The sequence below is a fragment of the Lathyrus oleraceus genome, chromosome 1 (genome assembly GCF_024323335.1).
Source record: "Lathyrus oleraceus cultivar Zhongwan6 chromosome 1, CAAS_Psat_ZW6_1.0, whole genome shotgun sequence".
NCBI classification, from domain to species: domain Eukaryota; kingdom Viridiplantae; phylum Streptophyta; class Magnoliopsida; order Fabales; family Fabaceae; genus Lathyrus; species Lathyrus oleraceus.
Genome location: NC_066579.1, coordinates 305,602,555 through 305,674,643, shown reverse-complemented (window position 1 = coordinate 305,674,643; position 72,089 = coordinate 305,602,555). Strand labels below are relative to the sequence as shown.

The 72,089-nt window shown below is 39.0% G+C and overlaps 1 long non-coding RNA gene across 1 annotated transcript; it reads left to right on the top strand.

The window, feature by feature from the left end:
* The first annotated feature begins 31,097 nt into the window (after positions 1 to 31,097).
* LOC127115692 (uncharacterized) lies at positions 31,098 to 42,754 on the top strand. The gene is made up of 2 exons (XR_007800844.1): positions 31,098 to 31,231; positions 42,638 to 42,754. It is a non-coding gene; the product is annotated as an uncharacterized LOC127115692 (long non-coding RNA).
* The last annotated feature ends 29,335 nt before the right edge of the window (positions 42,755 to 72,089 follow it).

Sequence of the window (72,089 nt, the reverse complement as noted above, 5' to 3'; positions counted from 1 at the left end):
AGTATTTTGGAATTTGATTGAGAAAGGGTTTGAAGGAACCTCATTGACAATTTTAGACGATGGCGAGAGCTAAGATAGGCGAGGCATACGTCTCGAATCTTAATCTCAGGAGTGCACGGTATACACCATGTTCCATTTCCACCTTTATTGAAAAAGTGTTAAATAAGAATTAGGTATTTTGAGTTTTGTTGTGAAAATGACTTGACCCTAGATCAAGTATTGATGGACGTTTAAGAGAAATTTGAATGAGTGTTTGAAAGGGAACAAAGTGGATAAATTTGGATGATGACGAGAGCTAGGATTGGCGAGATATACATCTCCAATCCTAGTCTTAGGAGTGCACGGTATACACCATGTTCCACTTCCATCATTTATTGAAAAAGCGTTAAATAAGAATTAATATTTTTTGAGTTTTTATTAAAAAACTGGCTTGACGTTGAATCAAGCGTTTGATGAAAGTTTGAAAGAAATGGAATAGAATAGGAGGGAGAAATGAATTGATTTATTTATTGAGAAAATACTCGACGTTGGATCGAGTCATTATTTTTGATCTTTTGGAAATGGTTGATTTTATTCTTGTGTTAGTATCTAACTAAACAGTCAAACAAATAAATAAATAAAAACAGCACAAAATTTTTACACATCGGGGGAGTGGGGTACATTTTGTCAAATGGGGATTCAAAATCATGAAATAATTAAATCGGGCCCAAACAACAAATAATGCAATGTATGAGTGTAAGTGCAAGAGAACTGGCTCATTGTAAGAAAGCCCAAGAGTAAGCTATGTGAGGTTGATGGCGATGCTTAAAAAGCAATCGACTTACAAGGGTATGGAAATGGGCTCGATATTGAATCGAGAAAAGTGCGATTCTAATAGTTTAAAGCAGTTTGAATGGATGATGAAATTAAAGGAAACCAAACTTGTGTTATTAAATAATAATGAAACTATGAGTATAAAAAAATGAATGCTAAAAGAAATAAAATGCTATATATGGGTATTGAACCCACTCCACTAAAGACCATGAAACTACCCTCTCTCCACTAGACCACTTATGATTATTTATAATTTAAATAACAACTTAGACATATAAACCAGAATAGATTAAAGTATGAATTAAAATAAAAATAAAAATGGGGTGGTCTATTTAATGGACGATTAATTAAAATAAAAAGGAGGAATCCCAAAAGGCGACCCTAGCCGCCTGGCTGTTGGGTTCAAAAGATTAGGGATTGGGAACACAAAATAGCATTTAACTAAAACTAATACCAACAAACCACAGTTAATGACCAATTGAGAAATCTAAACGTTCACTTAGTGGGATTTAAAGGTCTGCTTAATAAAGAGCAAATAAATAAATAAAAAGAAAAGGAAAAGTGAGGACGCGAAGGAAAATCCAGAACTCAGTCGCCCTCCATCCTCACTTTCGTTCTCAGACTCTCTCTATCTCACACCTCCCTCAAACTCTTCAATCGCGTTCCTTCCCAATCACCCACAACCTTTACTCTCACGCCTCTCAGGTTTTCTCTCCCAATTGCTCATCATCTTTCCAAGAAATGCACAAATTTATGGTTTTCAAAGAGACTCAAGTAAAAGCTCACCTTCGGCGAGGACGACGGCTCAGGTAATGATTGAATCTTCTCCTTTCGCCTCTTCAAATACTGATTTTGCTTTGATTTTGGGATTAGGGTTTTTGTGGCGTTTTGTCTGCCTCCGATTTTTCGTCCTCTCTCACTGATTCTCCTTTTTCTCTATTTATGTTCAACAAATTAGGGTTTTAAATTTGGTCTTTGATGATCCAAGAAGTATCTCTGCCAAGTCCTTTCGGTGCTCAGAATTTGGATCGGTCTCTTTGATGCTGGATTCGAAAATGGTAATCTGAACCTACGTACTTTCTCCCTCTGTTTTGTCTTAATGCCAATTTGGGATTTTTTGAAATTTTAACTGACTTGGTAATTATTCATGTTTTACTGCAGTGAATTGGTTACAAGTATGAGTAGCTTCGGTTTGTACTGCGATGTGTTCTACAGCAGGTCTTGCTGTGGCTACCCTCCATGCATGCTATGGAAATGAAATGAAGAAATTCATTGTAGGTATCACAGAATTGACCCCAGATGCTGTTCAAGTGTTAAGAGCAGCAAACCAGTTGGAGAAAGACCTTATGCAGATAGCTGTTGAGGATTCAGTAGACAGTGATGATGGTGGAAAAGCAGTAATTCGTGAGATGCCTCCTTACGAGGCTGAAGGTGCAATTGCCAATCTTGTAAAAATATGGATAAAGACTAGAATAGACAGACTAAAAGATTGGGTTGATAGAAATCTTCAACAAGAGCTTTGGAGTCCACAAGCAAATCAGGAAGGATACGCCCGGTCTTCTGTTGAAGTTCTACGAATCATAAATGAGACTCTGGATGCATTCTTTCAGCTTCCAATACCAATGCATCCTACATTGCTTCCTGATGTGATGCATGGCCTTGATAGATGCCTTCAATATTATGTTGCTAAGTCAAAATCCGGCTGTGGATCACGAAATACATTTATTCCAAAAATGTCGGCACTGACGAGATGCACTATTGGCTCAAAATTGCAAGTTTGTTCTGTCTTGGTGTGTTTTTGTGCAGGGTCATGACAGGTTGTGGTCTTAGAGATGGTGAACCGGTAGTTGTCCCGGAAGAAATGGTTATAGTTACCAACCCTGCTTCCATATGTCGATGGGAAATGTATATGTTGTTGTTGATGCTTGTTTGGTTTTAATGATGGCAAGTTAAATTGGAAGTAACTGAAGTGTTATGGACTGTTGTAGGTTGTTGCTTTTTGGATGTCGGTTCTGTTGCAGCTTTCGATACATTGTTGTGGAAATTGGAGGAACCAAACTAGTTCAAGAGGTTAAGGTGAGTTTTTTGGATCCTGTTATGTTCTTTTCAAATTCTGCTATGGCTTTTGTAACCGAAACATGGACTGCTGGTGATGCTGCAGAAGGTATAACCCTGGTTCGTGCTGCACCTTGCAAGGGTGTTAACTGCTGATTCTTTAAGATGGTTTTGTTGTATCAATCTAGCTTGATTCTTCTCATGTGATGCAGATAAGCCCAAGTCCATGTTTCCGTTTGCATGGTTTCAACTGGAATTGATTGCTAATTTTTGGATTAATGGACTGTTATGAATTTCCTGCTACAAGTTGTTGTTGGTGCCATGTTCGACCGACATTATTGCCTTGTGGATTGGTAGGTTCGTCTCGTCACAATTTCGGCATTAACACGATGTTCTCTTTTCTCAATTCTTTTTTTGTTTTGATGTTCTGTTAAAGATTTCTTCTTCTCCTTACCATCTTTGTTTCTGTTCCTGTTAGGTGTGGTGGCGCATTGCAATCCTATTGTTACATTTCGAAAGGCTGTCGGTGGTTCGGATCCTGTACTTTGGATTCTTGCAGTGGCCAGGTGCCTGAATATCTTGCCATGAAAGTGACTGAAACGCTGCAGCCATGTTGACAGACCATAGATTTGTGCAGTTACCATATCTAACCGTTACTATGTCAAACAAGTTGCTGTCATGGAACACTCACTTGTAAATAAAATTGATGAAGTCTTTTCTCCTAACACATATTATGAACAATATATTTCTCATTTGTTCATGTTCATTAGGATTGTACTTGTAGGATTTATGTAATATGATGAACTTGTGAGAAAATGTTGTGAAATGTAATTTAGAACATGACTTTGTAGTTTATGGAAATGGATATGGATTTTAGAAATGAATTTGGAAATGGAAATGGATATGCAATGGTAATTAAATGTAATTGGACATGAAAATGTATGTATGAAAATGAGTTTGGAAATGTTTGAAAGCTAAATATTATTGAATGTTATGAAATGTGTGTATGTGCTATTTAGATTTGAGATGAACTATGGATGGAAAATGGATCATGTTTGGTTATAAAAATGGATATGGATTTTAGAAATAATCCGAGACTAATCAAAATGTCAATTTAAAATAAAAAAAACCAAATAAAACCAATTAAAATCAAATTAATCTATAATTTGTTAAAATTACTTTGATATCAACTCTAACATTTATTTGGAAATTAAAATGAATTAGAGTTTGAATCATTAGTAAAAACACAATTAAGATTAACTTGAAATTTGGAATTAGATTTACTTTGAAATTAAATTGAAATTGAAAATTAAAGAAGTCAAATAAATTAAAATCCCTTTTGTAATCAAAAAGCACCATGATCAAAAGGCTTAGATAATAACCAATGTTTATAAAAAAAATATGGATTTGGGAATGGATGGTTGCCTTTGGTCATGAATGTATGCAGATGAACTTTAGGCCAAGTGCCAAATAAAAAAATGAAAAAATGGAAAAAAATTCAGGACCAAAATCGGGGTATGACAGTTTCCCCTATTTAAGTGTCTTCAACTAGAGAGTATGAAGCAGGACACTCTTCATATGATCATAGTGGGAGATGGTTAAATACTAAGAAGACCCGGATTTTGATCCTGAATCCCTATGACATGATGTGATATGATATGATATGCATGGATGCATGATTCTTTTTTGTAATTTTTATCTGCTAGGGATATGGTGGACCCTTGACAGGAGATACTATTAGACAGACCAAAATGTGGGGAATGCTGATGGTCCACAGGGAGACAGACAAATGGTAAAAAACAAATTTGCTGGGGAAGACAAGTCCTGCTGGAGAATCAGATACACACTGGGGAGTAATCGAAGTGAAAGTTGATAAACAACATTCATAGTACAAGAGATTTCGGTAGCAAGTTCACATATGACTTACTAGACCCGAATAAGAAAGAAAATGTCACAACAGGTTCAGATATGACCTGACGATACTGGAATAAAACACAACAAACAGGTTCATATATGACCTGACAATGCTGGGGGAATATCAAGAAGTTCTGACAGCAGGTTCAGATATGACCTAACAAACTCAGAAAAAAAATCAAGAAGAGTGTATCAACAGGTTCATATATGACCTGGTAATACTGGAATGAAAGCTCAACATCAGGTTCATATATGACCTGAATAATATTGGACAACAAGTTCATATATGACCTCACAATGGAATAAGGTTCAACAACAGGTTCATATATGACCTGAATGGAAACAATTATAGAGAAAAACTCTTCAGAAACAGGTTCATATATGACCTGACACTGGAATAAGGTTCAACAACAGGTTCATGTATGACCTAAATAGTATTGAACAACAGGTTCATATATGACTTGATAATGGAATAAAGTTCAACAACAGGTTCATATATGACCTGAATAGCACTGAACAACAGGTTCATATATGACCTGATGAGGGAATCAAGTTCAACAAACAGGTTCACATATGACCTAAATGGTACTGAACAACAGGTTCATATATGACCTGATAATGGAATAAAGTTCAACAACAGGTTCATATATGACCTGAATAGCACTGAACAACAGGTTCATATATGACCTTGAATAGTTTTGAACAACAGTTGGACTCTGACTGTAAGCAATGGACTACAACCAGCTTTTAACAGATCGGTGCCAATCAACAAATGGACTTGAAAATGACTGCGAAAACCGGATGTTGGTTCAAGGGCACCAAGGACAAACTGGAATTAGAGGTCAATGGACATAGGATCAATCAACAAGACCTGGGTCAATGCAAAATGAGCACGAAGTACATCTCGGCTATGCATGATTTGAATTTTTTTGCATGATATATGAATGATCATGATATGAGAATGCTGACACTTGGCAGACTGGGAGTTTGTAGGGACTGTTTACAGAGATTCTGATTCCTCAACACCAATAACTCATACCCGTGCGATTAACAAGCGCATCTAGAGGAGAATCTATCATGATTGACAATTATAAATAACCAAGGTCCATCCTTCTAGAGGATTAATAAGTTATATTCCATGGGGACTTTTGTTGGTGATCCAAGAATATTTATGCAACCTTGAGGCTTTCGGGGAAACAAATGATTTACCTTTGATTTTCACATATGTCAAAGTAATTTTTTTTTATTTTTTTTTGGTAAATTTCAAATTCTTTTTCAAGTTTCAAAATTTCATTATTAACAAATAAATGACATTTTACATAACAAAGAAAAGCATAGATGAACACAACTAATAACGATTGGGAAAACTTGTATTTTATTCAAGAATGGTAGCGCACAAATGGCGTAGCTCCATAGAGTGTTACAATTTTTTTTTTTGAAAATGGCAATAAGGAAAGGTCTATGTTGAATTCAGTGACCACTAACATCCCTACTAGATATGATTTCCCAAAACCTTGCTTCTAAGGGGAGTAACTTGGATTGATCTTCCGCCTCAAATTCTTCGGTATTAATCAGTAACAACTGATGCAGTTTATGCCTTTTGCCCCTAACTTTTGCCTGGATCGCCCTTTCGGGTTTTCAATCCACCGGGACGCTCCTTTTTTTGTTGTTGCCTAAATCGCCCTTTCAGGTTTTCGATTTAGCGGGTCTTTATTAGGCATAGTATTTTTTAATTGCATCAGAGTTCACGGGGTGTGAGAGCTCTTCATCATCCATAGTTGTAAGAATCAAGGCGCCTCCGGAGAAAGCTTTCTTCACAACATATGGGCCTTCATAATTAGGAGTCCACTTCCCACGTGAGTCCTTGTGTATTGGCAAGATCTTCTTAAGCACGAGGTCTCCTTCTCTGAATTCCCGAACACGTACTTTCTTGTCAAAATCCCTTTTGAGTCATTTCTGGTATAATTGTCCATGGCACAGAGAAGTCATTCGCTTCTCATCTATGAGGTTTAACTGATCAAATCCATTTTGAATCCACTCAGCCTCTTCCAGCTTGGTCTCCATCAGGATTCTCATTGAAGGTATCTCTACTTCAATTGGGAGAACTGCTTCCATCCCATATACCAAAGAGAACGGGGTTGCCCCTGTTGAAGTACGGACGGAAGTCCGGTATCCATGCAGTGCAAAGGGTAGCATTTCGTGCCAATCCTTATATGTCTTTACCATTTTCTGTAGGATCTTCTTGATGTTTTTATAAGCGGCTTCAACAGCGCCATTCATCTTTGGACGATATGGTGAAGAGTTATGGTGCTCAATCTTGAAGCTCTCGCATAATTCTTTCATGGTCTTATTGTTCAGATTCGTCCCATTATCTGTGATGATCCGGCTTGGAATCCCATAACGGAAAATGATCTCTTTCTTGAGAAACCGTGCAACCATTTGTTTTGTCACATTAGCGTAAAAGGAGGCTTCTACCCATTTGGTAAAGTAATCAATGGCAACCAGGATGAAGCGGTGACCATTGGAAGCTTTAGGCTCGATGGCGCCAATCATGTCGATGCCCCACATTGAGAAAGGCCAAGGTGACGTCAAAACGTTTAGTAGGGTCGGAGGCACATGCACCTTGTCAGCATAGATTTGGCATTTATGACACTTTCTAGCATAATTGAAGCAATCGGATTCCATGGTTAACCAATAATAACCAGCTCTCAAAATCTTCTTGGCCATGGCATGCCCATTGGCATGAGTTCCAAAGGATCCTTCATGAATCTCCTTGATCAACAGGCCTGCTTCACGTCCATCCACGCATCTGAGCAGAATCATGTCGTGATTTCTCTTGTATAACACACCATTGCTTAAGAAGAATTTGGATGCCAATTTCCTCAATGTTTTCTTGTCAAGGGCTGTTGCATCTGTTGGATATTCTTGATTTTGCAAAAAGCATTTGATGTCGTGAAACCAGGGTTTACCATCGTCTTCATCTTCAACCGACTGGCAGTAGGCAGGCTCAACTTTCCGCTCGATCTGAATGAGAGGTGCTTCATTATGGAATCTAACTTGGTACATCGAAGCCAACATAGCCAAAGCATCAGCAATTTGATTCTCAGTTCTCGGGATATGACGGAAAGTGATTTCGTCAAAGTATTTTATTAATTCCATGACATAGGCACGGTATGGGATCAACTTGGTATCGCGAGTTTCCCATTCGCCCTTGACTTGGTATATCACCAAGGCTGAGTCTCCACATACTTCGAGGATTTTGATTCGGAGATCAATTGCTGCTTCGATGCCTAGGATGCACGCCTCATATTCTGCTATATTATTTGTGCAATCAAAACACAACCTTGCTGTGAAAGGAGTGTATCCACCATTTGTATTCAACAGGACAACTCCTACACCATGCCCCATGTAATTGGAGGAACCATCGAACATGAGCTTCCACCGAGATCCGGGTTCAGGTCCTTCATTAAGTCCTGGGATTTCACAATCCTTTACTACCATAATGTCTTCATCAGGGAAGTCAAACTTCAACGACTGGTACTCTTCAACGGGCTGGTTTTCCAGGTAATCAGACAACACACTTCCTTTAATGGCTTTCTGAGATACATATTGGATGTCATACTCGGATAGTAACATCTGCCAACGGGCGAGTCTTCCAGTTAAAGCAGGCTTTTCAAAGATGTACTTTATTGGATCCATTTTTTACATCAACAAAGTAGTGTGGCAAATCATGTATTGTCTTAGACGACGAGCGGCCCATGCTAAAGCACAACAAGAGTGAATATCGGGATTCACAATCGGTAAATCTCTTACTCAGATAATATATGGCATGTTCCTTTCGACCGGTTTCGTCATGTTGTCCCAGCACACATCCCATTGATTTTTCAAGCACAGTTAAGTACATAAATAGTGGTTTCCCCTGAACAGGTGGAATTAGAATAGGGGGCTCTTGAAGGTATTGTCTGATCTTCTCAAAAGCCATTTGGCAGTCAGAATTCCATTCAACTGCTTGATCTTTTCTGAGCAACTTGAATATAGGTTCACACGTAGCAGTCATATGAGATATAAACCTAGAGATGTAGTTCAAACGTCCCAGGAATCCTCTAACTTCTTTCTCTGTACGTGGAGCAGGCATTTCTTATATTGCCCTAACCTTGTCTGGATCTACCTCAATTCCTCGTTGACTGACAATGAAACCAAGCAACTTTCCAGATCGGACACCGAAGGTGCATTTAGCAGGATTCAGCCGTAGTCGAAATTTCCGAAGACGCTCAAATAGCTTTTTCAAGTGGTCTATGTGATCCTCTTCACTTTGGGATTTTACAATCATATCATCCACATAAACCTCAATTTCCTTGTGCATCATGTCATGGAAAAGAGTGACCATTGCTCTTTGGTAAGTTGCCCCAGCATTTTTAAGACCGAATGGCATTACCTTGTAGCAAAATGTTCCCCAAGGGGTGATGAATGTGGTCTTTTCCATGTCTTATGGATCCATCTTAATTTGATTGTAACCCGAGAATCCGTCCATAAAGGAGAAGACTGCGAACTTAGCAGTGTTGTCTACCAGAGTGTCAATATGTGGCAGGGGGAAATCGTCCTTCGGACTAGCTTTGTTTAAATCCCTATAATCAACACACATCCTGACCTTGCCATCCTTTTTGGGTACAGGTACTATGTTAGCTACCCATTGAGGGTACTTTGCAACTGCTAGAAAACCGGCATCAAACTGACGTTTCACCTCGTCACAAATCTTTAGAGCCATGTCGGGTCTTGCTCTTCGGAGCTTCTGCTTCACTGGCGGACAATCTGGCTGTAGTGGTAGCTTGTGGACCACAATATCAGTATCTAAACCTGGCATATCCTGATACGACCAAGCAAATACATCTACATATTCATGTAACAACTTGATCAATCTTTCTTTGATGCTTGCCTCAAGTGTAGTCCCAACTTTGACCTCTTTCTTGTCTTCCTCGGTGCCAAGGTTGATTGTTTCCACTGGTTCTTGATGCGGCTGAAGGGCCTTTGACTCGTGCTGGAGCATCCTTTCCAGTTCTTCTGGGAAATCACAATCTTCCTCACTCTCCTCTTCCGCTTGGTAGATGGGGAGTTCAAAATTATAGGAAGTAGCGGGGTCATCGAATTCAACTGGTTTATTGATTATTCTGCATGTTTTTTAATGATGGTTTTTTTTAGAAAAATGGAAATAAAATGCAAAAGAAGTAAAAAATATTTTTGTAGTTTTTGAAAGGATTGCCATTTTAAGGAAAGAAAAACAAATAAATGAACGACAAGAATTTGAACAAAATGCTCTTTATTTGTCATAATGATTTTTGAAATTTAAAAAAAGGCCCTACAAATGATCCATTAGCCTTGGGCAGAGCTAAGGATTTTCAAAAAACACAAAGGAAAACACAATTACTTCGACACGGGAAAAACTTCTGGAATCTCAACCGCTTCCCAATTTGTTAGGGCTGCTTCACATCGGTATATCAGGTTTGATGTTTCTCCATCTTCAGTGTCATCTTCCACTGCACCAACTTGATTCCCATGGATAAATCCTTTGCTCAGGAAAACTTCTTGTATGCTCCGCACACGGTCCTTTGCAGGGACCAGGGCTCCTCCATTAGCAGAAGGCTTGTACCCCAAACCAAAACGGTCATTTTTCTCATTGACGTTGATGACTTGCCCCCAACCTGCAGGGCCTCCACTTTCAACTGCTGATCTTGCGCTCTTCAAAGAGGCGAATGACAAATTGGTTTCTCAACAGGATCCTTAACCTCTTCAAGTGTGGCATTGGATATTTCAAGGGCTTGAAAAGAGGTTTCTAAGGCATCCTCATCAGCCTCAATATAACGGAAAGAGGAGAGTTGACTAATGATAAAATCTTCTTCACCTGAGACAATGACGAGCTTGTCATCGACAACGAACTTCATCTTTTGATGCAGAGTAGAAGTTACTGCCCCAGCAACATGTATCCATGGGCGTCCCAAAAGGCAGCTATAAGCTGGATTTATGTGCATGACTTGGAAATTGATGGGGAATACATGCGGTCCGATCTGTATTGGTAACTCTACCTCCCCAACTACTGTCCTTCGCGAACCATCAAATGCTTTCACCACAAGCACACTAGGTTTCAACTCCGAACCTTGGTAAGACAATTTAGCGAGTGCCCTCTTTGGTAGAACATTGAGGGATGATCCAGTGTCAACTAAAACTCTGGCCAGAGCATCTTCTTGGCACTTTATGGATACATGCAAGGTGCGGTTGTGATTCTTCCCCTCTTTGGGTAACTCTTCATTGCTGAAACTTAGAGTGTTGCAGGCTGTGATATTGGCGACCACCCCATCGAATTGGCCAACCGTTATATCTTGGGTAACATGAGCCTGAGCATGCACTTTCAGTAGAGCCTCCCTATGAGCTTCGGAATTCAGAAGTAAAGACAAGATAGATATTTTTGATGGTGTTTGATGTAATTGATCAACTATCTTATAGTCAGATTTCTTTATTATCCTTAGGAACTCACTTGCTTCATCTGTTTGCACAACCGGTTGTGTCCCTCCATGTTCTGGGGTAGGATTTACATTTGTAGCTTCCCTTGTTGGCTCTTGAGGGTTCACATTAAAATTGGGAGTATAAATCCGACCACTGCGGGTCATCCTGCTTGTCCCTGCGATATTAGTGATGTCGGGGTCAACATTCTCCAAACCTTTCTTACTTTCAGCAGCTTTGGGCTTTCCATCTACCACTCCATCTACCACTGTTATGTCGTACTTCCAGGGTACCGCCTTGGTGCTTTCAAAAGGAAATGGGGTAGGCATGCAAACTACCACGGGTGATGGATGAACAACATCTCTTCTGTGATAAGTTACCTCAAACGGTTCTGGTATATTAAAAACGGGTTCAATGACTGAAACTTCCTCGTTTGTTGTTGGATCACAAATTTGTAAAACACCTTGATCCATCAAGTTCTGAATGTCATTTCGTACCACTTTACATCCTCTTGGATGAACGACACATTCCTCACAGTTGTCGTGACATGTATTAATCAGTCTAGCCCCCACCAATCATGCATGAAGAGCTAGCAACTGAGTTTTAACATCTTCCACGTTTTTGATTATACCCACATCAGAAGCATCCTCGACGGCATTAACATCACCATGCACTGGCAAAGGGTTACTTTTGACATTGGGTCCGACGTCTCAAAATGAAAGAATCTTCTTCTCAACCAGGTCTCGCACAATATGCTTTAAAGCATAACATCATTCTAAATCATGTCCAGGGGCACCCCCATGGAAAGGACAATGGGCATCTGGATTGTACCGTGGAGATAAAGGATTTGGTGGAGGACCCAAAGGTCTGGGCGTCACTAACCCTTTCTGTAGTAACGATGGGTACAATTCAGTGTATGTCATAGGGATTGAAGCAAACGGAAGTCTACCTCTCTGCACATTATTTTGATTTGGAGGATTTTGTGGACGAGGAGTCTGTGCCCTTGGTTGTTGATAAGTAGGTGGCGCGGGCGCTTGCTGGTATATCGGCGCTTGTTGAGCAGGTAGATAGACAGGAGCTTGTAACTGGTTGAAATTTGGTGTGACTGCTGCCACATACGGTTGTTGAACATATTGTACTGGATAAATCGGTTGTTGTTGAGCAAATTGGTGTTGTTTCTTCCATGAATGACTCCTCCTTTGACTGGTTGACACTGCATTTGTATCACCCTCCTTCTTTCTTTGAAATCCTCCAGGAAACTTTTTGGCATTACTACCAGATGTTTCAGAGGTAGTCATCATCTTTCCATTCTTTAATCCCAACTCGACCTTTATGCCCACGGCGACCAGGTCAGAGAAGCACGCAGATACACTACTCACCATTCTTTCATAGAACATAGGTTTGACTGTATCCATGAACCAATCCGCTAACTCCTTCTCAGCCAGAGGTGGTTCGACTTGCGAGGCCACTTCCCTCCATCGTTGCGCGTATTCCTTAAAAGACTCCTTATCTTTCTAGGACATGCTAAGCAGTTGCCTCCTATCTGGGGCCATATCCATGTTATACTTGTAATGTTGGATGAAGGCATCAGATAAGTCTTGGAAACAACGAATCCTACTTTGATCAAGGCTTAAGTACCACTTGGAGGGAGCACCCCTCAAGCTGTCTTGGAAGCAATGTATCATAAGTTTATCATCCTCCACATGCGCAGCCATTTTTCGATAGTACATAATAAGGTGACTCTTAGGACACGAGTGGCCCTCATACCTATCGAAATCTGGGGTCTTGAACTTCGCAGGAATCACAAGACCTGACACTAAGCATATCTCCTTAGCAGTAGCACCAAAAACTTGGTCACCTTCCATAGCTCTCAATCTTTTCTCAAGCATCTGGTAATTCTCCTTCATCCCTCTTATGTCTTCCTGCCTTTCCTCATCTTCGTCTGAAAAGTCCGGAGCATGTTATTGATCCTCAAAGTAAGGTTGCACATGTGCACGAACGAGAGGAGGTGCGAACGTGTGGACCAAGGGATGATTTTCATTGATGGTCGGTAGAGGAGCCGTCTGTTGAGCGGATTATGCAAAACCAAGGGCGCCTTCAACTGGAGGTGTGAAACCGGGAGGTAAACCATAGGTTGGCCAGGTTGTTGGTACTGTCCTTGCAGGTTGGGGTTCAATCGATGGACCGGCGATTTCTGAAACAACCGTCGTTTGGGTGTCTAACTTTGCCCTGATGACCTGTAATATCTCCATGACCTGACCCATGTTTCCACGTAGGTCTTCGAGTTCTGAGCTTACTCGCTCCAATTCATGCTCTTGATCTGCCATTCTTTGACGAGCTCTGGCATGAGTATTATACTGGTGTTGAAAATTCAGCGTGAAACTGGAGGAAGAAAGGACAGAATGAGACTCTGTTTTGAAAATGCATGAATGCATGTATGAATGCATTTTGTTTGCAAAACTCTTGGTTAGTTTCAATCATTCATTTCAAAAATGTCACAACACTTGTTCGCAAATATTTAAAATAATAAGGAAATGAAACACAATAAAATGAATCTCAAAAGCGATTTTTTCATTAATCTCATATCAAAGTTCAAATACAAACAACGTGCTCATGGCTTATGGGCTTTCCGAACCGTAGCAAGGTCGGTAGTTAACCCTTCTAGCATTGCCTTACAAAACTTAATGAAATTAAAGACTTGATGCGGGGTGTTCTCTGGACACATGCACCAATCAGCTCCTTGCAGCTTCTCAGGTAGCTCTCACATGATGGAACTCGCAAATCCGGACAGCCTCAGAAATTTGCCCTTCCACTCAGTGTAAAGCCCTTGAAGATCTTGGATGATGCGCAAGTCTTCAGCCTTGGTCACTTCTATGTCCCTATAGAGGTTTCTCCAATATCTGCATTCACCTAGCAACACCATATAGGCAGCATCCTGATCCCCACCTTCAAGTGCCTGGATTCTAGCATCGGCTCGTTCCAAATGATATTTCAGCCGCGTGCAAACTCTTTCTGACTCTTCAGTCTTCAGCTTCTCACGTTCCAAAGTATCCTTGTATTTCTGATTGGTATTCTCCAGTTCACGAGTACGAATCTCAGAAATTAGCCGTGCTTCCCTTTTCATTTCAAGGGTCAGTTCCAGAGTCTTGTTGAGTTTTTGAATCCGGAGTAGAGCTCTATCCAACTCCTCTTCCTTTGATTTGAACACAGATTTGGTGCTATAGAGCGCTTGTCCAAACTTTTCTCTCCTTGCTTCAGACTCTCTAGCTCTTTTGTTGGAGATTTCAAGTTCCTTGTCCTTCTTTTGTTGATCGTCTTTCAAGTTCCCATTCTCTATCGAGACTCGGCCAAGCTTGATTCTCAAATTAGCATTTTCCAACTCCAACTCCTTGATACGGGCATTGAGCTTCTCTACATCTTCAGGTAATATAGGTTCTAGCTCAGGAACCAATGGATAGACAGAAGGATCAAATGGAAAAGGGAGTTTAATCATCTGAACCCTCTCTCTAACCCAACAAGTGTAAGGCTCTTGGGCAATGACATTTCTCTTACCCAACTCCTTACCTTTTCTGATAACTGCTTGCCAAGACCTCTTGATCTTTTTTACCATGGGATGATCCGCTTCAACACTATGTAAGATGAAAGGCTCTAGAGCTTCAGCTTTTGGAGGGTCATTCATAGGGTACCCATCCTGCCTCAGAGATAACACAGGGTTATAGTTGATGCAACCCTTGGTTCCTATCAAAGGCACATTGGGGAAGTCTCCAATGCTGACAATCACATTCTCGGTTTCCCAATCCCTGATATACCACTTAACATGACTGGAGGTGAGGGAAGCTAACTTCTGGAAGGGCTTGAGTTCCTTTGAGACAAAAGGACCTTCTTCAGGCATATGGGATCTAAACCAGGCATGCAACAACTGCGCACAACATAAGATGATTCCTCCCTTCTTCTCATGACGATCATGGAGAGTGTAGTAGAGATCTGCCAAGAGGAACGATACAGGGTTACCAGAGAGGAAAATTCTCACTGCCAGGTGGTCCACAAAATGGTCAATATTTGGGAAGAGAACTATCCCATATACCAACACGGCTAACACAGCATAAAAGGCTTCCCAATTCCCTTCTTTTTCCATCTTCTTGGCCTGATCTTCCAAGAACTTCCTAGAAAAACCACTTAAAGGTCCTTTGACATCCCAATTGTCCACGACTTCAGAAACTTTCAGACCCAAAGCTGAAGCTATCCTCTTGGGAGGAATATCTTCATCGAGCTTAGGAAATGGATTATGATCCTTCAAATTCCGGCCTATGATCCTCTCAACCTCCTCCAAGGTAGGAGCCAACTGGAAGTCAGAAAACGTGAAACAACGTAGAGGTGGATCATAGAACTGAGCAATAGTCATTGCGGTCATCATGTCCATCTTCTCATTTAGGATGTCCAGAATTCTTCCATAGTTTTGTACAAAGCTGTTGAGTTTGATTGGTGTTATTTTGGCACTCAACTTCTGTAGGCTGGTAAGGTCCACGTTCTTGTATTTGAACTGAGAAGTGCCTCTTCTCTCAGGATTCATCTTGCTAACAAGTCTTGGATTCCTGAAATAATGCGAAACAAACTAAGAGTTTTGCTTTTTATGCGTATGCAATGAATGGATGAATGCAATGTTTTTTTTCTTTTTTTTTTGGTACGGGTTCAAAGGTCTGAGGTATGGATAAATTTGATTGCTTTCCAAAACGGGGTTCTCACCGGGTATGATCTAGGGCTTTGTTACAAAGGATCCCCAGAGTCATTGATTCACAAGAATGTTTGACGCTTACGGGAAATACTTTCCGGTCGTCAACTCCATAAAGGGAATCTATTCTGGGTGAGGTTCTCGTACCGACTCTTACGAAGTATTCACCTCGGGAGTCCGTACTACGCAACCATCGACTGGGTTCTAGACAGGGTACTCAGAGTCATGGATTCAAAAGACTATTTGACGCTTACGGAAAATACTTTCCGGTCATCAACTCCATCTAGGGAATCTATTCTGAGCGAGGTTCTCGTATCGATTCGTACGAAGTATTCACCTCGGGAATCCATACTACGCAACCATCATTTCTAGTTGGCCAAAGGTTCAATGTTCTAAAAGGTCCTTAGAGTCATGGACCCCTTTGAAACATCGAAGCTTACGAGGTATACACCTCGGGCGACAATATTTGCAAAAGAATCTACTCTAAGTGAGGTTCTCGTACCGACTCTTACGAAGTATTCACCTCGAGAGTCCGTACTACTCAACCATCGTCCTATCTTATGTTTTTTCACTCTAGACTCGGGTGTAGAGTCTTTCCCACATGGTTTGCAATCAAAATCCAAGTACCCAACACGGTGGAACCAATATACAACAAATATCAATATAACAATAAAGATATTGAAAAGCAATAAATAAGGAAAAGCCACACAATTAAAACAAACAAAGGCACACAAACGTCCTAAATAGGCTTGACTCACTTAGGGATTGGATTATTATCCCCAGCAGAGTCGCCATCTGTCGCACCTCGAAAAAATGGGGATACGACTTCAAAGCGAAGCGCGATCGCACGCTCGCAATGATGGACTGAACAGAGTTGCCACCGAACTTTATTTATTCCTAAAAAGGAAAGGGGAAATATCGATAAAACCCAAGACAAAAGAAAGGATAAGATATGGTCATCGCAACCAATATCAGGGTTCGGGAGTCGATTACGCAAGGGTAAGGTATTAGCACCCCTCACGTCCGTTGTACTCAACGGGAACCATTAGGTTAGTTGTGTGCGTTAATGTTAGTTGAAATATTAGGCTTTTCGAATTATTAGGTGGGAAAGAAAGAAAGGATGAGAAAAGAATGTTTTTGGATTTTTTTAACAAAGGGCTAAACCTAAGTTTTTTATTAGTGGGCCTGACAAGATTTAAAAAATCCTGTTCCTACGTATCTCAAAAGAGAAATCAAGGCTTACGTAGTTTTGGGTAGAAAAATGTTTCTTGGTTGGTCGATTTTAGCGAAAGCTATATTGTATTAACCGACGAAAACATTGTTTTACCCAAAACAGATGAGGAGTGGACGCATACCACACATCGAACGGATTTATAAATCTACATTCGGAAAAGCATCACTTATCTTGACTCATTAATCGTGGCCGAAACATTGTTTTACATCACCTTAAGACAGTATATCTTTCACTTATGAAAAAGGTTTTTGATTAATCGCACGGCGGCGAAAAAGAGTTTGACTGGTTGGATGTATTTTGAGTGATGGCGAGAACTTGGATGAGCGAGATATACATCTCGAATCCTAGCCTCAGGAGTGCACGGTATACACCATGTTCCATTTCCATCTTTATTGAAAGAGGTTAAGATAGGAATTAAGTATTTTGGAATTTGATTGAGAAAGGGTTTGAAGGAACCTCATTGACAATTTTAGACGATGGCGAGAGCTAAGATAGGCGAGGCATACGTCTCGAATCTTAATCTCAGGAGTGCACGGTATACACCATGTTCCATTTCCACCTTTATTGAAAAAGTGTTAAATAAGAATTAGGTATTTTGAGTTTTGTTGTGAAAATGACTTGACCCTAGATCAAGTATTGATGGACGTTTAAGAGAAATTTGAATGAGTGTTTGAAAGGGAACAAAGTGGATAAATTTGGATGATGGCGAGAGCTAGGATTGGCGAGATATACATCTCGAATCCTAGTCTCAGGAGTGCACGGTATACACCATGTTCCACTTCCATCATTTATTGAAAAAGCGTTAAATAAGAATTAATATTTTTTGAGTTTTTATTAAAAAACTGGCTTGACGTTGAATCAAGCGTTTGATGAAAGTTTGAAAGAAATGGAATAGAATAGGAGGGAGAAATGAATTGATTTATTTATTGAGAAAATACTCGACGTTGGATCGAGTCATTATTTTTGATCTTTTGGAAATGGTTGATTTTATTCTTGTGTTAGTATCTAATTAAACAGTCAAACAAATAAAGAAATAAAAACAACACAAAATTTTTACACATCGGGGGAGTGGGGTACATTTTGTCAAATGGGGATTCAAAATCATGAAATAATTAAATCGGGCCCAAACAACAAATAATGCAATGTATGAGTGTAAGTGCAAGAGAACTGGCTCATTGTAAGAAAGCCCAAGAGTAAGCTATGTGAGGTTGATGGTGATGCTTAAAAAGCAATCGACTTACAAGGGTATGGAAATGGGCTCGACATTGAATCGAGAAAAGTGCGATTCTAATAGTTTAAAGCGGTCTGAATGGATGATGAAATTAAAGGAAACCAAACTTGTGTTATTAAATAATAATGAAACTATGAGTATAAAAAAATGAATGCTAAAAGAAATAAAATGCTATATATGGGTATTGAACCCACTCCACTAAAGACCATGAAACTACCCTCTCTCCACTAGACCACTTATGATTATTTATAATTTAAATAACAACTTAGACATATAAACCAGAATAGATTAAAGTATGAATTAAAATAAAAATAAAAATGGGGTGGTCTATTTAATGGACGATTAATTAAAATAAAAAGGAGGAATCCCAAAAGGTGACCCTAGCCGCCTGGCTGTTGGGTTCAAAAGATTAGGGATTGGGAACACAAAATAGCATTTAACTAAATCTAATACCAACAAACCACAGTTAATGACCAATTGAGAAATCTAAACGTTCACTTAGTGGGATTTAAAGGTCTGCTTAATAAAGAGCAAATAAATAAATAAAAAGAAAAGGAAAAGTGAGGACGCGAAGGAAAATCCAGAACTCAGTCGCCCTCCATCCTCACTTTCGTTCTCAGACTCTCTCTATCTCACACCTCCCTCAAACTCTTCAATCGCGTCCCTTCCCAATCACCCACAACCTTTACTCTCACGCCTTACAGGGTTTTCAATTTGGTCTTTGATGATCCAAGAAGTATCTCTGCCAAGTCCTTTCGGTGCTCAGAATTTGGATCGGTCTCTTTGATGCTGGATTCGAAAATGGTAATCTGAACCTACGTACTTTCTCCCTCTGTTTTGTCTTAATGCCAATTTGGGATTTTTTGAAATTTTAACTGACTTGGTAATTATTCGTGTTTTACTGCAGTGAATTGGTTACAAGTATGAGTAGCTTCGGTTTGTACTGCGATGTGTTCTACAACAGGTCTTGCTGTGGCTACCCTTCATGCATGCTATGGAAATGAAATGAAACAATTCATTGCAGGTATCACAGAATTGACCCCAGATGTTGTTCAAGTGTTAAGAGCAGCAGACCAGTTGGAGAAAGACCTTGTGCAGATAGCTGTTGAGGATTCAGTAGACAGTGATGATGGTGGCAAAGCAGTAATTCGTGAGATGCCTCCTTACGAGGCTGAAGGTGCAATTGCCAATCTTGTAAAAATATGGATAAAGACTAGAATAGACAGACTAAAAGACTAGGTTGATAGAAATCTTCAACAAGAGCTTTGGAGTCCACAAGCAAATCAGGAAGGATACGCCCCGTCTTCTGTTGAAGTTCTGCGAATCATAAATGAGACTCTGGATGCATTCTTTCAGCTTCCAATACCAATGCATCCTGCATTGCTTCCTGATGTGATGCATGGCCCTGATAGATGCCTTCAATATTATGTTGCTAAGTTAAAATCTGGCTGTGGATCACGAAATACATTTATTCCAAAAATGCAGGACTGACGAGATGCACTATTGGCTCAAAATTGCAAGTTTGTTCTGTCTTGGTGTGTTTTTGTGCAGGGTCATGGCAGGTTGTGATCTTAGAGATGGTGAACCGGTAGTTGTCCCGGAAGAAATGGTTATAGTTACCAACCCTGCTTCCATATGTCGATGGGAAATGTATATGCTGTTGTTGATGCTTGTTTGGTTTTAATGATGGCAAGTTAAATTGGAAGTAACTGAAGTGTTATGGACTGTTGTAGGTTATTGCTTTTTGGATGCCGGTTCTGTTGCAGCTTTCGATACATTGTTGTGGAAATTGGAGGAACCAAACTAGTTCAAGAGGTTAAGGTGAGTTTTTTGGATCCTGTTATGTTCTTTTCAAATTCTGCTATGGCTTTTGTAACCGAAACATGGACTGCTGGTGATGCTGCAGAAGGTATAACCCTGGTTCGTGCTGCACCTTGCAAGGGTGTTAACTGCTGATTCTTTAAGATGGTTTTGTTGTATCAATCTAGCTTGATTCTTCTCATGTGATGCAGGTAAGGCCAAGTCCATGTTTCCGTTTGCATGGTTTCAAATGGAATTGATTGCTAATTTTTGGATTAATGGACTGTTATGAATTTCCTGCTACAAGTTGCTATTGGTGCCATGTTCGACCGACATTATTGCCTTGTGGATTGGTAGGTTCGTCTCGTCACAATTTCGGCATTAACACGATGTTCTCTTTTCTCAATTCTTTTTTTATTTTGATGTTCTGTTAAAGATTTCTTCTTCTCCTTACCATCTTTGTTTCAATTCCTGTTAGGTGTGGTGGCGCATTGCAATCCTATTGTTGCATTTGGAAAGGCTGCCGGTGGTTCGGATCCTGTACTCTGGATTCATGCAGTGGCCAGGTGCCTGAATATCTTGCCATGAAAGTGACTGAAACGCTGCAGCTATGTTGACAGACCATAGATTTGTGAAGTTACCACATCTAACGGTTACTATGTCAAACAAGCTGCTGTCATGGAACACTCACTTGTAAATAAAATTGATGAAGTCTTTTCTCCTAACACATATTATGAACAATATATTTCTCATTTGTTCATGTTCATTAGGATTGTACTTGTAGGATTTATGTAATATGATGAACTTGTGAGAAAATGTTGTGAAATGTAATTTGGAACATGACTTTGTAGTTTATGGAAATGGATATGGATTTTAGAAATGAATTTGGAAATGGAAATGGATATGCAATGGTAATTGAATGTAATTGGACATGAAAATGTATGTATGAAAATGAGTTTGGAAATGTTTGAAAGCTAAATATTATTGAATGTTATGAAATGTGTGTATGTGCTATTTTGATTTGAGATGAACTATGGATGGAAAATGGATCATGTTTGGTTATAAAAATGGATATGGATTTTAGAAATAATCCGAGACTAATCAAAATGTCAATTTAAAATCAAAAAAACCAAATAAAACCAATTAAAATCAAATTAATCTATAATTTGTTAAAATTACTTTGATATCAACTCTAATATTTATTTGGAAATTAAAATGAATTAGAGTTTGAATCATTAGTAAAAACACAATTAAGATTAACTTGAAATTTGGAATTAGATTTACTTTGAAATTAAATTGAAATTGAAAATTAAAGAAGTCAAATAAACTAAAATCCCTTTTGTAATCAAAAAGCACCATGATCAAAAGACTTAGATAATAACCAATGTTTATAAAAAAAAATATGGATTTGGGAATGGATGGTTGCCTTTGGTCATGAATGTATGCAGATGAACTTTAGGCCAAGTGCCAAATAAAAAAATGAAAAAATGGAAAAAAATTCAGGACCAAAATCGGGGTATGACACAACGTATGCAACAAGATTGAGTTGCTTTGAGGTCAAATCGAAGCAACTCAGATCATGAACCTCAAATTTCAAATCCATGTATCTTTTAATATACTTGGAATTGGATGAAATGGAGGTCAGATTCGAGCTCCTGAGCATTTTTACTTTAAAACCATGTCCACATCTTTTATTTTGGTGAAGGTTGGTGGTGGACCAGTCCGGTGAGGTCCATCGGAGAAGAGGATTGGAGCTAGGGCTCCGGTGGTGCGTTGGCACTCTCCCAACCTTCTGATCCATTTGAAATGTTTTAATCTTGACCGCTCCTTGTGATTACCATCCCTATGACGCGTTGACTGAGGTGTATGGTGTGAATTGCGTGCTTGACCATTAGATCTGTCACCTCAATTAATGAGGGAGATCTGATGGCCCTTGTTTTTTTTTGTATTTTATGAATTTTCATTTAATAGCCTTATTTTTTTTAATTCATAATAAATCCATTTTTAATCCAAAAAATATGGGACATTCACCAAAAATCCTTAAATATTTTTCTCTTCCATATTATGAATTAAAATTATTTTTTGGATTAATTTTGGCATTTTTCACGAATTAAATATTTTTGGGAATATTTTTAATTGTTTTATAATACTTCTGACTTTCTAAAAATTGTGAAAAAAAAATTCTAAGGTCCTTTGATGTTGTATGACCTATGATAAATTCCTTGGCCATTTATTTTGTATTTTGAAGGGATTTGAGATTTTGTCCAAATTAAATTGCATTTTAATTCATTTTTAATGTGATTTTTAATTGATTAAATGTTTAAAAAATATGTTGAGCCACTTTAATGGTTTTGTGATGTTTGAATTTCTATTTGGCCCCGACCATAGTTGATTTGACCAATACTATTGGATTTAGGGGATTCATGAAATGTACATTTCATCTCCCAAAATGAATGGATAGTATTGATCAGATGAATTTTCTCTTGTGATCAATTTGAATTATATTTCCCCCTCCCTATTCATCTTCATCCCTATTATTCCTCATTCCCTCATTTGACCAATGAAATCTCTAATGTTTAAATGCTAATTGATTCATCAATGACCTTGTGTCAGATGAATCAATACAAGTCTGACTGAGATAGATCCCTCCCATTTTCTTTTAGTGTGTGGTATATTTTAGGAGTTTGGTTATTTATACCAAATCTCTAACATGCATTAACACCTATATTTTTATTTCTCGGCCTCATATAGTTGTGACTTGTACATAAGCCCAATAACGATTGCTTAACATAGAGCTAAATTTGACCCTCAAAGGATATCATTCTAATAAGTGAGATAGTAAGTCTCCCATTATTCATGGCATTATATGGAAACTTGAATTTTTTTCCTTTCATGAGAGCTAGTGGCATACTTGTTTATTATCCAAGTTGGGGCCCTTCTCATGGAAGATGTCTTGGTTCAAGGATTCATACTTGTGAATGAATGGTTGACTGTTCTCCAAAGAATGACTTAATCAATTAAAATTTAACACTAACATTTGACTAACGATTGACTAACTCTTATTAATTATGCTTTACTTTTCAAGTCATTTACTTAATACATTTTAAATTTCAGTACCTTTATCCTTCATCTGCCATTTACATTTCATGCAACTTGTTTATGTTTCAGTCCTTTTCACTTTGCTCATTTGAGTCATATCTTGTGATTGTACATATTTGTTTGTGTGTTTTGTTTTTGTTTGTGGTATTAGGACCTTAAAACACTTAATAATAATAAAAACCCTAAAAAACATTTGGTGGACTGTTGGACTTGATCAGAGCCTTTTGGACTTAGAATTAGGCAACATTCCCTATGTTAAAGGACTTGGCCAATGCCAACATCTGAGACTAAGCTATCTTTAACAGTGACTTTCATCTGATGCAAGACCTTGGATCTCTTTGATTCATCTACTACTTTGTCTCTGTGCTTAATTGTTACTTTGTTATGGTCTATGTCTGGTGTTTTGTTCTGAGTTGGTCAAGGAATATTTCATCTACTACATTGGAAGATACTAAAGACTGATAGCTATTGGAATGCTTGTTTGGATATGGCTATCTTTATTTTATGCCTTGATCTTTATGATGTCTGGATATTTCTCATTGCTTATTGCTTATTGCTTGATCAAAGTCCAAAGGAAAAGGGGTTTCTATATGACATTCTTGTCTGTTGGATTGCATCCCATTGGTCAGATATTTTCAACTTTTAACTTTTAATTTCTGCTTAGGATAGTCCCTTCATCTCCTCCCATTTCTTTAATTTCAAAATCTCTCCCTCTTTTCAAAAACTTTCTTTGCGTGTGTTTTCAAACTTAGAAATGTTTTAGTGATTAGAAACTTTGGCCTTAGGCCACTAAAATTTAAAACTTTTTATTAAATCAAACTTGTAAATATACTTAATCATATTGACTTTAATTTTAAAAAGACAAAAAGAATCAACAACCCCATTCAAATCTTTGGCCTTTTAGTGCCTTTTCATTTAAACCTTTGTTAAAATCAATGCACCAACTTTGTTGAAATTTTTGCCACGAACTACGAGGTTTTGATCCCTCATTTTATGTTGGTACGTAGGCACAAGACGGAAGGTCTTGTTAAACACAAAAATATAATAAATGAATTCTTTTCTCATCCCCTCGTTATTTTTTTATCAAACATTATTTATACCTTAAAACACATGCATATAAAAAAGGTCTCCCTAGGAGTACCTAAGACACTTTGGGTGCTAACACCTTCCCTCTGTGTAACCAACCCCCTTACTTGTAATCTCTGGCATTTTATTAGTTTTGATTTTAAAACTTATTATCATTGGGTTTTGTTCGTACTTTTCCCTTTTCCTTTGGAAACAATAAAAGCGCGGTGGCGACTCTGGTTTTATTGACGTCAAGTTTATCCATAGCTTGATGGTCATGAATTTACCGCTACAGAAATTAAGTGGAGACTCTACTAGAGAGTAGACCTCAGTGGGTTTAGCCTACTTTTTTATGTGTATATATTTGTATATTTGATGTTTGTATATATTATTTGTGTGATATAATCTGTCTGTTGTGCATGGTGATGTCTGTGTGTTGAGATAAGTTATAACCTGAACTTGAGTGTAATTAAGATAGGAGGATGGTATAGTCATGTTCAACTTGTGTGGAGTAGTCCTTAATAATTTGGCTTGAGACCCATCTACTTAGTGGAGACCTCTTTAGAGTTACTGATGTCACACAAGTTATTTGTGGATAGGCATTACTTTCTATGATAGGGTCTGAGAAGTTTAGGATCGTAGAAGATTTAACTCAACTTGGCCTATTTAGGATGTAGTACGGAGACTGTTCAAGTGTAGACTGGATAACAGTTGTTACGCAATACTACACTCTGACGAGTTTCTCTTGAGAATATTATGGGTTGATGAGTCAGTCATCCTAACCTATAATATCCTATAGATGGGATCAAGACTCTATGAACTTTTTAGAACATGATCTACATGTTTTTTATCCTTAGTACACTCCTTTGGGATGGTTCTTAACCCGACTCCATGCTCGTGACTCACAAAAAAAACCTTTGATTCTCGGTTGATTTGATCAAGTCTTGTCAATATAAATGAAGCTTAGGTATAAGGTGAAAACCATAATACACCAAAACGGATGATTGATCTTGACGATGACTTGACCCATCCCTCGACCATTATTTGTGTTTGCCTTGTGTGTAATCTGTTGTGTGTGATTGTTGCATTCCTGCATACATGCACATCATGACATTCATCACAGAAAATAAATTTCAAGGAAACAAAGGTCTTATTTACAAATATTTTCAGACCATGGATTATAGATGAAGGAACACTAAGAAGTACAGTTTCAGATGTCCTGATTTGAAAGAGCTAAGGAAGTTGTCATCCTTTGTATTAGATCCCTTTGACTTCAAGCAACATCATGGGAAGCTATTGTCTGTGTTATCTACTGATGTGGTTGAAGGACTTCTGAGTGTTTTGGTTCAGTTTTACGGCCATTTTTATCGGTGTTTCACTTTTCCTGACTATCAGCTTGTGCCCATGTTAGAGGAGTACACCCATCTCTTGGGTATACCCATGTATAACAAGGTACCTTTCAGTGGATTAGAGGAGATTCCCAGATCTCATGTCATAGCTGAAGCTCTTCATCTGAAGAAGTCTGAGATTGATGCTCATCTGGTAAACAAAGGAGGAATTCTTGGGTTGAGTTCTGAGTTTCTCATTGGCAGGTCTACTGTTTTTGCTCTAGCCGGTAGCATGGATGCTTTTGAAGCTATCTTGGTATTTCTCATCTATGGTTTAGCTTTGTTCCTTAACATTGACAATTTTGTTGATGTTAACGCCATTAGGATCTTCTTGATTGGAAATCTTGTTCCTACTCTGTGGGATGACATGTATTTCTCTTTGCATTTGAGGAATTTTTAAGGTGGTGGTACTATTGTGTGATGTGTTCCTCTTCTACACAAGTGATTTATTTTGCACTTGCCTCAGACGCATGCTTTCATGGAGAACCGACAATGTCTATGGTGGTCCCAGAGACTTATGTCTCTCACTAATGATGATATTGTTTGGTATGTGTAGCACCTCAAATTTGCACCTACCATTGTACATACATTTTCATATTAGGACATAGCATATCATGGTCCATTGCATAGCATTGCATTGCCTCTTTTGCCTCAAGTGCAAGCCAATCAAGAATTAGGTCAAACTGATCAGGAGATCAGTCAACCAATCAAGCAAGGGTGATTCTCAAGGAGCCAAGGCCTTGGGGTTGGTCCAACAAGTTCACATGACTTGGAAGTCCATTTGAAGTGTTCAAGTCAAGGGTTGAAGGCTCAGAGGTCATCAGTTCATACACAGACAGTCAAAAAAACCCTAGGAAGTCAACAGTCAGTCAAAGCAGTGGATGGTGGCCATTCTTGTGGAATTTGGGCACCATGATCAATAATAAAGAGTTCATACAACTTGGGACATCATTTGAAGTCAAGTTCTCAAGGAATTAGGGTTTGGAAGTCATCAGTCAATGCACAATCAGACAGGAACCCTAAAAGTCAACTGTTGGTCAACTGTCCATTTAAGCAGTGATTTGATGATTGGATTTGGTTTGTGAGAGCTCATTCATGGCCAAATAGTCCTCATATATCATGTCCAACACCATCATGGAAGAATTTGAAGCCAGATCAGAAATTTCCAAAAAATGGAAACTGGGCCTGTAACTGAAACTTACCAAAAATGGAAAGTTTTGATCCTCAAACTTACATCATGATACAAGCTTCAAATGAATTTTTGCCCAACATGAAAGTTGAAGATCTTGTTCTCCCATTTCCAAAAAGTCTAAGAACTCTCAATTCCCATGTGTGGTTGGCAAGTTATGATCGAATCGATTTCAGAAAATCTTGAACTTCAAAAGGCCATATCTCCCAAACCATTTGGCCAATTTTGGTGGGGTTTTTTCCTACAAGTCACATTTGATCCCCTCTTTCCAAAAATATAAATTTCATGAGCCAAAACATTGCCAATCAAAATGGCATTTTTGAACCTAGCATATGTGAAATTCAAGTTTGACCAATGGTTGACTTTTTGAATTATGCATTTTTAACACTTGGGGCCAATTGGAACTTGGTTGGAATATTATTTGCAGCATGTACAAAGGCAAATTCGTGCAAGTACCTACACCCATCACATAGCCATGCCTAATTGCTTGAAAATGGGAAGAAAAGTACAATTTGCAACCACCATATCCCACATATCCATGAGCCATGCCTTGTACCACAACATAGCAGGTTTTTCATCATTTTTTCTGTCATGTTACACACTACTAGCAGCCACAAAGAACAGCAACAAACCAACAGAACTTGATTCACTCTAAAAAACTCATTCTTGGCCATTTATCAAAATCTGTCACAAACTTCCAAAGGACCAAGCCATGCCTTGCCAAAAACACCATCCAAGCATCGTTTTGAACTGATTTGCAACATCATTTTCCATCTGTAACAGCCTTTGCATGACTGTTTTTCTTCACCTTCCATCCATGACAGTCCAAGTGTGAGACCACTCCAAGCTGTTGCAAGTTAAAGCACCTTCACCATTCATCATTAGGAGGGTTTTAAAGTAACTGTTTCAAGCCAAACACACGAAAAAGCAACAGAACCACGACCGTTTATCCAACTTGGTAAAATTTCGAACTTCTTCATTTGCAAAACCATGATACACACTTTGTAGATCACCTTTCCCTGATCACACTGCACTTTGAATGATTGAAAATGGTCGTTTATTTTGAAAGTTATGTTGGATTGAAGTTTGATGTGTGAACTTGTTTTGGCTCGGTTCATCCTCGTTAGTTCGTGTTAGGGTAAATTGATCTTGGAATATTGATGAGCATTAAGAGATGAACGTTTTGATATATCTGTTTTTGAATTTGAAAAAAAAAATTTCGACTTGGGTTTGTAGTTGTTGAAACGCTGCTACTGTAATTGTTTTTCTGCTGCTACTATAATTGTTTTTCTGCTGTTACTGTAATTGTTTTTCTGCTGCTACTGTAATTTGTAAAAATAAATTCCAAAAGGCCTGGGGCGAGGGGGATTCGAACCCCAGACCCTTGCTTCAAATACCAAGTGTTTTACCACTGGGGCGCAATGCCAATTCATTTATTTAGCGCCTTCTATGAAACATATATTAAAAAGGAGCGCTGAGTTTTGTTTTTTCAGCAAAGCCAACCGCCACCTAGGATTAATGGGTGGCTGTGTTTTTTTCTCTTTTTAATTCCTAATCCACTTTAATTCATTTAAATAAATTCATTTCAATAATTATTTCACTTTGTCCCACAAACTTGCAAAAATCATAACTTATTTATTTCAAATCCAAATTTCATGGGAATTTTTGTGTGGCGTTCATCTCCATCTCTAGTTTTTTATCACATTTTTTCCAGAATTTTTGGATGATTGGTTTTTAATTGGTGCTAGGGTTTGTGACATGTGACCAATTTTTGTACACTTTGCCAAAACATTTGTGAAATAATGATACTTTATCCAATGGTTCCCAAATTTTTTGTGCTTAAACTAGACACCTTCATGGTGATTTTGGTGTAGAGTTTGTGAATTTATCATTGTTGGTTTGTGAGTTATGATTTTTTGAATTAGGGTGTGACAATTTGTGTCACACCATTGATGTCCAACTTCATGATTTTCATTACCATGCTTCTTGACCTCCAATTGATCTGATTTTTTGCATGAACCTACTCTTGTATGTCTAGTTCACATGTGAATTTTCTTGGAATTATTTATGGCATTTCCTAATTGTTTGAGATTTCCCCCCTGCTTAGCCAAAATGTTGACCTTGTGTGACACGTGTTCCCATTTCATTTGTGAAATTCTCATACTTTATTGGATGGACATGAAATTTTACATGAGATAACTAGACATCCTCATCTTTGCCATGGTTTTGATCCCATTCATTTATCATACACCATCTCTGGTTTATGAATTTTCTAAGTTGATACATGTTTGGTTGACTTCATTGAGCATGTTCAAAATTGCTTTGACTTTCTGATTTTCATTGACTGCCTTCCACTTGTCCAAATGAGATGAAATTTGACATGCTTACCGTGCTTTGGGTTGTGATTGATCATGATTTATTTGGTAATTTTTGGAAATGTTTAAGATTGCTTTTGAGTTAAGTCTTGCTGTTGACTTATATGAGCTTCTGTTTGCCATGTTTTGACCTAAACTGTTCATGAAATGATGATAGTGATTGATATGAGTGTGAATCCAATTGAGTTTGTTTCTTGAATGCTTAAATTTGACTTTGATTGGATATCCTTTGCTGTTTTGACTTTCTCATTCACTTTTGACCCTAGGCTTGCCCTAGTGGTCCTGCTACTCACCTTTGAGCTTGTGTTTTCAGGTTGACCAACAAATGACCAATGAGACCAATTTCTTTTGATTGAGATTGCCTAAATGCCATGACTAACTTGTTTGTTTTGTAGGTGGCTTGGCTCACATGCCTTAAGCCTTGTGCCTTGCACATCCATGTGCCTCTAATTGACTGTTGGTGTCTGTTTCTGTTTGTTTTGTTTGAAGTTGCATACTAACATCTGCTTGACTGTTTCAGGTGCTTTAGTTGCTTTTAGTTCCTTGTGAACTTTTGCTTTGCTTTGCTTGTATAAGCAATTTGCATTGAGGTATGTCTCTTTGTCTTCATGTAGTCTGGAAGACCTGGCCTGTTACTTGGCCAGGCAACTGTCTGAAGTCCTCCTTAAGAGGCAATGTTTGTGGATGTTTAATTTTGTCCCTGCATGGAGTCAAAGTCCTCCTAAGAGAAGAGGCAATTGGTGGAAGGTAGGGATATGCAATCTATCCCCCACTATTCAGTGTGTCATCTGCTTTGCTCACACCACTGTGTTGATGCATTTCAGATAAGAACCCAAGATCTTGTGCAATTGCACAGTTGAGTCAGTTTCAAATGTGTAGAAGGGTTCCCACTTTCTGAACCCACACATTCTTGTCTTGAGCTCTCCCTGGCCAGGGATAAGAGCTGTGAGGTCTCATCCTCACTTCACCTTTCATCTGCTTCACCTTAGCCTCTCAATGGCAAGGTTAAGAGCAACCTTTGACCCTATTCCAGTTGGCCTCAGTGCCTAACCCTTGTGTGAGCCTCTTGTTTGTGTATAGAGTGTGCTTCTTGTGATTGTGTTTGCCTGTTTGCTTTGCCTCTTTAGGTTTAGTTTAGACTTGCCCTTGTGCAAGATAGGTTGTGCTTGACTTGCCCTTGTGCAAGGTCAGGTATGTGTGGCTTACTTCCTGTGTGAGCCATGTTTAGTTGTTTGGCCGAACTACGGCAACTCTGATTCTCACGTTCAGGTGAGATACGTAGGCACGAGATGCGATGTCTTGTCGAGTTTGACTGACCACTAACATCTATTTCTTTTCTCTCACCCCTGTTGTGATTGAGATATCCCCTTTCTCTTGCCCTAGTTGCAATCGAGACCCTGCTTTTTCTCGTGCCTGTCCAGGATAGGTTGGCCCTCGTGCCATTTAGCTAGAAACCATAACTTAGGGTTGATTTTGCATGACAACATCTAGGCTCGAGTCGTAGTCTCCCTAGAGTTGTGTCTCCCTCTGTTATCTGGTTAGGCTAGTCCTTTATCCCTCCGTAGGGGAACTACATCGCCCTGATCTTCATACCAGATGAAGTATGTAGGCAGGAGATTGAGCTGATCTCTCCGGGCGCCCTTTTCTTTTTTTGTGTGTGTTGTCTGACAGTTGCTAGGCTCGAGTGCCTGACTCCTTAGCAATTTGTTGTTTGTCTGTTTGAGTGTGTGCTTGACAGTTATAGGCTCGAGTCCCCGACTCCCTATCAACTTGTTGTGTTGTTGTGTGCTTGGAAGCTGATGTAAGTCCATCGAGTGGCATTTGGGTTCCAGTGTGCGTGTGTTTAGGTTCGGATGTCAATGTAAGTCCAGTGATTGGCATTTGGGCTCCATGTTTACCTTCTTGTGTGTTTTGGTTCGGATGCTGATGTAAGTCCAGTGATTGGCATTCAGGCTCCATGTTTGCCTTTGCCTGTGTTTGTTTGTGTGCGTGTCAGCCGAGCTACGAATGCTCTGATTCTTCTCTCGTCCGAGAAGATACGTATGCATAGGATGCGACATCCTAGCGAGCATGTGTCGTCTCCCCAGGCCGAACTACTTGGACTCTGATGTCTATGCCTGATAGACTAAGTAGGCCCAGGATGCGACATCCTGCCGAGTTCAGTTTCAGTCAGTCTCTTTCGTTTCTTTCAGCCAGTGTGTGTGAGTATTTGAGCAGTGTTTAGCAACCAATTTTCCTTTCTAGTGTGCGTGGATCCCGTAGAGTACTACGGATGCGTAGGGGTGCTAATACCTTCCCTTCGCATAACCGACTCCCGAACCCATCCTCTTTGGTCGCGAGACCATGTTCTTTTCCTAGGTTTACTCTGAGCGTTTCCTTTCCCTCTTTTGGGATAAATAACGCACGGTGGCGGCTCTGTTGTTTCTTTCTTTTCCCGCCGGTTTTTCGCGCGATGCGACAGCTGGCGACTCTGCTGGGGACCTAGAGAAGTTGACCTGTGCTGGTCCATCTTCCCCGAGCGAGTCTCTCCTAGCGCTCTCTAGGTTAGGGCTTTGGTTGCTTTGTGCTATTTTATTGCGTTCTTTGTATATATTTGCATTTACTGTTTGCATTTATTATTTGCATCAATGTTTGCATTCATTCATATTCATCTGTTCATCTGGCTGTGTTTCTCTGTTTGGGGTGGGAGTTACTCGAGGTAAAAGGCCCAATACCCAGGCTATGAGTGAAATCTAGGAAACCTAGGAATAGAGTGATTCATGGGAAGCGGGTGGTATGGCGCCACTTAGCGGAACATTGATATCACGAGCAGTTCAGACCCTGGTGGGATATTGTCGTTACATACTTCAGGTGTGTATATGATGGTATTCTGCGAAAGGTTATTTATGCTGCGTTTCTCTCAGCTTTACCCTGGCCTAGACTACGCCCGTGAGTGGGAAGGGTTATTCATTACAGGTACCGTTGGTGACTTTGGTTCTGTTGGTGACTCTAGTTCAGACAACAGTGTGATCAGTTTGACCATAAGTTGGATTTATGTTCTGATCTTGACTGAAGCTTCGACCTAGTCAGAGTTTGCACAACCAGCCAGTCCAGTCTGCATCATGTGCATCATAGCATATTTATTTTTCAAAAGAAACGCAATGAAAAAAATCAGAGAAAAAAATCAAAAAAAGAAAATTTTCAAGGAACTCAAAGGAGTTTATTTGCAAAAAATTTCAAAACATGAAAAAACCGGGAAAATTTTTTCACCTGATATATCTGAGGAGATATTCTCATATATGATCAAAATGCTAAATATTTCAAAGTTTGCAAATAAAACCCTCGAATTCCTTTGAAATAAAAACAAGCATATGCATAAACACTTCATGCATCATTTGCATCAGGAGGTTCTGTTCCGGTCTCCTGTCCTGTGGTCTGACCCTGCGATCTTCATTTATTTTGAAGACGCACTTTGCCGGTATTATACCAGAGCCATCTCTGCCAGATTGATGGATCATCCTGAGCAAGAGAATTGTGAACTCAGAGAGATATTTGCCAGACTTTGTACTGTTGATGGATTTATTCCTGGTTAACCGATCCCGGGCTGGCATTGGCTACTATTCTGGGGCATGCAATGAGCAAGGTCTGTTCAAGAGTGGAGGATTCATCCATGACGATCAACTTGAAGAAAAGGATGCTGCTATCTTGGAAGAGGACGCAGGGGATTTGAACAATTTCATCATTCCTGGAGGTGTCTGCCACAATTGGGTCACTGTGGGCTTTTCTACAGTTTTTCATAAGTCAGAGTAACAATCACTTTGTTTAAAACCCTTCTCCCATGCCAAAAGGAGAAGTGATGACATTGTTGGCAGCATTTTGTGCAATGATATTTTCATTCAAATAATTCATGTTAAAACATTTGTTTTTCCAATTGTTTTCCCTTTTCGCTTTTTGCATGAAATTGGTGATCACAAAAAACCTTTAAAAACAGGAATAAAAGCAGTCTTTTCATCTGCATAACGATTGTCTTGTTTGATTTTCAAAGAGCTTTTCATATCAAATCATTATGCAGGTTGTTTCTCAAACCCATTGAACATAGTGATCGGACGTCATCTCCCAATTTTGAATTCCCTGTATTCGAAGTGGACGAAGATGATGTTGAAGGGATTCCTGACGAGATTTCCCGACTTCTTGAGCAAGAAAAGAAGATCACTCAGCTGCATCTCGAGAATCAGCAGAACAGCCAACTGGGGCATTATAAAAAAAAAAATAGAAAAAAGAGAAAGAGGAGGGTGCAAAATCAAAAAAAAGAAATCAATCAAAATCAAAAGAAAGAAAAAGAAAGAAAAAAAAAACAAAAGAGAAATAGCACCCTCAAAGTCCCAAGTTGGCTGATGCTGAATTCGATCGAAAGGAAGAGATCAACTACCATGTGTCATGGTCAAGTTATATCAGCAGAGAGTGAAGAAAACATTCGACAAGAAGATCAAGCCTCGTGTGTTCCGAGGGACCTTATGCTCAAGAAAGTCTTATCTTTCACACCCGATTCCAGGGGCAAGTGAACCCCAAATCATGGATGTCCATATGTTGTCAAGAGAGCCTTTTCAGGCAGTGCTTTAACACTTACTACAATGGATGAAGAAGTTCACTCGTCCTGTGAATTCCAGATGCAGTCAAGAAATACTTCGCCTAAAACAAAACAAAAAAAGCAAAAGCTCGCTAAGTCGAACACCCCAAAGGGCGAATTAGGCAAAAAGGAGCGTCTCGGTGGATTGAAAACCCGAAAGGGCGATCCAGGCAAAAGTTAGAGACATTGAAAAAAAAGAATTTGCATCCCGCTAGATTGGTCACCTCACACTGGGGCAATCTAGGCAAAAATTAGGGATTTGGCAAGTAACTGCATCTTGACAAGACTGTGCTGTACATCTGTCATCCTTCAGGGATTCTCGATTCATCGTCGACTGAAGCTTTGAATACATCGAAAATTCAGAATGGTAGAGGAAAGGTCATTATGTTCAATGTAGCCCTCTCCAATATATATCACCGATTTCAAACTTGTACAGATCTATGGAGTCTCGCCCTTTGCAGACTACCGTTCCATCACATCAATTTGAGCTTTTCATCCAATTATTTGCACTCTTATTTGTTTCAACTCAACAAACGTTTTGCATGTTTTAATTGATAAAGTATCATTGTTTTCAAAATAAACAAATTTTTCAAAAAAAATTGTTCTTAAACAAAGTGAACGTTCACAATGATGGAAGGATACTTAGGAGACCCACAGTGCTCTCCCGGGGGTGGTATGATTACCAACAGGTAAGACAATTGTTCGTATCTCGAGCATGACTGTATCTTTGTCCTGCAGAACCTCGTATGGTCTCTCCTCAGTGAATTTGCTCAGTGCAGTGTTGGTTGAAGTTGTTTATCTTCGTGTTCCCGGCAGCACGACATTCTTCCTCCAGGTCCCTGTTAGCCCTATTGTGGGGCATCTCCAATATAGGTTTGTTTGAGCCCTACCGTGGGGCATTCCCAGCAAGGTTGCTGTTGAAATATTTTTGTGGGGCAGTTCCCCAAGCAGAGTGTTTGCTGAAGACGTTAGCGTTCCTCTCTCCAGCAGAGCAGTCTTCTCCTCTCCCCGGCAGGCCTATGCTTGCAGATTTCCCCAGTTGAGAATCCCCGCTGAGCGCCTGGCAGTTATTTTCCCCGGGAGTCCCCTAGTGGAGTTTATCAGTAGACTGTTGGTGTGTCCCCCAACAATTGGTTTTGTGGTGCTATCATCTCCAGCATGGCTGTGAGTGCTTATCCCAAGCAGGATTGTGGGAATTCATCTCCAGTATGATATGACGTGCTATCATCCTCGACAGAGTTGTTACTCTCGCCACTATGGTTGTTCTCTCCACTAGCATTGTTCTCCTCAGCAGAATGGTGTGGTTTTTCCTCAGCAAGTTCCCCGAGTGGAGCGGGTCTCATGAAATACATCTCCAGCAGTGATTCTCCTACATATGGATTGGTTGGGTCGTCCCTAGTGGAGTAGTATTTATTTCTCCAGCAGAGTTCATCCTACCAGTGGATTGGACGGGTTTCTGTAGTAGACTGATATCTGCATCCCCAGCTGAGTTGATTCTACCCATGGATCGCGTGGGTTATCCCTAGCAGAGTAACAAACATTCTCCAAAGCAGGGTTTATCCTATCTGAAGATTGGTTGAGTCTTCCTCCCGGTGAAGTCGCTTTACCGTTCCCCAGCACAGTTCCTGGAATTCCCCGGTGTTGTCTCTGAAGGAGACGTGTGTTTATGCATTCATCATTTAGATAAGCATAGCATATTGCATCATTAGTGCATAGCATTCCCATGATCATGGGGCATTGTGTAAAACAAGAAAAAACTCATGCATCAACGTTGCAAGCATATCCATTAGCCCTAGGCCGTGGTGACCAGCCGAGGTTGGGTTGTTGGAAAGAGTTTAGCATCACGCCATTGGATCGGCTTCAGAATTGGGTTCATCAGCACGGTCGAGAGGTTGGTGTTTTCCGAACAAGTGATTCCTCAGTCGAGCGGGTATCCCCAGCAGTGTTACTCCCCAATTGTTAGCGTCTTGCCAGCTTGAGTCTTTTTCCTTAAGCAGATATGGGTGTGTCTGATCTCTCCATGTAGAGTCTACCCCTTAAGCAGAAAGTGTCAATCTTTTCCTGCCATTTCCCCACTGAGATACATCCTCGTGGATGACGGTTGCTTCCGTTCCCTCCCTAATGGGATGGGTTTTCCCTATTGAGTTCTTTCCTCATTAGGATGAGTCTTGATTCAGTCTGCCTTTTTGGATCGATCCTAAATTGGCTTCTTGTTGACTGTCTCTTGTGCTGCCCTGGGGCATGAATGAATAGTGGCTCACTAACCGACACTCATTCATTTCATCCTCAGCAGAATTTGTGGGCCTCTACCACCAAACTGGTAGTTGTAAGTCCTATCCTTGTGGTTTTCTACCTACTAGCTGGTAGTTGTAAAATCCCACTTTCCTCCCCTTGTTGGAATTAACCCTTTGTGCTCATCCCGATGATGACTGGTTACTTTTCCGTGGTTTTCTGCCTACAAACCGGTAGATGTAATCCCCTCTTTGTGGTATTAATGGTCTTGTCCCCTTTGGATACTTGCTTTGATCAAGCAGTATTGTCCCCATTGGGTCTTCACTTTCTTTTTGGATACTTGCTCCAAGTTAGCAACTTTATCCTCTTTTGATTGGTCATCTTTTGCATACCTAGTCTGGTACCCAGATGCCTTTCTTTTCGGTCGATTGTTCATTTAGCAACCTACAACCCGGTTATGGATAATCTTCCATGCGAGTGTATTATCTACGTTTTGACGGCTATAGATAATATGTACTTATAATTTTCCGGTATTCAGACCGAAGGAGTTTCCGACGATCAGGTCGATGTACTCATGGCACAAGGCCAATTTTCCGGTATTCAGACCGAAGGAGTTTCCGACGATCAGGTCGATGTACTCATGGCACAAGGCCAATTTTCCGGTATCCATACCGAAGGAGTTTCCGACGATCAGGTCGATGTACTCATGGCACGAGGCCAATTTTCCGGTATTCAGACCGAAGGAGTTTCCGACGATCAGGTCGATGTACTCATGGCACAAGGCCAATTTTCCGGTATTCAGACCGAAGAAGTTTTCTCCTCTCCGTTGGTGTCGATAAACGTCGAGTTTTTCCCGATCATCCGTTGATGATTTGGTTGTGTCCTCCTTCCCAAGTGAAGTATTCTCCTCTCCGTTGGTGTCGATAAACGTCAAGTTTTTCCCGATCATCCGTTGATGATTTGGTTGTGTTCACTCTCCCCAGTAGAGTTTTCTCCTCTCCGTTGGTGTCGATAAACGTCGAGTTTTTCCTATTCGTCCTATGACGTCTAGTTGTACCTATCCCCATGTGGATTTACCTCTCCGTTGGTCTTGGTAAACGTTGAGTTTTTCCCATTTCGTCCGTTGACGTATGGTTGTATCCCTTCCATTCATTCATTAATGTTCGGTTACCTCTCCGTTGGTCTTGGTAAACGTTGAGTTTTTCCCATTTCGTCCGTTGACGTATGGTTGTATCCCTCCCAGTTATTCAATAGCGTCTGGTTACCTCTCCGTTGGTCCCGATAAACGTCGAGTTTTTCCTAGTTGTCCGTTGGCATCTAGTTGTGATTTCTTTTCCCATTCATCGTCGTTGCGATGTCTGGACGTGGCCATACCCTTTGAAAACCAAAAAAACAAAATATATACCCAGCAATAAAATCCCAGTGGACGTTTCCATTGGTGGATCCCTGTATTGTGCAAATTCTACGGTTCTTGGTATTCAATCCCTGTTTACCCTGAAAGTCTGACAGCCGTTGCTATCATCCGTTCGGGTTCCCAGCTGATTGAATAGGGGCAGCTGTAGCACCTCAAATTTGCACCTACCATTGTACATACATTTTCATATTAGGACATAGCATATCATGGTCCATTGCATAGCATTGCATTGCCTCTTTTGCCTCAAGTGCAAGCCAATCAAGAATTAGGTCAAACTGATCAGGAGATCAGTCAACCAATCAAGCAAGGGTGATTCTCAAGGAGCCAAGGCCTTGGGGTTGGTCCAACAAGTTCACATGACTTGGAAGTCCATTTGAAGTGTTCAAGTCAAGGGTTGAAGGCTCAGAGGTCATCAGTTCATACACAGACAGTCAAAAAAACCCTAGGAAGTCAACAGTCAGTCAAAGCAGTGGATGGTGGCCATTCTTGTGGAATTTGGGCACCATGATCAATAATAAAGAGTTCATACAACTTGGGACATCATTTGAAGTCAAGTTCTCAAGGAATTAGGGTTTGGAAGTCATCAGTCAATGCACAATCAGACAGGAACCCTAAAAGTCAACTGTTGGTCAACTGTCCATTTAAGCAGTGATTTGATGATTGGATTTGGTTTGTGAGAGCTCATTCATGGCCAAATAGTCCTCATATATCATGTCCAACACCATCATGGAAGAATTTGAAGCCAGATCAGAAATTTCCAAAAAATGGAAATTGGGCCTGTAACTGAAACTTACCAAAAATGGAAAGTTTTGATCCTCAAACTTACATCATGATACAAGCTTCAAATGAATTTTTGCCCAACATGAAAGTTGAAGATCTTGTTCTCCCATTTCCAAAAAGTCCAAGAACTCTCAATTCCCATGTGTGGTTGGCAAGTTATGATCGAATCGATTTCAGAAAATCTTGAACTTCAAGAGGCCATATCTCCCAAACCATTTGGCCAATTTTGGTGGGGTTTTTTCCTACAAGTCACATTTGATCCCCTCTTTCCAAAAATATAAATTTCATGAGTCAAAACATTGCCAATCAAAATGGCATTTTTGAACCTAGCATATGTGAAATTCAAGTTTGACCAATGGTTGACTTTTTGAATTATGCATTTTTAACACTTGGGGCCAATTGGAACTTGCTTGGAATATTATTTGCAGCATGTACAAAGGCAAATTCGTGCAAGTACCTACACCCATCACATAGCCATGCCTAATTGCTTGAAAATGGGAAGAAAAGTACAATTTGCAACCACCATATCCCACATATCCATGAGCCATGCCTTGTACCACAACATAGCAGGTTTTTCATCATTTTTTCTGTCATGTTACACACTACTAGCAGCCACAAAGAACAGCAACAAACCAACAGAACTTGATTCACTCTAAAAAACTCATTCTTGGCCATTTATCAAAATCTGTCACAAACTTCCAAAGGACCAAGCCATGCCTTGCCAAAACACCATCCAAGCATCATTTTGAACTGATTTGCAACATCATTTTCCATCTGTAACAGCCTTTGCATGACTGTTTTTCTTCACCTTCCATCCATGACAGTCCAAGTGTGAGACCACTCCAAGCTGTTGCAAGTTAAAGCACCTTCACCATTCATCATTAGGAGGGTTTTAAAGTAACTGTTTCAAGCCAAACACACGAAAAAGCAACAGAACCACGACCGTTTATCCAACTTGGTAAAATTTCGAACTTCTTCATTTGCAAAACCATGATACACACTTTGTAGATCACCTTTCCCTGATCACACTGCACTTTGAATGATTGAAAATGGTCGTTTATTTTGAAAGTTATGTTGGATTGAAGTTTGATGTGTGAACTTGTTTTGGCTCGGTTCATCCTCGTTAGTTCGTGTTAGGGTAAATTGATCTTGGAATATTGATGAGCATTAAGAGATGAACGTTTTGATATATCTGTTTTTGAATTTGAAAAAAAAATTTCGACTTGGGTTTGTAGTTGTTGAAACGCTGCTACTGTAATTGTTTTTCTGCTGCTACTATAATTGTTTTTCTGCTGTTACTGTAATTGTTTTTCTGCTGCTACTGTAATTTGTAAAAATAAATTCCAAAAGGCCTGGGGCGAGGGGGATTCGAACCCCAGACCCTTGCTTCAAATACCAAGTGTTTTACCACTGGGGCGCAATGCCAATTCATTTATTTAGCGCCTTCTATGAAACATATATTAAAAAGGAGCGCTGAGTTTTGTTTTTTCAGCAAAGCCAACCGCCACCTAGGATTAATGGGTGGCTGTGTTTTTTTCTCTTTTAATTCCTAATCCACTTTAATTCATTTAAATAAATTCATTTCAATAATTATTTCACTTTGTCCCACAAACTTGCAAAAATCATAACTTATTTATTTCAAATCCAAATTTCATGGGAATTTTTGTGTGGCGTTCATCTCCATCTCTAGTTTTTTATCACATTTTTTCCAGAATTTTTGGATGATTGGTTTTTAATTGGTGCTAGGGTTTGTGACATGTGACCAATTTTTGTACACTTTGCCAAAACATTTGTGAAATAATGATACTTTATCCAATGGTTCCCAAATTTTTTGTGCTTAAACTAGACACCTTCATGGTGATTTTGGTGTAGAGTTTGTGAATTTATCATTGTTGGTTTGTGAGTTATGATTTTTTGAATTAGGGTGTGACAATTTGTGTCACACCATTGATGTCCAACTTCATGATTTTCATTACCATGCTTCTTGACCTCCAATTGATCTGATTTTTTGCATGAACCTACTCTTGTATGTCTAGTTCACATGTGAATTTTCTTGGAATTATTTATGGCATTTCCTAATTGTTTGAGATTTTCCCCCCTGCTTAGCCAAAATGTTGACCTTGTGTGACACGTGTTCCCATTTCATTTGTGAAATTCTCATACTTTATTGGATGGACATGAAATTTTACATGAGATAACTAGACATCCTCATCTTTGCCATGGTTTTGATCCCATTCATTTATCATACACCATCTCTGGTTTATGAATTTTCTAAGTTGATACATGTTTGGTTGACTTCATTGAGCATGTTCAAAATTGCTTTGACTTTCTGATTTTCATTGACTGCCTTCCACTTGTCCAAATGAGATGAAATTTGACATGCTTACCATGCTGTGGGTTGTGATTGATCATGATATATTTGGTGATTTTTGGAAATGTTTAAGATTGCTTTTGAGTTAAGTCTTGCTGTTGACTTATATGAGCTTCTGTTTGCCATGTTTTGACCTAAACTGTTCATGAAATGATGATAGTGATTGATATGAGTGTGAATCCAATTGAGTTTGTTTCTTGAATGCTTAAATTTGACTTTGATTGGATATCCTTTGCTGTTTTGACTTTCTCATTCACTTTTGACCCTAGGCTTGCCCTAGTGGTCCTGCTACTCACCTTTGAGCTTGTGTTTTCAGGTTGACCAACAAATGACCAATGAGACCAATTTCTTTTGATTGAGATTGCCTAAATGCCATGACTAACTTGTTTGTTTTGTAGGTGGCTTGGCTCACATGCCTTAAGCCTTGTGCCTTGCACATCCATGTGCCTCTAATTGACTGTTGGTGTCTGTTTCTGTTTGTTTTGTTTGAAGTTGCATACTAACATCTGCTTGACTGTTTCAGGTGCTTTAGTTGCTTTTAGTTCCTTGTGAACTTTTGCTTTGCTTTGCTTGTATAAGAAATTTGCATTGAGGTATGTCTCTTTGTCTTCATGTAGTCTGGAAGACCTGGCCTGTTACTTGGCCAGGCAACTGTCTGAAGTCCTCCTTAAGAGGCAATGTTTGTGGATGTTTAATTTTGTCCCTGCATGGAGTCAAAGTCCTCCTAAGAGAAGAGGCAATTGGTGGAAGGTAGGGATATGCAATCTATCCCCCACTATTCAGTGTGTCATCTGCTTTGCTCACACCACTGTGTTGATGCATTTCAGATAAGAACCCAAGATCTTGTGCAATTGCACAGTTGAGTCAGTTTCAAATGTGTAGAAGGGTTCCCACTTTCTGAACCCACACATTCTTGTCTTGAGCTCTCCCTGGCCAGGGATAAGAGCTGTGAGGTCTCATCCTCACTTCACCTTTCATCTGCTTCACCTTAGCCTCTCAATGGCAAGGTTAAGAGCAACCTTTGACCCTATTCCAGTTGGCCTCAGTGCCTAACCCTTGTGTGAGCCTCTTGTTTGTGTATAGAGTGTGCTTCTTGTGATTGTGTTTGCCTGTTTGCTTTGCCTCTTTAGGTTTAGTTTAGACTTGCCCTTGTGCAAGATAGGTTGTGCTTGACTTGCCCTTGTGCAAGGTCAGGTATGTGTGGCTTACTTCCTGTGTGAGCCATGTTTAGTTGTTTGGCCGAACTACGGCAACTCTGATTCTCACGTTCAGGTGAGATACGTAGGCACGAGATGCGATGTCTTGTCGAGTTTGACTGACCACTAACATCTATTTCTTTTCTCTCACCCCTGTTGTGATTGAGATATCCCCTTTCTCTTGCCCTAGTTGCAATCGAGACCCTGCTTTTTCTCGTGCCTGTCCAGGATAGGTTGGCCCTCGTGCCATTTAGCTAGAAACCATAACTTAGGGTTGATTTTGCATGACAACATCTAGGCTCGAGTCGTAGTCTCCCTAGAGTTGTGTCTCCCTCTGTTATCTGGTTAGGCTAGTCCTTTATCCCTCCGTAGGGGAACTACATCGCCCTGATCTTCATACCAGATGAAGTATGTAGGCAGGAGATTGAGCTGATCTCTCCGGGCGCCCTTTTCTTTTTTTGTGTGTGTTGTCTGACAGTTGCTAGGCTCGAGTGCCTGACTCCTTAGCAATTTGTTGTCTGTCTGTTTGAGTGTGTGCTTGACAGTTATAGGCTCGAGTCCCCGACTCCCTATCAACTTGTTGTGTTGTTGTGTGCTTGGAAGCTGATGTAAGTCCATTGAGTGGCATTTGGGTTCCAGTGTGCGTGTGTTTAGGTTCGGATGTCAATGTAAGTCCAGTGATTGGCATTTGGGCTCCATGTTTGCCTTCTTGTGTGTTTTGGTTCGGATGCTGATGTAAGTCCAGTGATTGGCATTCAGGCTCCATGTTTGCCTTTGCCTGTGTTTGTTTGTGTGCGTGTCAGCCGAGCTACGAATGCTCTGATTCTTCTCTCGTCCGAGAAGATACGTATGCATAGGATGCGACATCCTAGCGAGCATGTGTCGTCTCCCCAGGCCGAACTACTTGGACTCTGATGTCTATGCCTGATAGACTAAGTAGGCCCAGGATGCGACATCCTGCCGAGTTCAGTTTCAGTCAGTCTCTTTCGTTTCTTTCAGCCAGTGTGTGTGAGTATTTGAGCAGTGTTTAGCAACCAATTTTCCTTTCTAGTGTGCGTGGATCCCGTAGAGTACTACGGATGCGTAGGGGTGCTAATACCTTCCCTTCGCATAACCGACTCCCGAACCCATCCTCTTTGGTCGCGAGACCATGTTCTTTTCCTAGGTTTACTCTGAGCGTTTCCTTTCCCTCTTTTGGGATAAATAACGCACGGTGGCGGCTCTGTTGTTTCTTTCTTTTCCCGCCGGTTTTTCGCGCGATGCGACAGTATGATTCTGCATTGAGTAGCTTGGATATTATTGATAGTTGTGGTGAATTCTCTAACGTGCCTCTCATTGGTACACAAGGAGGAATCAACTACAACCCTGCTTTGGCTTGTCGTCAACTTAGGTTCCCCTTGAGAGATAAACCTAATAACACTCAGTTAGAAGGTATATTCTATCAAGAAGGTAAAGATCCCCGACTTTTTAAGAAAAGGATGATACATGCTTGGCATAATGTGCATAGGAAAGGAAGATCCAATCTTGGTCTACGCAGCTGTGTAGCCTTGGAGGCTTACACTATTTGGGTGAAGAAGAGAGCTTTGGAGCTGAAGATGTCGTACGCTTGTGAGAGACCTACGTCTTTGGTTGTGGCTGAGCCATCAACTCTCCCTAACCAAGATGTAGAGGAGTTAGAAGACGCACTCGCCAAGATGAAGCAAGATAAAGATTTATGGGAAGAGAGGTTCCATGCTTTGAGCTGAAAGCATGAAGAGTTGCAACTTGAGTTGAAAGACAAGGATGCACTTATTGAGATTCTTGAAGACCGTGCAGTAAAGAGATAGAGAGAGCCAGAGGATTTATCTTTCTCTAGTATGCCTCATCCTGTAGGTGCTTGGAAGAAGATAGTTGATCAGCCTGTCCTCGAGAAGGCTCAGATGAAGACATCCTTCGAGTTCGAGATTCGACGCATCCGAAGGAAGTATGCACCCATAGCTAGATCATCTGATGTAGTTGTTAGGGATCCTTAGGATGACATTTTCCTTTTCTCTTGTATTTGTGCTTTGGTTTCTAAAATGTGTACTCAGTGTAATCCTTCCAAATTTGATGAATAAAAAACGATTTTATGGTCAACCGAATTATTAGTATTAATTGTTACTATTAATTGAATATATATTTGCAAATAAGGCTTCATATATTCCTTGAAATTAAAAACAATCAAAAACATTGCATTTCATGCATCATTTACATAACAGGTTTCTTTCGCCAGATGTCTTATCAGTTCTTCTTCTATGCATCAGCCAAGCTGACTCACTACTATATCACTTGTGCTAATCGACTGAAGAGAATGGAACATCTAGATCAAGAGAATAGAGAGTTGGAGGATGAGATCGCCAGACTTACGGCACTGATGGAATCCATGATTGCTGCTCAAAACCATCCATCATCATCTCCTGCAACTCCTCCTCAAAGGACTGTCATTTCTGAGATTGCTTCGCTGCATGTAATTATGACTGCTGCCAGCCAACCCATTCCTGCTATGCCTACTAGATTCCCGTGGGGAATGCCACCAAATTTCGTGTCTTATGAAGGTCCAGATGTCTATGAAAATATGGATGAGATGAAAGATCAATTCCTAGAGCTGTACAAAGAATTGAAGATTCTGAGAGGGAAAGATTTGTTTGGAAATAATGATGTTGAACTCTGTTTGGTTCCCAATGTCAAAATTCTGGTGAAATTCAAGGTCCCAGAATTTGAAAAATACAAAGGGAATAACTGTCCGTTGAGTCATCTTGTTATGTATGCCAGGAAAATGCCTACTCAAACTGATAATGATCAGCTGCTGATTCACTACTTCCAAGACAGTTTAACTGGAGTTACCCTCAAATGGTATATGGGCCTGGATATTGCTAGTGTTCATAGTTTCAACGACTTAGGCGAGGTCTTTGTAAAGCAATATAAATACAACATTGAGATGGCGCTAGATAGAGACTAGTTGAGGTCTATGTCTTAGAAGGATAAGGATACATTTAAAGAATATGCTCAGAGATGGAGAGAAGGAGATGATCGCAAGTGCCCCAAATAATTTTACCGAAATGGTAAACATGGGGATGAGACTAGAGGAAAGAGTCCGTGAAGGGCGTCTGTCCAAAGATGAAACATCAACCAGCAAGAAGTATGGTAGGGGGTTTTCTAAGAAGAAAGAAGGAGAGACTAATGCAGTATCAGTGGGGAGGCAGATGAGGCCTCATGTTAGGGAAAGTTCCCAATCTCGTCAACATCAACACTAAGTTTCTTCAGTAATTCCAGTTTTTTACAACAATTCAACCAATCAATCAGTTCTAATTCAGCAATAACAACATCATCAACAACCTCACCAAAGAGCCAACTACAACAACAACAATTATCATCAGCAAAATTTTGAGAGGTAGAATGTCTCTTTTAACCCTATTCATATGATGCATGTAGAGTTGTACCCGTCTTTGGTACTCAAGAATCTTATTCAGTCGAGAAACCCTCCACAAATTCTTGAGCCACTACCATAGTGGTTCAAACCTGATCTTCATTGTGCTTTTCACTAGGGAGGCCCAGGTCATGATATAGAAAATTGCTATCCGCTGAAATATGAAGTTCAAAAGCTTGTGAAGAGTGGTACCGTGTCCTTTGAGGATAGAGTGTCGAATGTAAAAGCCAATCCGTTGCCTTCTCATGGTAACGCTTATGTCAATATGGTGGATGGTTGTCTAGGTAATTTAGAGTTTTTAATGTGAGGCGTATTCGGAGATCTCCAGTGGAAATGCATAGAACTCTGTGTTCAATTAGTGATTGTAAACATGACCATGATGGTTGTGTCATTTGTAGTGTGAACCTTCATAGGTGTATGATTGTAAAAAGGGATATCCAGAAGTTGATGGATGAGAATGTAATCCAGATTCAATAGCCAAGGGATATAAGAGATGATGTAAATGTCATTAAGCTAGTGTTCAAAACCCCTGAGCGGGTAGTCATTCAGTTTGATAGCAGCAATAACAATAATGTAAATAGATCAATATCGCTGTTAGTTATACGGTTAGTGGGCCCTATCCCCTATGCATCCGATAAAGTTGTGCCATACCAGTATAATGCCACAATGATTGAAAGTGGTCGAGGGGTTCCTCTACCAGTTGCAGACTCAATGGTAAATGTTGCAAATATTGTGAAGGTGACCCGTAGTGGTCGTGTGTTCAGTCCGGTATTCCTGAAGGTTGTGGAAGATGTTTTTGTAGGGAAGAAGGCAGAGATTCCTGCAATGAATCTGATTAGTGCTCAAATGTGTCAGTCTGGTGAATTCAGCAAATTGAAAACTAAAGATGATGATGAGATGTTACGAATGATCAAGATAAGTGAATTTAACATTGTGGAGTAACTGCTCCAGATGCCTCCAAAGATCTTTTTTCTTTCGTTGTTGATGAATTTTGAGGCGCATAGAGAAGCGTTGCAGAAAGTGTTAGAACAAGCTTATGTTGAACACGATGTTACTGGGGATCAATTTGACCATATTATTTCCAACATCACCTTCTGTTATAATCTGAGCTTTTGTGATGAAGAACTTCCCGAGGAAGGTAGGAATCACAATTTGGTATTACATATTTCGATGAATTGCAAGGAGTATGCTTTGTCCAATGTGTTGGTTGATACAGGGTCATCACTAAATGTGTTGACAAAGTTAACTCTGTCAAGACTTTCTTATCAAGGCAGCCCGATGAGTTACAACAATGTAGTTGTTAAAGCGTTTGACGGTTCGCGTAAAACTGTCATTAGAGAAGTGGACCTTCCGGTTAAGATATGTCTGAGTGATTTCCTAATTACTTTCCAAGTGATGGATATCCATCCGTCCTATAGCTACTTGTTGGGAACACCATGGATTCATGAAGCTGGAGTTGTGACATCTACTCTACACCAAAAGCTGAAATTTGTGAAGAACGACAAGCTTGTCGTTGTTGGTGGAGAGAAAGAGTTGTTGGTAAGCCATTTGTCATCCTTTACTTATGTAGATGCCAAAGAGGAAGTTGGAACACCATTCCAAGCTTTATTTGTTGCTGATGAATTGAAGAAGACTAGGGCACCCATGTCTTCTTTAAAGGATGCTAAAGAGGTTGTTCAGGCTGGTAGCACCAACGGATGAGGTCACGTTGTGGAAGTCATTGAGAACAAGAACAGAGCAGGGCTGGATATTCAGTAAGGGCCATTCAACGCCAATGTCAAGGTTATGCAACCAGTATTTCATAGTGGAGGGTTCATTCATGAGAATGATGAACACTCAGCTGCCATTATTGAGGACAATGGTGACAAAGATGAATCTTGTGCCAACTTTGTGACGCATGGCCAGACTTGCAACAATTGGGTTGTTGTAGATGTTCCTACTATTATTCACTGTTCTAAGTATTTTGTTTTCAAGAAAAATCCTTTTCCTCTGCCTAAGGGAGAAGTGAACATTGTTGGGAATTTTCCTTATTATCATCAATAAAATACAATTTTATTCATCCACATCTATGGTGTTTTATTTTTACTTTTTTCTTTTTATGAAATTGGTAATCACAAAAAAACATAAATAAATAATAATCTTCCATCTGCATAATATTTGTTTGCACCCCACTTCTCTAAAATCAAAATATCAAATTATTATGCAGGTTAGTTCTCTAACCCATTGAAAATAATGATCCTACTCCCTCTCCAAACTTTGATTTCCATGTGTTTGAAGTAGAGGAAGAGAATGATGATGAAGAAGTATCTGATGAGTTATCTCATTTTCTTGAGGATGAGGAAAAAGCCATTCAACCGTTTAAAGAGCAGATCGAATTAGCCAACTTGGGTTCTGACGATGATGTGAAGGAAGTCAAGGTTGGGTCTCAACTGTGTCCAGAAGCTAAGAAGGGGTTGATTGATCTTCTTCGAGATTATTCTAATGTGTTTGCTTGGTCCTATCAAGACATGCCCGGTTTAGATTATGAGATTGTGGAGCATAGATTGCCGTTGAAACCAGAATGCCCGCCAGTTAAGCAGAAGTTGAGAAGAACTCATCCTGATATGGCAGTAAAAATCAAGGAGGAAGTGCAGAAGCAGATTGATGATGGTTTCCTTGTTACCTTCGAGTATCCACAGTGGGTAGTCAATATTGTGCATATTCCGAAGAAAGATGGAAAAGCTCGCATGTGTGTTGATTATAGAGATTTGAATAAAGCTAGTCCAAAAGATGATTTTCCTCTGCCACACATTGATATGTTGGTAGATAATACAGCTAAATTCGAAGTCTTTTCGTTTATGGATGTATTTTCCGGTTATAATCAAAAAAAGATGGTACATGAAGATATGGAGAAGACTACATTCATTACACCTTGGGGAACATTCTATTATCGAGTGATGCCCTTCGGTTTGAAGAATGCTGGTGCAACATACTAGAGAGCCATGACCACTCTTTTTCATGACATGATGCATAAAGAAATTGAAGTTTATGTTGATGATATGATTGCTAAGTCAAGTGATGAAGAAGAGAATGTTGAGAATTTGTTGAAGTTATTCCAACGTTTGAGGAAGAAAAAACTCCGCTTGAATCCCAATAAGTGTATTTTTGGTGTCCGTTCTGGTAATTTGTTGGGCTTTATTGTCAGCGAGAAGGATATTGAAGTTGATCCTGCCAAGGTCAAAGCAATACAAGAGATGCTTGTGCCCAAAACTAAGAAGCAAGTCAGAGGTTTTCTCGGTCGCTTGAATTATATCTCAAGATTTATATCGCATATGACTGCCACATGTGCGCCTATATTCAAGCTTCTTCGAAAAGATCAGTCTTGTGATTGGACCGAAGATTTCCAGAAAGCTTTTGATAATATCAAGGAGTATCTGCTTGAGCCTCCGATTCTATGTCTGCCTGTTGAAGGAAAGCCTTTTATCATGTATTTGACTATGCTTGATGAGAGTATGGGATGTGATCTTGGTCAGCAAGATGAATCTGGAAAGAAAGAATATGAAATTTAATACCTCAGTAAGAAGTTCACCGACTGTGAAACATGGTATTATATGCTTGAAAAGACATGTTACGCATTGGCTTGGGCTGCTAAGCGTTTGCGCCAATATATATTAAATCATACTACTTGGTTGATATCCAAAATGGATCCAATCAAGTACATTTTTGAGAAGCCTGCTCCAACTGGGAGGATTTCCCGTTGGCAGATGTTGTTATCTGAGTATGATATTGAATACCGATCTCAGAAAGTTATTAAAGGTAGTGTCTTGGTTGACCATTTGGCTCACCAGCCTATTGAAGATTATCATTCAGTGCTGTATGATTTTCCTGACGAAGAGATTTTGTACTTGAAGATGAAAGATTATGATGAACCATGACTTGAAGAAGGGCTAGAACCTGGTTCCCGTTGGAGCATGGTATTTGATGGAGCTGTTAATTCGTATGGTAATAGCATTGGGGAAGTGATTATTACTCCTCAAGGCACACATTTTCCATTTACAGCTAGATTGACCTTCAAATGTACAAACAATATGGCTGAGTATGAAGCTTGCATTATGGGGCTTGAAGAAACCATTGATCTCAGAATAAAATATCTTGACGTCTATGGAGATTCAACTTTGGTTTTAAATCACATCAAAGGTGAATGGGAGACGAATCAACCCGATTTGATACCATATAGACATTATGCTAGGAGGATATCAACTTTCTTTACAAAGTTCGAGTTTCATCATATCCCTCGAGATTAAAGTCGGATGGCAGATGCTCTTGCAATATTGGCTTCAATGATTATGGTGAATTTTTGGAATGAAGTTCCTAATTTAACTATGATGCGTCTTGATAGGCCAACTCATGTATTTGCTATTAAAGAAGTTAGAGATGAAAAGACTTGGTATTTTGATATCAAATATTTCCTCCAAAGTCAGACTTACCTGTCTGGGGCATCTTTGAAAGATAAGAAGACTTTGAGAAGATTAGCTGGCAACTTCTACCTGAATGGTGAGGTGCTGTAGAAGAGAAATTTTGATATGGTTTTTCTCAGATGCATGGATAGACACGAAGCATACCTGTTGATGACTGAAGTCCATGAAGGTTCCTTTGGTACCCATTCCAATGGACATGATATGGCGAAGAAGATGTTGAGAGCGGGTTACTATTGGCTAACAATGGAATCTGATTATTCCAAGTTTGTGAAGAAATGCCATAAGTGTCAAATTTATGCAGATAAAATATCTTCGACACTGTTGAATGCCATTTCCTCTCCATGACCTTTCTCCATGTGGGGAATTGACATGATTGGCATGATTGAGCCCAAAGCTTCAAACGGACATCATTTCATTCTGGTGGCTATTGATTACTTCATGAAGTGGGTTGAAGCGACATCGTATGCAAATGTGACCAAGCAAGTGGTGGTCTGGTTTATCAAGAATTAGATTATATGTCGTTATGGCGTGCCAAGCAAGATCATTACTGATAATGGATCAAACTTAAAAAATAACATGGTGGAAGATCTTTGCAAAGACTTCAAGATTGCACATCATAATTATTTTCCCTACAGACCCAAGATGAATGGGGTTGTTGAAGCTGTGAATAAGAACATTGAGAAGATGGTTATGACATACAAAGATTGGCATGATATGCTCTCATTTGCTTTGCATGGCTACCGTACATCCATCCACACTTCAACAGGGGCAACCCCTTTCTCTCTTGTATATGGCTTGGAAGTTGTGCTCCCCGTAGAGGTTGAGATCCCATCATTGCATGTATTAATGGAAGCCAAGTTGACTAAAGTTGAATGGTGTCAGACCATATATGATCAGCTGAATATGATTGGAGAGAAGAGGTTAACTGCCATGTATCTTGGTCAGTTATATCAACAGAGAATAATGAAAGCTTTTGATAAGAAGGTCAAGCCTCGTGTGTTCAGAGAAGGTGACCTCATGCTCAAGAAGATTTTATCTTTCAAACCTGATGTTATGGACAAATGGACTCCTAATTATGAATGCCCATATGTTGTGAAGAAATCCTTTTCAGGCAGTGCTTTGATTTTTACAATTATGGATGGTGAAGAGTTCACTCGTCCTGTGAATGCTGATGCAGTCAAGAAATACTTCGCCTAAAAAATAAAAGAACAACTTGCTAAGTTGAAAACCCGAAAGGGCGGCTTAGGCAAAAATGAGCGTCTCGGTGGATTGAAAACCCGAAAGGGCGATCCAGGAAAAAGTTAGAGACATAAAATAGAAAATTTATCTCGGTAGATTGAGTACCCCGCCTTGGGGAAATCTAGGCAAAAATTAGGGATTATGGCAAGTAACTGCATTCGGCCGGTCTTAATCTTTGAAGTAGTTTTAAATAGTCATTTGGTTCTGATTCGTCATTCTCAACCAAAGACAGGAGCACAACAGACTTCAAAGTTGGTAGGGAGAGTAGTGATCATTGTAATCAATGTAGCCCTTTTCCATGTAAGTTACCCTTTTTCAAACTTTGTAAAGATCCATGGAGTCCCGCCATTTGTAGACTACCATTCTATTGAATAAAGTTGAGCTTTTATCCAATTATTTCTATTCCTATTTGTTTCTGTTTTAAAATTGAATTTTTATGATGATAATTTTGAAATAAATCAATGAATAATTATTTTTCTTAAAATTAAAAAAAAAACATTCACTTTAAGAATAATCGATTTCAACAAGGAATGTCAACAGCAATCTAAGAATAGGTAAGTATTGAAGTGTGAAGCATTGTTGGTCTTCCCCAAGCAGTTGGTTTGTTAATGTTTTCTTCCCCAACAGTTTGTCGTTCGTTCCATGCTTGGTTAAGAAGTTGCTCCCAAAGCAAACTATTATCCCTGGTTGAGCTAATGATTAGAACCCTTTGCAAATTCATCTTCCCCAGCTGAGGTGTTCATGTTCTGCATCCCCCAGTTTGGGATTTGATGATTGGACCCTGGATATCCCAAAACCTTTATTTGGTCTCCAGATCCCCATTTGCATCTGTTTGTACTGCATAACCGCGACAGTTTCTCCCCTGTGTGAGTCAGATCCGGTTATCTTTGCCTAGAAATTGGTTTATTTTGCAATTTCCAAGAAGAATTTGATTATTATTGAGGAGTATGACGGTCTTTGGTTTATTGCAACAAGTCACAACATCTCCAGCAATTTGCTCAATTCCCTATCTAGAGTTTTATCTCTTGTATTCCCTGGCAAAGTTTGTCTTCTAATAGAAGTTCCCTCTTTCCCGGCAGTGTTTGATTATGAGAAGTATTTGATTTCGACCCCTGCAAGGTTGTCTCCCATTTTACATGGTGTTGACTTAAAATACCCCGCAATGTTGATTTATTTGGATCCTCAGCAGATCCTTCTCTATCATCGGCATGTTTGGTTGATTATCCTTCAGCAGTGTTCTCTTCCCGTGGAGTTTGCCATGATTGATTGGAAGCATGTTCTCCATGTCTTTCCCCAACCAGAGTTTATTTATTTAGAGCTAGATGATTTATTTTCATCCCAAGCATATTCTCCATTTGGTGTTCCCATCTTGTTGAGATTAGCTGAGTGTTTTGTAGTGATGATTCAAATCATCGTTATTTGTACCCTTTGTGATGTTATGTTGACATAATCATAACGACATACATTCATATTCATGCATAAATCACATCATCAGATATTTCATTGTGCATTTTATCGCATTGATTTTTCTTCTGATCTCCTGCTTTGGTGATATTATTTCCTCAGGCAGGTTTGGTGTGTCTGTCTTCCTTCAATCGTAGAGTGTCGGCCCCTTAAGCAGAAAGAGTTTATCCTTTCTCATTCCCCACTAAGTTATTTCCTCGTGGATGATTATTATTTCAGTTTCCTCCCTAGTGTATTATCTGGATGAAACCACTCTCCTTGAGTTATATCCTCATTGGGTTGAGTCTTTGATTGACCGCTTCTTTCTAGTTCTTACCTAGATAGATCTTTTGGTCTCTAAGAGTCTATTACCCAGTAACTGGTAATATTTATCTTGATGTTGAGTACATTACCTTTTACTAATACCTAGTAAGATGTAATCCACTTCCTTTGTTTTCCCCAGCGGATTCGTTTTAATGTTTCCCAGTTAAGTCTATCCTTGATATGTTTATCTTAACCGGTGACATATATTCTTCCTTTTTGGTTTTCTACCCAGTAAAAAGGTAGTTGTGATCCCCACTCTTTTAGTCCCCATAGAGTTTATCCTTGATATGTTCACTTTAACCGGTGACGAATTTTATCCTCTTTGCGGTCTTCTGCCCAGTAAATGGTAGATATAAATCCTATTTGTTCCCCCTCATAGTTAATCCTTGATATGTTCACTCTAACCAGTGACGGGTTCTCTCTATTTTTTATGGTCTTCTGCCAAGTAACTGGTAGTTGTAAATCCCATTTCATATGCTGAGTCTATCCTTGATATGTTCATCGTAACAATGACATATATTCTCTATCTTTGATCTTCTACCCAGTAATCGGTAGTTGTAATTCCTATTTCTCCTCGGCAGCTTATCCTTGATATGTTTACCCTAACATGTAATAGATATTCTTCCTCTTTCCTCAGGTGGTCTTTCCTTGATATGTTCATCCTAACCGATGACGTATATTCTTCCTTTGAGTTTATCCTTGATATGTTCACTTTCACTAGTGACGGATACTCTCTCTTTGGTCTTCTTCCCAGTAACAGGTAGTTGTAAATCCTAATTGATCTTCTATCCCCAATGGGTTATTATTACCGAGTAACCGGTAATGCATATGGCTCTTTTTCCTCAGCGAGTCATCCTTGATATGTTTACCCTAACTAGTAACGGATGTCCCTTTGTCTGAGTGTATTGATCCTCTTACCCAGTGGTCGGTAGTAGATAATATATCTCTTTTACTCCTATGTTGAAGTTCATTCTTCCCTAGTTGAGTTTGAGTGCGTATTTCCCTAGTGAAGTCACCAGTCCTTTGTTTGGTTTGAGTATCGCAGTGTTGTTCTGATCTATTCTCATCCCCTGCAGATAACCTTTTCCCCAGGCTGAATCCTTCCATTGATTTATTTTCATCAAAAATCCATCTTGTCTTCAGTAGTTTTCAAGTCGTAGCCTAGCCTACACATATCCTTTTAGAGTCTTTGTCTCCTTAGTGAGTTTTCCTTATGGAATGCATTATCCTCCTTTGGACTTTCAGTCTCTCCGAATTCTTTTCCTTTATGGCAATATATTCCCCACAAATATTATTTTAACATTTATATCATATGCATCATGAGGACTCTTAGGGACCAAACTTTGTTTCTTGGTGTTGTTATTTAAGTCCATTCTACTAAGTTGATACAAATATTTTAACCTTCACATCCTCAGTTAGAATGTCCTTAAATAGGGGAAGCTGTAAGACCCCAATTTTGACCCTAAGGTCCCTCATGCTATCTCATCATTTGCATTTGGCTTTGTGATCACACCTTGGCATCCTCCTTATCCCTCATTCAATGGGTTTGCATTGGGAGAGATCACCAAGGACATTTGATTATATCATACTTTATTTTTCTTTGTTTACTAACCAAAATACCAAAAATATGTCAATGTATAACTTTATTTCTTTTTTAGGTAGTGTGTGCTTTCACCTATGCCCTATCAAGCTCACAAATAGGGTTTGAGACCCTCAGTGCAAGGAGATTAATCAAGGAAAGATTCACATTGGTTCTAAACATCATATATGGATCCCCATGATCATCATTTATCATTTCTATCAAGAATTAATTAAGAGTTTGAAACTTGTTTGCCTTAGAAGCCTAATTCATCTAGGTATCTTGTGTGACCTCCTCAACAAGTTTATTCAACAATTGGTCTAATATATCAAGGGATACTTCATCATACATCATCTTATGCATATTGTAAGACCCCAATTTTGACCCTAAGATCCCTCATGCTATCTCATCATATGCATTGACTTTGTGATCACACCTTGGCATCCTCCTTACCCCTCATTCATTAGGTTTGCATTGGGAGAGATCACCAAGCACATTTGATTGTATCATACTTTGTTTTTATTTGTTTACTAACCAAAATACCAAAAATATGTCTATGTATAGCTTTGTTTCTTTTGTAGGTAGAGTGTGCATCCACCAATGCCTCATTAAGCTCACCACTAGGGTTTGAGACCCTCAATGAAAGGACATTAATCAAAAGATGGTTCAAATTTATTCTAGACATCATATATGTATCCCCATGATCTTCATTTATCATTTTGGTCAAGAATTCATCAAGAGTTTGAAGTTTGTTTGCCTTGGAAGCCCTAATTCATCTGGGTATCTTGTGTGACTTCCTCAGCAAGTTTCTTCAACATTTGATCAAATATTTAAAGGTATACTTAATTTCACATCATCTTATATATATATATGATCCTCCATGAGTCCCAAAGATCAACATAAATTCAATTTTGCAAGTTGGTTCATGGTGGTTGACTAGAGAAAGTCAACTGGTCAAAACTGGGGTTCCCTAGACCCTATCTCCTACAAGTTTTGTCATATGAAAATTATTCCAGGATAAGAGTTACTCCTTACAACATTGCAAACAACTTTCATGTTTATATCAAGATATATTTTTGCTTGGAAAGTCATTTTTATGGTGAAAGATTATAGGTCATTTTGTTTGAACCCTAGTTAGGAGGTCAACTCCAAGGACCATAACTTGCTCAATTTTTATGATATGAAGGCCATACAATTTTCATGATTAATTTCAAGATATCCTAGTCAACTTTTATTCTTTGAGAAACTTCAAATTCAACATGCAAAGTCATGTTCCAAGAAGAAACATTATAGGTTATTTTGGGCCATTACCATTGAACAAGAGATTTTCCTCAACTTCTAAAATGCATAACTCCTTCATGCCAAATCCAAATAAGGTCAAATTTGTGACCAAATTGAAGAGGTTTGAAAATATACAATTTTGATTAAGGAACTTTTCAATTTTAAGTCCATAACAAAAGTTATTCAAGGTGGAAGAAGTGAACATTTGACTTGAGACTTAGAAAAATTTCAATTACGTTTGATTTCCCAAACTTCCACCTCAAAATTCATCATGATCCAAGCTTAAAATGGAAAAGTATTCAACATGAAAATTGTTCCCCTTGATCTCACATTTCCAAAAAGTCCAAGATCACTTCATTTGGACAAGGATTGAATGACTTGTGCATGGATTTTCTTCAAGGTTCCATTTGGATGAATTTTATGGTCACCTTCCAATTCCATATGTATGACTACATGACACACTTTCAACATTTCTCATGATCAATTTTGGACCATTTGACATCATTTGATGTGTCTATAAATGCCTATGCATCCATTCCAGATACAATTTCTATTTTTGGCATTTTATTGGAAGTGTGTGGAAATGAATTGCATTGCCTATAAACACAACCCCTTTTGCTCAGAATTGGGGAGACATTGCCCAAGTTTTGATCCTGCAACCCTACCCTTCACCATTAGAGGATAAACTTGAATGTTTTCAATTGAAAATCGAGTTTCAGTTTCACTTCTGTTTTGAAGTTGAAACTCCAAGAATCTAAGCCATTCTTTGATCCAATTCACTTCCTGCAAGCTTCTGAAGTCAAGCCAAGGCCATTTGAAAACAAGATCAAACAAGATTCAAGCTCCTCGAAGTTGATTTTTCAGAAACTTCATCTCTTTGATTCTCTCTCAATTCTTCACCATTCTCTTTGATTTTTGGTTGACTGAAGTCCTACCAATGAAGGCAACAAGATTGAGTTGCTTTGAGGTCAAATCAAAGCAACTCAATTCATGATCCTCAAAATTCAAATCCCTGTATCTTTCAATATACTTGGAATTGGAGAAAATTGAGGCCAGATTTACGCTCCTGAGCATTTTCTCTTTTAAATAGTGTCCTTGTTTTTCATTTTTCATTAAGTTGAAGATGGACCAGTCCGGTGAGGTCCACCGGAGAAGATGACCAGAGCCCTAGCTCCGGTGGTGTGTTGGCACACCTCCTGACCATCTGATCATGTTTAAATGTTTTAATCTGAGTCATTCCTTTTAAATACGATATGTGTGGCGCGTTGACTAGAGCGCACCGTGGATAGCACACGTTTGACCATTAGATCTGCCACCTCAATTAATGAGGGAGATCTGATGGCCCTCGTTTTTTCCAATTTCTTGTTATTTTCTGAATTTTCATTTAATCCCTTTATTTTATTTTATTCATAGAAATTTCATTTTTAAATCAAAAAATATGGGACTTTCAGCAAAAATCTTTAAATATTTTTCTCTTTCATATTGTGAATTAAATTTTTTATTGGATTAATTTTGATATTTTTCATGAATTAAATTTTTGTGTGCATATTTTAAATTATTTAAAAAGACTTCTGACTTTTTAAAAATATGAAATTTTTTGTCTAAGGTCCTTTGACCTTGTTTGACCTAGGATAAATCCCTTGACCACTTATTTGGTGTTTTGAAGGGATTTAAGGTTTTGTCCAAATTAAAATGTATTTTAATTCATTTTCAATTGATTAATTATTTAAAAATATTGTTGAGCCATTTTTATGGTCTTGTGATGTTTGAATTTCTGTTTGGGCCTTGGTCAAGGTTGATTTGACTTTTGTTGGATACAAACCATTGGGTTTAGGGGATTGACGAAATGTACATTCTATCTCCCAAATGAATTGATGGTTTTGATTTGATGAAATTCCTCCTTTGACCAATTTGTGTTTCTATCTTCCCCTCCCTATTCATCTTCATCCCTATTTTTTCTCATTCCCTCATTTGACCAATGAAATCTCTAATGTCTAAAGGCTAATTGGTTCATCAATGACCTTGTGTCAGATGAACCAATACAAGTATGACTGAGATAGGTCCCTCCCTCTTGATCTTTCCTTTTAGTGTGTGGTATGTTTTAGGAGTTTGGTTCTTTATACCAAATCTCTAACATGCATTAACACCTATATTTTTATTGCCCGGCCTCAGATAGTTGTGACTTCTACATAAGTCCAATTACGATTGCTTAACATAGAGCTAAATTTAACCCTCAAGGCATAGAATTCTAGTAAGTGGGATTGTAAGTCTCCCATTCTTCGTGGCATTGTGTGGAGAATTTACCTTTTTTCTTTTCATGGGAGCTAGTGGCATACTTGTTGAATTATCCAAGTTGGAGCCCTTGTCATGGAAGATGTCTTGGTTCAAGGATTCATACTTGTGAATGAATGGTTGAGTGTTCTCCAAAGAATGACTTAATCAATTAAAAATCACCATTAGCACTTGACTAACATTTGACTAATTCTTGTTAATATTGCTTTACTTTCAAGTCATTTACTTTATGCAATTTAAATTTCAGTCATTTATCATTCATTGCCATTTTACATTTCATATAACTTGTTTATGTTTATGTCATTTTGACTTTGGTCATTCGAGCCATATCTTGTGATTGTAGATATTGTTTGTGTGTTTTGGTTTTTTTATGGTCTTAGGACCTTAAAATACCTAATAACAACAGAAACCCTAAAAAACATCTGGTGGAGTGTTGAACTTGATCTGAACTTTTGGATTTAGGATTAGGCAACATTCCCTGTGCAAAAAGGACTTGGCCAATGCCAAGATTCTGAGACTGAACTATTATGAACTGAGCCTTCATCTGATGCAAGCCTTGGGATTTGTTTGAATTCATTTGCTACTCTTTCTTTATGATTAATTGTTATTTTGATCTTGTGTCTGATGCTTTGCTCTGAGTTGGTCAAGAAATATTTCATCTGATACATTGGAAGACAAAGAAGACGGCTAGCTATGGGATTTGCTTGCTTGGGTGTAGTTATCTTTATTTGATTCCTTGATCTTCATGATGTTTGGATATTGCTTATTGTTTATTGCTTGATTAAAAGTCCAAGGGAAAATGGGTTTCTATATGACATTCTTGTCAGTTGAATTGCATCCCATTGGTCAGATCTTTTCAACTCTTAACTTTTAAATTTATGTTTAGGATAGCCTCTTCTTCTCTTCCCACTTCTTAAATTTCAAAATCTCTCCCTCTTTTCAAAAACTTTCTTTTCTTGTGATTTAAAACTTAGACATGTTTTAATAATTAGAAACTTCGGCCTTATGCCAATGAATTTTCAAAAAAATTCTTAATCAAATTTTTAAATAAATTTAATCATATTTGTAAGAACAAAGTTGGTTCTACAATGTATCTCTAAGATTTTAATGATAACAAAGGATGAAACAAAAATGGTACTCTAACCAAATCTTTCTTAAGTATGCAGGACTCTGATCAAAACAATCAGATAGATAAATACATCAGATACAGAAGTCAACTATCAGATGCTACTCAGAGAAAACGCGTCCAGAAGGTTCTAACTTTGATCAACGCAGTTACCAGCATAATAGCAAGAAGTCAGAAACTCTGGTAAAGAAGACTGAATCCAGACTCTGAATCTGAAGAAGTTAAGAGCATAGAGAAACTCTGATGTGGTCAGATATTATCAACCTCTAATGTTAAACTCTGATTTACCAAGACTCTGATACAGATTCACCTATTCAGAACACGTAACCGAGAAGAAATCTGGTTTTGGAAAGATATTATTTCTAGAAGGAAATAATGAGGCGCACAAAACTGTTTTAGAAAGAAACAAGGAGAATAATGAAAATAAGCACTCTTCAATACCAAGATCCTGTCATCACTCCAACGGTTCTTCCCAACGCCTATATAAAGGACTGAATACTTCACAAGAAGACACACCTGAGACACACAAGAATACAAAAACTCTCATTCATTCTCTCTCGTTTTTCACGAGCTGCTGCTCTTACGTGAAAAGCTATTGTTCTTAAATTTCTGTAATATTTTCTTTTTGTTAGAAGCACATTGCATTTAAAATCATATTTTTGCTAAGATAATTCCTCAAGTGACTCTGTGCAGTCTGAATGCTTGAGAAGGCTAAGGGATTATTCTCTTAGGCGGTTGCTTGTCTAATCTTTCAAGATTAGTGGATTAAGACCTTTTTAAAGGTGAAATCACCTTGGCAGGGTGGACTGGAGTAGCTTTGAATTTCAAGCGAACCAGTATAAAATTCTGTGTCATATTCCTTTTTATTCTCTGTGTGTCTGATATTTCAAAAAGTTTTTATTTCCAAAAACAATTCAAACCCCCTTTCTTGTTTTTCTCTACCTTCAATTGGTATCAGAGCTACGACTCTGTTATTGATTTTCTAATCAAACACTTAACAGTGTAGAGAGATCCAGCGTGAGAAAAATACCATGGCCAACACCAATGAAAGAGACAGTTACAATGCTAAACCTCCAATCTTTGATGGAGAAAAATTTGATTATTGGAAAGACAGAATTGAAAGTTTCTTTCTGGGCTACGACGCTGATCTATGGGATATAGTCACAGTTGGCTACACTCCACCTGTGACTGACGTTGGCATTGCCATCCTTAGAAGCAAAATGACAGATGATCAGAAGCGCGAATTTAAAAACCATCACAAAGCCAGAACGATACTACTAAATGCCATTTCCTACAATTAATATGAAAAGATCACCAACAGGGAAACAACTAAAGAAATACTTGACTCCCTGAGGATGACTCACGAAGGAAATTCTCAAGTCAAAGAGACAAAGGCTCTGGCTCTAATTCAGAAATATGAAGCTTTCAAAATGGAGGACGATGAAGCCGTAGAGGTAATGTTCTCTAGATTTCAAACCTTAATTGCAGGTCTCAAAGTGTTGGACAAAGGCTACACAACTGTAGATCACGTCAAAAAGATTGTTAGAAGCTTGCCAAAGAAATGGAGACCCATGGTCACAACTCTAAAGTTATCAAAAGATCTAAACAACATCAGCCTTGAGGAACTTGTCAGTTCACTCAGAAGCCACGAGATAGAACTAGAGGACGATGAGCCTCAAAAGAAGATCAAGTCTGTAGCACTAAAGTCTAGATCTGAAAGACACAAGCCAGAAAGAAACAAAGCCTTCCAACCTGAAGAGGAAGACAATGACAACTCTGAAGATGAAGAAAAGTTATCCCTTTTGACCAGAAGAGTTAAGTAACTGTGGAGAAAAAGGAATAATAACTTCATAAGGCCAAGACCCAAGGGAGATCGCTCAGAATCAACTTCCAGAGGTAAGTCAAACAAAGAACTAACATGCTATGAATGTAAGGAAACAGGTCATTACAGAAACGAATGTCCCAAGTTGAAGAAAGAAAGCTCCAAAAGAGAGAATTTCAAGAAAAGTTCATTCAAAACTAAAAAGGGACTAATGGCCACCTGGGACGACAATGGATCTGATTCCTCCGAATCAGACTCTGAAGACCAGGAAAATGTTGCACTCATGGCTACCACCTCAAGAAATACATCAGATGGAGAATCTGGTTCTGAAGAGGTATTTTCTGATCTTTCTCACTCTGACCTTGAATGATGCCTTTCTGAAACTCTAAACTCATATCAGAAACTTAAACAAAAATTTAAAGCTTTAAAAGAAGTTCTTGAAGGAACCATCGAAGAATGTGATAAGCTTGAGATAACTGTTTCAGAACTAAAAGATGGAAACTAAATCTTGATAAAAGAAAGAGACTCCACAAATAAACAATGTTTAAAACTTGAAGAAGCACTATCTCAAGCCCCACAAACTTCTAACTCATTGATATATGAATATGAAAAATCTTTTCAAAAGTTTCTGAAAAATGGGATAGAGAGGAGCAAGATGGCATCCATGATCTATGGAGTAAGTCAGAATAATAAAAGAGGAATAGGGTATGTCCCCAGTGAAGATAAATCTTCCACATATGACAAACCTAAATCTCCTTTTTCTTATCACTACACACATACACAAGCACAACGTTTTGGTAATGCTAGAAAACCCAAAGTTCTAAGAAACTCAGGGAAAACTAATCACAAAGGATCCAAAAGATTCTGGGTACCAAAGGATAAGATTGTTTATGTTGCAGATATCTTATGCAGCAGAGTTAAGACACCAATCATGGTACCTGGACTCTGGATGCTCACGACACATGACAGGAAGAAAGCATATGTTCCAAAGCATGGAACTTAAAGATGCTGGCTTCGTAGGTTTTGGAGGAAAACAGAAAGGAAGAATCAGAGGCTCCAGAACTATTGGTAATGGAACTCTTCCATATATATCTGATGTTCTCTATGTAGAAGGATTAATGCATAATCTGTTATCAATAAGTCAATTAAGTGATAATGGTTATGATGTAATCTTCAATCAAAAAACATGTAAAGCAATTAATCATAACAAGGGAACAGTCTTATTCACTGGCAAGAGGAAAAATAATATTTACAAGATAAATCTTTCAGACCTAAAAGAACAAAATGTAAAATGCTTGATGTTTGTTCATGAAGAGCAATGGGTATGGCATAGACGCTTGGGCCACATTAGAATGAGAAAACTTTCACAGCTAAATAAACTCGAGTTAGTCAGAGGACTACCTAAACTGAAGTACTCTTCAAAAGCTCTATGTGAGGCATGTCAGAAAGGTAAATTTTCAAAAACGTCTTTCAAAAAGAAAAATATTGTTTCTACCTCTAAGCCTCTGGAACTTCTTCACATTGACCTATTCGGGCCTGTTAAGATAGCATCAGTCAATGGAAAGAAATATGGACTAGTTATTATTGATGACTTTAGTCGCTGGACATGGGTAAAATTCCTAAAGCACAAGAGTGAGTTTCACTCTGTATTCACTAGCTTCTGTTCAAAAGTGCAAAATGAATTTGACTCTAAAATCATCAGAGTCAGAAGTGATCATGGTGGAGAATTTGAAAATAAATTTTTTGAGGAACTATTTGATTCTAATGGAATATCCCATGATTTCTCCTGTCCTAGAACTCCACAACAAAATGGAGTTGTAGAAAAGAAGAATAGGACACTCCAAGAGATGGCCAGAACCATGATCAATGAAACAAATGTGGCTAAGCACTTTTGAGCTGAAGCAGTAAATACAACGTGTTATATTTAGAATAGAATCTCTATACGACCTATTCTGGAAAAGACCCCCTATGAACTGTGCAAGGGAAGAAAACCCAACATTTCTTATTTCCATCATTTTGGATGCTCTTGCTTTATTCTAAATACTAAAGAACATTTGAACAAGTTTGACTCAAAAGCACAAAATGGTATTATGTTAGGATACTCAAAATGCTCTAAAGGCTACAGAGTATACAACACAGAAACCAAAATTGTGGAAGAATCAATCCATGTTAGATTTGATGATAAGCTTGACCCTGAAAAGTCAAAGCTAGTAGAGAAACTTGCAGATCTGGAGATTACTCTTGCAGGTTCTGACAAAAAGACTAAAGCACCAAAAGTATCTGATAAACAAAGTCCAGTTGGAACTGAAGCCTCAACTATCCAGAAGAAATCAAGAAGCCGCCCCAACATCTCTAAAGATTTGATTTTAGGAAACAAGGATGAACCTGTCAGAACTAGGTCAACATTCAAAGTATCTGAAGAAATTCCTCTAGGACTAGTATCTCTGATTGAGCCTACTTCCTGTGATGAGGCACTTCAAGACAACGACTGGGTTCTAGCTATGAAAGAAGAGCTAGATCAATTCTCAAAGAATGACGTCTAGGATCTTGTTCCAAAGCCTAAAGGAACTCATATTATTGGAACGAGATGGGTGTTTAGAAACAAACTGAACGAAAAGGGAGAAGTAGTCAGAAACAAAGAACGACTGGTGGCACAAGGGTACAGTCAACAAGAAGGTATTGACTACAATGAAACTTTTTCCCCAGTCGCCAGGTTAGAATCTATTCGCCTACTTGTTTCATTTGCTGTAAATCATTCTATCAAACTACATCAAATGGATGTTAAGAGTGCATTTCTTAATGGTTATATATCAGAAGAAGTTTATGTCAATCAACCTCCAGGTTTTGAAAACTCTAAATGTCCAGAACACGTTTTTAAACTCAAGAAATCACTGTATGGTTTAAAACAAGCTCCTAGAGCTTGGTATGATAGATTAAGTAACTTCCTTCTGGAACATGACTTTTTAGAGGAAAGGTTGACTCTACACTCTTCTGTAAAAATGTTAGAAATGATCTCATGATATGCCAGATATATGTTGATGACATTATTTTTGGTTCAGCTAACCCTTCTGTATGTCAAGAATTCTCTGAGCTAATGCAGGCAGAATTTGAAATGAGCTTAATGCAAGAACTAATGTTCTTTCTAGGGATTCAAATCACTCAAGATTCAGAAGCTACCTACGTTCATCAAAGTAAATACATAAAATACATTCTGAAGAAATTCGAAATGGCTGAATGCAAACCTGCTAAGACACCTATGCATCCAACCTGCATTCTGGAAAAAGAAGAAATTAGCCAGAAGGTTTGTCAAAAGCTCTATCGTGGTATGATAGGCTCTCTTCTCTATCTGACTGCTACACGTCCTGATATTCTTTTTAGTGCATGTCTCTGTGCTAGATTCCAATCAGATACTAGAGAATCTCATTTAACAACTGTTAAAAGAATGCTCAGGTATCTGAAAGGAACCCCTAACCTGGGCCTGATGTATGAGAAAACATCAGAGTATAGACTTTCTGGTTATTGTGATGCAGATTACGCAGGGGACAGAAAGGAACGTAAAAGTATATCTGGGAACTGCCAGTTCTTAGGAAAGAATCTGATATCATGGGCCAGCAAAAGGCAATCAACCATAGCTCTATCCACTGCAGAAGCAGAATATATATCAACATCACTATGCACTACTCAGATGCTCTGGATAAAGAAACAACTTGAAGACCTTCTGATTTTTGAGAGTAACGTTCCTATTTTCTGTGACAATTCTGCTTCCATCTGTTTAAGTAAGAATCCTATTTTGCATTGCAGAGCTAAGCACATAGAAATAAAATATCATTTCATTAGAGACTATGTTCAGAAAGGGGTAATCACTTTAAAATTTATTGATACAGACCATCAATGGGCTGACATTTTTACCAAACCCTTGGCTGAAGATAGATTCCTTTTTATCTTGAAAAATTTAAACATTCAAAATTGTCCAGAATAAAATGTGCCTCTGAAATAGCAAAATAAGACTCTGGAGTAAACACCTAGAATTTGTACCTGACTCTGATGTTACTACCAGTTAGAAGTCATCTGAGTCAGAAATCCTCAGGATCCAACCCTTTGGTATTCCTGAAGATCAGATAAAGTAACACGTGGTACATCTTGCGTCTGACCTTGGAACTTCTAGATAGCTGTCTAGCAGAAATCAAGAGACAGACTCTTGATATCTCCTCGAGCAGTGTGCTGATTTGGGGATTAGACCTCCATCATAGGTTGTAATCATTCTCCTCCAAACGTGCTTACTTGGTTAACGTGCTGTATTAAATTTCTTAACAGTTAAACTCTCATCTTGTTGTCGTTTTGCATGCATCCTATTGTGTATAAATTCATTTCACATACTCCACTAGCACACTTTACACTCACGACCTCACAAAACCCCCTTCTCTCAGTTCTTCATTTCCTTCAAAGATTTATGTAGTTTTTTATCAAGACCTTCAATCCTTCAACATTATCTTCAATTGTTCTTCATGGATTCTCAACAGCAGTCCGTTTACAACTTCTCCCAACAAATGAACTCAATGGAGCAAACACCTATTTCAAGTCAACAAACTACAACAACCACCGGCGTCGTCTCAACCCCAATCTACAGGAACCCCATATCCTTGATTGTGATCCCCACATCCATCTAGCAACTCCCTTTGAGAAGCTTGAAGTTCTCTGTGAATCGCTAGTGGAGTTTGAAAACATGAAGAGAAATGGCGTAAACCTTACTGAAGAATTGAGAATGCAAGGGTGGGAAACCTACTTTCAACGCCTCTATGGCGCTGTGTGTACAAATCTGGTGAAGGATTTCTGGTGTTTCACAGACTCAAATGATCACTACATTGTCTCCTACATTCTGGGAGTCAAGATAGTCATCACTGAGAAATCCATTGCCTCCCTTCTGAACATGGAGAAGACATGAGGCAGACACATCTACAACATAAACCCTAGGGAAAAATACTTGTCCCAGGAAATCAACCCTGCCATCTTCCAATAGAGTGCTGAAGGCAAGCATTCTAAGAACAAGGAGCTACATCAGAACCTCCGGGTCTGGTTGAAGATCATCTTAGGCACCATTCATCATTGCCCTGCTTCAAACTCTTCTGACTACATCAACACATATCAGAAGTGTATCTTGTACTGCATTCACAAGGGTCTAAAACTATGTCTACCTGCACTTCTCTTCAAGTACCTCAGAGACTCAATCAAAGACACCAGAAACAACATGAAGACCAGGAACTACATCCCTCTAGGGAGACTCATATCAGATATGTTGATTGAGAGTGGCTTAGTGGATCACCTTATTCAGCTCAGACTCATGGAAGATGTCACCATTGACACTGGATGACCGTTGAATGCTCGGAATCTGAAGAGCATGGGAGTCATTGATCAAGTCAGAGCCAAACCAACACTTGATACCTCCTGGGAAGCACTCAGGGATCAGAGGGATATTCCCAACGGACTCTACATGTTCTCCAAGATTGACCCTCCAGAGGTAGTAGCCTACTATCTACAGGACCTTGCCAATCAAGGGGTAGGCATCTCTGACTTCACAGTGGACTGGCTACCTGAGCATCCATCACACTTTCTGAAGAGGATGCGAGAGCCCTTTGAAACGTCCAAGAAGGCTAAGAAAGCAAGGCTGGGAGAATCCTTTGGGTCAAGACCTCCAGTCCCTCTGGTTGGCTCTCCAAGTAAGTTTGTACCTCTCTTTTGCTCTGTTAAAATAAAACCTCTTGCTTATTCTCTTCCCCAAACCACCCTTATATACACCACCTCTGACACTCCTCCCTCAATAACCAAAACTTCTAACCCACCCTCACTTAAATTTAACCTTGCTACCACCACACTACCTGTTTATAGAAGCAGAAATGCTAAATGAAACCACTTCACCTTCATCATCACCATCTCCATAATCCCCACCATACTATGAACTTTCCTCCGACATCGAACCATCTGACCCCCAATCCCCCAGTCTGGATCAGCTACAAGCCTGTGCTCTGGCCTCTAAACAACCATCACACTCTGAACCTGAACCAAAAGTCACTTCCCCACCTCCTAAACATCCAACTCCCACCATATCTAAACAAACACCACCACCTGCACAACAACCAATCCACTATGAACCACAACAAACCCACTCACCATCTGAACCACACCCAGAACCTAAACAAACAACACAATCACTCTCTGCCATTCCCACACCCACAACTTCCGTTTCCTCCATAACTCCCACACTAAATCTCAGTGCCCCGAACTCACCTTCTCCATCCTCCCCAGCATCTAACACTGAACCAGAGACTACCCTCCCTACCCTAGAAGAAGCAATATAGGTTTTTGCAGAGTCTTCAGTAGAGAAGGTTAAGTCTCTGACAATCAACTCTGGCATTAGTGATGATCCCTCTGCAGTAAGGATCCACTAGAACAAAGTGATAAGTTGGATGACCTCTGAAGCCATCAAACTTAAAGGCCTCTCCGAACAAGTCCGCAACGAATTTATCAGAGACGCTGGTATTAGACTTCAAGAGCGCTTAGCCAGAGAGGATGAGGAACGGGCTAGGAAGGAAGCTGAAGAGAAAGCATGCCAAGAGGAAGAACAGCGGATCAGGGAAGCCGAGGAGAAGGTTGTTGCTGATGCTGCCGCTGTTGCTGCTGAGGCTGAGGCAAAAGCTAAAGCCGACGCTGAAGAAGCAACTCGTATTGCTGCAGAAGCAGCTGCCAAGACCAAAGCTGATGCACTGACTCAGGGGGAGCACTCCAACTCTGGGTTCGTCCCTCTGGTCTTGAAGACTCTGGAGGAACTATAGGAAGAACAACAAGTGGTTCGGGCTAGGCTGGATCAACAGGATTCTATCTACAACAACATTCAGAACATGTTGTCTCAGTTGCTCCAAAGGATGCCTCCGCCCCCAAACCCTTAGGCACCTAGGATTTTTGCTTGTTGCCTTTCTGATTTTGTTGTTTCTTTTTGTTATCTGACCTCTATGCTGCTTATCTGTAATTGCTCTCTTTATTAATATCAACTTTTTTTTGCTATGTCCTTTTGATTCTGACAAAAAGAGGGAGAACTAAAACAACTCTGATGGAAACACAACTAAATCTTCTCAAAGCACTCCAAACATTATTAAGAATTATTACTAAACTAGTGACTTAAGATATGCAGGAAAGTAGCTAAAGCACTAAACCAAGGAAGGTTCGGTAAGAACTTTTGACCTATCTAAGAATCTAACTCAGGGGGAGTCCTCTTCCTCATATGATCTAAGAAATTCTATATTGTTTCACCTCTACTCTGTATTGTTTTGTCATCATCAAAAAGGGGGGGATTGTAAGAACAAAGTTGGTTCTACAATGTATCTCTAAGATTTTGATGATAACAAAGGATGAAACAAAAATGGTACTCTAACGAAATCTTTCTTAAGTATGCAGGAATCTGATCAAAACAATCAGATAGATAAATACATCAGATACAAAAGTCAACTATTAGATGCTACTCAGAGAAAATGCGTCCAGAAGGTTCTGACTTTGATCAACGTAGTTACCAGCGTAATAGAAAGAAGTCAGAAACTCTGGTAAAGAAGACTGAATCCAGACTCTGAATCGGAAGAAGTCAAGAACATAGAGAAACTCTGATGTGGCCAGATATTATCAACCTCTGATGTTAAACTCTGATTTACCAAGACTCTGATACAAATTCACTAGTTCAGAACACGTAACTAAGAAGAAATCTGGTTTTGGAAAGAAATTATTTCTAGAAGGAAATATTGAGGCGCACAAAACTGTTTTAGAAAGAAACAAGGAGAATAATGACAATTACACTCTTCAATGACCAAGATCATGTCATCACCCCAATGGTTCTTCCCAACGCCTATATAAAGGACTGAATACTTCACAAGAAGACACACCTGAGACACACAAGAATACAAAAACTCTCTTTCATTCTCTCTCATTTTTCACGAGCTACTGCTCTTACGTGAAAAGCTATTGTTCTTAAATTTTTGTAATATTTGCTTTTTGTTCGAAGCACATTGCATTACAAATCATATTTTTGCTAAGATAATTCCTCAAGTGACTCTGTGCAGTCTGAATGCTTGAGAAGGCTAAGGGATTATTCTCTTAGGCGGTTGTTTGTGTAATCTTTCAAGGTTAGTGGATTAACACCTTTTTAAAGGCAAAATCACCTTAGCAGGGTGGACTGGAGTAGCTTTGAATTTCAAGCGAACCAGTATAAAATTCTGTGTCATATTCCTTTTTGTTCTCTGTGTGTCTGATATTTCAAAAAGTTTTTATTTCCAAAAAAAATTCAAACCCCCTTTCTTGTTTTTCTCTACCTTCAATATTGACTTAAAATTTCAAAAGACAAAAAGAACTAACAACCCCATTTAAAATTTTGGCCTTTTGTGCCTTTTCTTATTAAACTTTTTAAAAGCAATTGACCAACTTGTTTGAATTTTTTACCATGAACTACGAGGTTTTGTTCCCTCATTTTTATGTTGGTACGTAGGCACAAGACCGAAGATCTTGTCAAACACAAAAATATAATCAAGGAATTCTTTTCTCATCCCAACACTCTATTTTTCTCAAACATATTTTATACCAAACACATATACACACATAAAAAAGGGCTCCCTAGGAGTACCTAGGACACTTTGGGTGCCAACACCTTCCCTCTGTGTAACCAACCCCCTTACCTGTAATCTCTGACATTTTATTAGTTTTGATTTGAAAACTTCTTATCTTTGGGTTTTGTTCGTACTTTTCCCTTTTCCTTTGGAAACAATAAATGCGCGGTGGCGACTCTGGTTTTATTGATGTCAAGTTTATCCATAGCTTGATGGTCATGAATTTACCGCTACAAAAATTAAGTGGCGACTCTGTTGGGGAGTAGTCATCAGTGGGTTTAGCCTACTTTTTTATGTGTATATATTTGTATATTTGATGTTTGTATATATTGTTTATGTGATATAATCTGTTTGTTGTGCTTGGTGATCTCTGAGTGGTGAGATGAGTTCTAACCCTAACTTGAGTGAAATTAAGATAAGAGGATGGTATAGTCATGTTAACTTGTGTGGAGTAGTCCTTAACAAGTTGGCTTGAGGCTCATCTACTAAGTGGAGGCCCTTTTGGAGTTATTGATGTCACACAAGTCATTTGTGGATAGGAACTACTTTCTCTGATTTGGGGTCCGAGAAGCTGAGGATCGTAGAACATTTAACCCAACTTGGCCTATTTAGGACGTAGTGCGGAGACTGTTCAGGTGTAGACCTGATAACAGTTGTTACACGATACTACACTCAGACGAGTTTCTCTTGAGAATATTATGGGAAGATGAAGTCCATCCAAGTTTCATGATCAATTCCAAGATGTCCTCTCCAACTTTTGTTCTTTGAGGAATGTCAAATTCAACTTGAAATGGCATGTGCCAAGAGGAAACATTATAGGTCATTTTGGGCCATTACCATTGAACAAGCAATTTTCCTCAACTTCTAAAATGAATAACTCTCTCATGCCAAATCCAAATGAGGTCAAATTTGTGACCAAATTAAAGAGGGATGAAATAGATACAACTTTGGTGAAGAAAAGATTTCCATTTAAAGCTCATAGCAAAAGTTATTCAAGGTGGAAGAAGTGGTCATTTGACTTGGTACTTAGAAAAATTTCAATTATGTTTGATTTCTCAAACTTCCACCTCAAATTTCATCATGATCCAAGTTTCAAATGGAAACGTTTTCAACATCAAAGTTGTTCCTCTTGATGTCACCTTTACATAAAGTCCAAGATCACTTCCTTTGGACAAGATTTGAAGGACTTGTACATGGTTCCTTTCATAGGTTTGTTTTGGAAATATTTGAATTTCGTTGACCATTTCCTTTTGCATGCTTACATGTTATTGTTTCAGGATACATTATGAACGAATTGGAGTGAGATGGCCTTATGAATTGGTCTCAAATCATTGCCCATGCACCAATGTTGCTAAATTTGGTAAAATTTCCGTGTGTGAAAAGCAATGCATAACCCTATAAATATAGGTCCATTGTGATCAGAAGGAGGATCCCTTATGCCCAAGCTTTGAACCCTTGCATCCCTAACCTCCATTAAAGGATTAACTTGAAGATTTCACTTGAAATCGAGTTTCAATTCTCCTTCTATTTTGAGATTGAAACTCCAAGAATTCAAGCCTCTCATTGATCCATTTCACTTCCTGCAAGCTTCTAGAGTTAAGCCAAGGCAAATTGGAAGCAAGATCAAGCTGAATTGAAGCTACCCGAAAGTGTTTTTTCTCAAACTTCTCTTCTTAGATTCTATCTCATTTCTCAACTATTTTGCTTGATTATTGGTTGTCTGAAGTCCTACCAATGTAGGCAACAAGATTGAGTGACTTTGAGGTCAAATCGAAGTAACTCAGATCATGAACCTCAAATTTCAAATCCATGTATCTTTCAATATACTTGGAATTAGATGAAATGGAGGTCAGATTCGAGCTCCTAGGTGCTTTTCCTTTAAAACCATGTCCACACTTTTTATTTTGGTGAAGGTTGGTGGTGGACCAATCCGGTGAAGTCCACCGGAGAGGAAGACCGGAGCTAGGGCTCCGGTGGTGCGTTGGCACTCTCCCAACCTTCTAATCCATTTTAAAAGTTTGAATCTTGACCGCTCCTTGTGATTACCATCTCTATGACGCGTTAACTGAGGTGTATGGTGTGAAGCGCGCACTTGGCGATCAGATTCGTCACCTCAATTAATTAGGGAGATCTAATGACCCTTGTTTTTTTTGTATTTTCTGAATTTTCATTTAATAGCCTTATTTTATTTAATTCATAATAAATCCATTTTTAACCCAAAAAATATAGGACTTTCATCAAAAATATTTAAATATTTTTCTCTTCCATATTATTAATTAAAAATATTTTTTAGATTAATTTTGGCATTTTTCATGAATTAAATGTTTTTAGGCATATTTGTAATTATTTTAAAATACTTCTGACTTTCTAAAAGTTGTGAAATTTTTTGTCTAAGGTCCTTTGACCTTGTTTGACCTAGGATAAATCCCTTGGCCATTTCTTTGGTGTTTTGAAGGGAT